At 43.0% G+C, this 72,089-nt stretch overlaps 1 protein-coding gene across 1 annotated transcript; it reads left to right on the forward strand.

The window, feature by feature from the left end:
- The first annotated feature begins 16,726 nt into the window (after positions 1-16,726).
- On the forward strand, positions 16,727-56,150 carry LOC147425780 (PCNA domain-containing protein). Its single transcript, XM_086499669.1, has 7 exons — positions 16,727-16,925; positions 17,121-17,210; positions 17,274-17,428; positions 54,328-54,451; positions 54,541-54,660; positions 55,258-55,328; positions 55,436-56,150. The coding sequence occupies exons 1-7, from the start codon at positions 16,824-16,826 to the stop codon at positions 55,680-55,682; spliced, it is 909 nt and encodes a 302-aa protein (XP_086355795.1). The 5' UTR covers positions 16,727-16,823; the 3' UTR covers positions 55,683-56,150.
- Positions 56,151-72,089: the final 15,939 nt, after the last annotated feature.

Genomic DNA, 72,089 nt, shown 5'->3' on the forward strand with positions numbered 1-72,089 from the left:
TTCCTTCGTGTCTTCCTTTTCTTTGCTTGGATAATTGACGCGGTATCTCTCTCTTCGAGGATATGTCCTGGCCCTTGAAGCATGGACCGTGTAATCGCATAAGCGGGTGCGACGGGTGGTATTGACGACGTCACACTAGCAATTTCGACCAAATTCAGGGGTGTGATTTTAGGCGCATTTGGGTTATAGGGGCATTGGGCAATCAAGTGATCTATGCCACAACGATTACATGTGAGTATTGGCATTGCAGACGTGCTCCCTTGATTCATTTGCATCTGTGCAGCATTCTTTTGCAGCCTAATAGGGCACTCCGCTGCTCGATGTGGTCCACCACACTCGTAGCATTGAAGAGGTGGCCTCCTAGCCTGGGTGTTGATATTTTGACCTCTGGATGCGAGAGCAGCAGCTTGATAAACCGGCTTGACTTGTCCCCCACAATCTTCCATGTAGTATATAGGACACTCTTTCCAATGTATCAAGTCCGTAGGCAATACTAGTGTCTATTTCCTCCTCACAGCCATCTGGCATTTGATGGCTCGCAACCCACTTGGTTCATAGGGGCGACTCTTGGATGCGGGGGCTGCGGTCCTAGAACAGGAGGTGGTAACGGTGTAGCTTGTACAACATTTTGAGATCTAGGGACCATGTGTTGCGGTAGTTGCTCAACAGGTGGAGTAGGCATCAATACAGGAGCTCGAGGCGCATCCGTCCAGGCTACAGGTGGTCTATTTGCCATCATACGTTTGATCATTAAACAATCCTTAGCTTGGTGACCATACCTGCCACATGCGTTGCAAGTTCCATTAAATTTTACTCTAAACGTAGGGCACTCACTAGTGCTATGTGGACCTAAGCAAATGGAACACCATTGTTGCTCCCTTCTTGGATACATGTGACTATTTTGAGGGGGTCGATTATCCTTAAGAGACTCTTGGATTGCCTTGGTGAGGTCTGTCAAGAATGTCTCAAATACCTTTGGTTCATTGGCAATGGGCTTTGCAGTCATGGGTTCATACTCAATGGCTTGTGAGCTAGTGGATCTCGTGTCAGTAGACACCCTCATGCCTGCTATCATCAAGTTGTCCTCTAGTTGGATTGCATTGGCAGTGACATCTTCCCAGGTTGTGATACCTCTAATCACTAGTCCATTATAGATTCCTTCATTCCTCAACCCTCGAATGAATCGATCAAGCAGTTGGTTATTGTTGAAGCGCTCATTTACAGGGCAGCGAGAGTTTAAGTGCTTTAGACGACTAATGAAGTCCCTTACTGACTCTCCTTCCTTACGTTCGGCCTTCTGTAGCTGAGATGCTACACCCCAAAGCACACCTTCTCGTATGTACTCCTTTAGAAACAACCTTCGAAGGGTAGGGTAGATTGTTTTCTCGTCCACCCTTAGGGTCCTATACCAATCTCCAGCCTTCCCACTTAATGTCAAGCTTAAGGCATTGCACTTATGTAGTTCGTTGCGTTCCCCTAAGGAATCACATACTTGTTCAAACACTTCAATGTGTTTCCTAGCATCTTCGTCCCCATTGAATTTTTGCGTGAGTTTGGCAATTTGTACTGCCTTACTTCTAGGCTCTCTATCAGATGCATGACGCATATTTTCCGCGATAGATCGACCTATGGTTTGAGCAAACGCTGCCAAGTCACCTATGTGAGGAGGTAGGGCCGGTGGAGGTACTCTTGGAATCATATGTGGGAGAGGAACGGGTACCGGTCTTGGCATATGTGTGGATGATGCAGGATATGGAACATACCGGGCATAGGTCCACTCGGATAAGAGCTAGGGAGCGGCACTCGAGGAGCATAAGCAAGTGGTACAATTGGAGGTGTGGGGGCCATGTGTGCATAAGGGGATAGAGGCACATATGGTCGAGGCCCCATATTAGGTACTACGACACTAGGTAGTGGCACTGCGCTAACCGTAGATGTCATCGGTACATTCTCTGTCAGGCTTATCCCTGGAGTGAGCACTGTGTTTTCCTTAATAGAGGGTTGAGCCAAGTTAGGGAAGCTAAAGTTGTCGCTCGGAGGCTCAGATTGCATAGAGACCCCAGGTGAAATGACGTAAGATGGGTCCATGTGGCTCGTTAGAGGAGTCTCCATTTGAGATAGAGTAGGCTGTTGAGCCTTGCTCGTATCCAGAAATCTCATGGGGCCAGTTGAGAGTATATTTACCCCTCGGTTTTGCCTTTCTGATTGAATAATGCCATGGATAACATTACAGATCATTTTCTGTTGATCTTCGATGCTCGTGGCACTAGAGGTGGATTGTACAATCTCTATCCATCCTACATGGTAGGCGTGGCCAGAGTGTAGATCCGTCAACACCTTAGTGTGGAGGTCGTATGTCCAATGATCATTAATGAACCATCCTTCTAGAGTCGACGTGTTAACGGTTTCTTGTGAGGTAGAAGCAATGTTGCTCCCCGTGGTTTTACTTGTCACCAACGGTACTCTAGAGGGAACTTCTGAAGGAGGCAGCTCAACAGGGCCTTCTTGGTAAGAAGTTGGCAGGATATCCACATGGACACTCTTTGGGGGTGTGGGGTCCACGTGCGATGTGAAAGGAGAGTCCACTTCCCCACCCCCTTCGTGTGCTTCATTTGCATCAGGTTCCGAGCGAGTAGCTCTACCTAATGTTTTCATGAAACGGCTAAACATACTAGTACTAGGCTGTGGAGCTTCGGGAGGTGCATGGCCTTCTCTCTCAGTGTTTTGGTTAGGGTATGCTTCCATGATTTCTGAGTCGGAGGAGGAATCACTAGCGGCTATTTTAGGGTCTTGGGTGGTGCTACCTTGTGTCCCCGCTGAGGGTCTAGAGCTTATCGTGGATGGGTAATGGGTGTCCGTATGAACAGAGGCACCCTCAATATGCTCGTGTTCTAGCACCCGCCCAGAGCGTAAGTGCATGTGTTTTTGATACCCTAAGGTGTCAAAAAGCTGCTCTAGGAGGCCTTGTGACTAGTTTTTAGCGTGTTTTTTGTTTGTTTTTTTGCTAGATTTTTTAGAGTGTGTCGTGGAATGGGCCGTGTGATAGCTCGAAACGAGCGTATCGGTCAGAGGGTCGTGCCGTGCTTTACAGCCCTCCGTTTGGTCACTCTATGCCCTCGGAATCCCTAAAACTGTCAATTTCCAGTAGGGAACTAGGCCCAAACTAGAAAGTCTAAGGGTGCAAGTGGGAAGAGAAAGGAGGAGAGTGGAGGACTTGTCCCACATGCTCTCATTCTCTCTTGAGGGAGTAGGGTATATATATAAGAGTGAGTCTAGTATATATCATAAGACTGAGGACTGAGGCCTGGGCCTGGGCTTGGGCTTGGGCTTGGGCTTGGGCTTGGGCTTGGGCTTGGGAAAATGATCCCGATCCCAATCTATCTTTTATACAAACCAACCCGTCCGTTTTAAGAGTCATTATTTTCGAAAAATTTCGCCACCCACTCGCTCGCTTTTTTAATTTCCGAATTTTTTTCCTTTTAAAATTTTTTTTTTCAAAATATTTTTATTTTTATTTTTTCTCAAAAAACTTTTTTTTTCATTTTTTTTTTTTGTTGATGCAGAAAAACGCAAAAATTGAAAAAAATGCAAAAAAACGCAGAAATTGCAGAAATTGCAGAAAATGCAGAAAAACCGTAGAAATTGCAGCAAATTGACAGAAATGCAGAAAATTGCAGAAATTGAAAACGCCGAACTTGAAAATGCAGAAATTGCAGAAATTGAAAAAACGCAGACAATAGCAGAAATTGAAACTTGACAACAATTGCAGAAAACGCAAAAAACAGAAATCTTCCACACACTCCTTCCCTGCCTTTCCTATGATAGAAATTGCACCACAAGGAAGCGTAAAGTGCTAACCGAGCTTAGTGTAGGGCATATCCCCGGCAGCGGCGCCAAAAATGTGCGCTCCTTGCCGCACTGTCGAAGCAAGGGACTTGCCAATACACCGTATGCGAGCCACAAACGGCTCCAAGCACACAACAAGCCTAAACTAGCAAGCTCAAGAAAACAAAGGGTGTGTCACTCACCGCTCTACGCTCGCCTTCGTGGTGGATTCCTCGCCGCGATGAAGAAGAAGCTGCAGTCGTGCCGCACTCAACCGCTTCGCCGCCGTCGTGCCTTCGTAATGCTCGATCGCACACACACTCTCCCTCTCTCTCTCTCTCACACACACACACACAAGGAGGTGAAGAAGAAGAAGATGGAGATGGAGCAAGAGCACTCTTCAATTGCACAAATGAGAGAATGAGTAAAAATTAGGTTTAGTTGGCTTTTATAGGAGCTCACCCCATTCACACTTGGGCGCCCATGCTTAACCAACTAATCCCTTGAATGTCCAAGTTAAAGTGCGCCTCTCATCGGCGATCACTCTACCTTTCCCTATTGGACCGACAAGCCCGGTACCTGACTCTATCGAATACATAATACACGTCCATCGTAGGTGATGGGGTGTCCGTGAGCCGTGAGGGTTAACAGGTAGCAATGGAACACTCAGTGCCTTTCCCTTCTCCATATTGAAACGTTGCAAAACCTTGTCAATATACTCTGTTTGAGATAACCAAATCAACTTCTTTGATCTGTCTCTCTCAATGCGTATACCAAGTATATGACTTGCCTCACCCATGTCTTTCATGTCAAACGATTTTGCCATCTTTGACTTCAAAGCTAAAATTTCTTCCAAGTGCTTGCCAGCAATCAACATGTCATCCACATACAAAATAAGGATCAGCCAACTACCATCCTTAGCCTTCTTTGTATATAGACAGTGATCGAACTCACTACGTTTGTAGCCTTGAGAAAGCATAAACTTGTGGAATTTATGGTACCATGCCCTCGGTGATTTTTTAAAGCCATAAAGACTCTTTAACAACTGGCATACCCAATCTTCCTTGCCTTTCTCAACAAACCCTTCTGGCTGCTGCATGTAAATTTCCACATCTAAATCACCATGCAAGAATGCTGTCTTGACATCCATTTGGTGCAACACCAAATCTAATATGGCAACCAATGCAAGAAAGCATCTCAATGTAGTCATCTTGACCACCAGAGAGAAGACTTCATCAAAGTTAATGCCTTGTTCTTGCTTAAAGCCCTTGGCAACAAGCCTTGCTTTGTATTTTGGCTGACTATCATGAGTGGTGATCTTATACCTGTAAACCCATTTACAAGGTAGAGCCTTTTTGCCCTGTGGTAATTTAACAAGCTTCCATGTCTTGTTTTTATGCAGAGCTGTCATCTCTGACTGCATGGCCAATTGCCAATTCCCGGAGTCCTTCATTTGCACTGCTTCCTTGTAACATGAAGGCTCATTGCAATCAGTCAACATGACATCGTTCATAGATGGAACAAACCTATCAGGAGGTCGCGTGACACGTCCAGATCTACGCACAATAGGTGGCTCAGGCTCAGCCACAACCTGTGGTTCCACTCTATCCTGTCCTTGCTCCTCTTGAGCCCTGACATTTTGTCTTGCACGTGCAGGTCCATCTTCTTGGAAGACAACTCTTCTAATCTCCTCAACCCTCTCTGGTTTAGAATGATATTTGGATTCATTAAAGTGAACATCATTGCTGCGGACAACCTTTCTGGATTCGGGATCCCAAAGTCTGTACCCCATCTCACCAGAATTACCATAGCCTAGAAAGATGCACTTTCTACTCTTTGGCTCAAGTTTGTTCCTAAATTCCTTTGGAACGTGAGTATATGCCTCACAGCCAAAGACTCTGAGATGCTTGTATGAGGGCATTTTGCCTGACCATACCATCTCTGGCACTGAATCCTTCTGCAAAACCTTGCTAGGAGATCTATTTACAAGATGAACAGCTGTTGATACAGCTTCAGCCCAAAACCCATTTGGCAGCTGTGCATTAGACAACATACTTCTGACCTTCTCTTGTATGGTCCTATTCATCCTCTCAGCAACACCATTTTGAGGAGGATTGTAAGGAGCAGTAAGTTCACGTTTTATACCTTTTGACTCACAAAAGTCCTGAAAGGCCTTTGAAACATACTCTCCACCATTGTCAGTGCGTAAGCATTTAAGCTTCTTGCCACTCTGATTCTCCACAAGTGTCACAAACGTTTTGAAAACACTAAACGCTTCATCCTTGTGCTTGAGAAAGTAAACCCATACTTTCCTCGAGTAATCATCTATAAATGTCATAAAGTAAGAAGCTCCCCCTAGAGATAGGTTAGGCATAGGTCCACACAAATCACTATGAACAAGTGCCAACTGTGTATCTCTTCTACTGCTTCTATGCTTATGTGGCTGCTGTGTTTGCTTACCATACAGACAATGTTCACAGAATTCAAAATCATTAAATGAAAAGCCAGGCAAATAACCAGAACGAGACAAGATTTCCATTCCCTTCTTGGACATATGTCCTAACCGGCTATGCCACAAAGAAACGTTCGGCTGCTCGGTTACATTGATTACATTTTTAGAGACATTTGATACATAAATCATGTAAAGTCCTCCAGACTTTACTCCATGTGCTACTGTCATAGAACCCTTGGATATCTTCCACATGTTCTGTCCAAAAGTGGTGACGTAGCCAGCATCATCAAGTAAACCTGTGCTGATCAAGCTCTTTGTAATTGCGGGAACATGTCTCACATTCTTCAGCGTGAAAGAAGAGCCATTCTGAAACTTCAATTGAACATCTCCAACACCTAAGATCTCACATGTCTGCCCATTGCCTAGCCGAACATGATCTTTAGTGGTCACATAAGAGGTAAACCACTCCTTGTTTGGAGACACATGAAGTGATGCCCCTGAGTCTATAATCCAGTCACTCAGTGCATTTCCATCAGATGCTGTAAGAAGAGCTGAGTCCATTTTATTCTTCAAGAAGTAGATGTCTCCTGACACTAGACTGTCATCCTCTGCAACAGTGTTTGTCACATTTATTTCTTGAATCTTCACTGAGGACTTGTTCTTCTCACCATGGTCTTCAGCTTTCTCTTTGCCTTTTTCTGCTTTCCATTCTCTGCAGTCTCTTTTCATGTGACCCTTCTTGCCACAATGGTAGCATTCTATGTCACTCTTGCCTTTAGCACTGCGGGACTTGCTACGAGACTGATTCCTCTTTCCACCTTTGTACTTTTCTTTGGTCCTTCCCTTGACAACTAAGGCTGTCCCTTTGCCTTTGTCCATTGTCTTTCTATTGGTTTCTTTAGTAAGCAGACTTCCTTCTACACCTGCTATATTCAAACCATTTGGAGGTGCAGAATTACTCAAAGCTGTGCGAAAAGTGTCCCAACTTTCCGGCAATGTGATCAACAGGAACATAGCTCTAACAGGTTCATCAAACTTGACACCTTGAGCTGACAACTGACTATAGATTGTGTTGAATTCATTCAGATGATTGGACATAGGTGTCCCTTCTTTCATCTTCAAGTCAACAAGCTTCTTAAGCCAGTATACCTGTGAAGCTGCACTCTGCTTCTCATAAAGATCACTCAGCTTTAACCATGCTTGATAAGCCGACATCTCGTCTGCTACATTGAAGTAAACGCTTTCTGCCAAAGTCAACATAATGGTAGAAAGTGACAATTCATCCATTTCGCTCCATTCATCTTCGTCCATATCTTCTGGTTTTATCCCCTTGAGCTTTATAGGTTTTATCTGCTTCTTTTGTACCAACACGTGCCAAATCTGCTTCTTCCACAATGGGAAATTGGTTCCATCCAGCTTCTTGATATTGTAAAGAGCAGTGTCCTGTGATCCAGCCATAGCTACGCTTCACAATGGTTTACTTTCCTGGGAAAAATTCGACAGAGTTTCCCCTGTAAACTGACCTCTGAACCAATATCAACCTGTCAAATGAACCAAGAAATCTTCAGATTCTGCATAAATTTTGGTAGAGTCTCCTTTGTAAAATGGCTCTGGTGTACTAAAAAAAAAGCTCAAAAACACTGTCTCTCTGACACTGTAAGTTGCGGGTAAACCTGTCCTGCACCTGTACTATCTCTCACTGTCTTGTCACTCTCCTGTAAGCATAGACTGTGACAATTCCTCAACGGCAGTAAAGCAAAGATGCAATCCCAATTGTCTAACTCACAGTCAATACATCCTAGCTGCCTATCTAAGGGTGCTCGAGGGATCGCTCCAAGACCTGTATCACCGAAAGGATCTCAACATTCGAGAATCCCCCAGCTCAATAAAACCTCACTCGACCCTCAACAAAGGTTGCAGTAAATTTGACAGTACATAGACTTCCCACAAAGTCATACATCCACAAATTTCCCACTCTATGCTGTAACCGCTACGGCGGTTGTTTGCTGCGTGACTCACAGCCAGCAAACCCTCAACAGACATACATCATCTCTGACAATACATCCCATGTGGAAGTACCTGCAATGTCAGGATGAAATCTGGAATATCAAGCAGCAAACACAAGCTACCTGATGAACTAGTGGATGTCGCCTACAGTCTGTGTGTAGATGCACCCGTGTCGTATGTGACACGCCTCCAAGAACTGTGAGCCGTCCTTCGATGTGTAGACAACCACAAATCAACACTCTGGGAGTGTCGATATCCTCAGCACCTGCAGTCGTAGGCCGAAAACCCCAAATTTGCAGAGTCGAATCTGCACCCGCCGAGACCACGTAGTCGAAAAGATTTGGGGCCATGTCTTCGCCTGTCGAATTTCACTCCAATCTGAGCTGGTGACTCTAGCCTCCTGCAGTGCTGCCCCGAGCCTCGATCTGAGCTCTGATACCAGTTGAAGGAGTACGAGCGGAAGTGCGACGCAAGAGAGAGTGCGAGAAGAAGAGCACGACGATATGGTGAACTCGCTCTACTGTAATGTGTAGAGCATAGTGAGTTCTTATTAGGTTTTTACAAAAGAATATGTGTACATACCTGGCGGCCCGCCCACTTACCTGGGCGACCACATTGGGCTTTATACCCCAACAACCCCTACCATGCACGCCGAAACACCCTCCCAATGGCCTCTGAGTCTGCAGCGCACCAAAGGCAGAGTTCGATCCCACCGGATAGACCATCGAAAGGCCCCCCCCAACCCGGCATGGACTTGCCGAGGCCGTCGAGACGAGCAGAATGAGCAATGGAACATGGCTCCATCACGGCGGCACAAACACGATGGCTAGGGTTTTTTACACTTAAATTTAATCCTATTACTCCCCCCGGATATTCCTCCCCCTCCCCTCTTCCACGTCAGCTACCCCCCCCCCCCCCCCCCCCCCCCCCCGGCCACGACCCTATACATGCCTGGCCACCACCCTGCCTCGCTTCCTTCCACCGCCAACCCCTACCACTGCTCTGATAGACACAAAAACTACAGGCACATACTCCAGTACACACACACACAGAGAGAGATAAATCTCTTGCAACATGACACCTCCTACCCTGCATGTGCGTCCATGCTAGGATCTTCCTGTCTACGTGAACGAGACAACACGCGTACCTTGATCTCGGCACAGGCACACAAGAGAGAGAGAGAGAGAGAGAGAGAGAGAGAGAGAGAGAGAGAGAGAGAGAGAGAGAGAGAGAGAGAGAGAGAGAGAGAGATTGACGCGTGGACACAAAGGAAGAGGACAGAGAGAGAGAGAGAGAGAGAGAGAGAGAGAGAGAGAGAGAGAGAGAGAAAACCTTTGACGGTATCTTCCCAACATTCTACTCAATTCTTGTTTTTTCATAATTGTACAGACATACTTCCCTCCCTCCTAATGTATTCCTCATGGCTTCAAAAAAAAGTTAAAAGATCAAAAACTCAAAGATCTCAAAAAAACCTATCTTTAGTGTAATCCTACCTACAAATGTTGGGATTACACTAAGCCTACATAGCGGAGTCCTATCGATATGATTTCACCGACCTTACATACAACAAGGAAACTCTACCTACATAGTGCAAGGAAATTCTAAAGAGAAGGAAATGCTAAAAGAAAGGTAATGGAGAAGAAATGCACTCGAGCACTTCTTGAAATGCACTTTTATATGGAGATGAAATGTCTTTTTGGCCTGTGGAAGGCCATAGGGTTCGTTGTGCAAGGTTATTGCAACACCGATGCCGTTGGATTCTTTGGCCGGATGAGTGCCACATGGCAAGGGTCTTTGTAAAATAACTTTGTTGTCCCTTCAATTGTTTCTTTATATCACCTTTTCATGGACATTATGCAAGTTTATTGTTTTTTAATAGTGATTGGATCTACCTTTTCGTACAAACAACTATAAATTTCTCTTGTTTTTTACCAAGAAGGCCATAGAGGAGTGGTGGAGAAAATGTGAAAACCTCTCACTATAAAAAATTTCACCAATTTCACCATCACATTAAATGTGATATAACTTTTGTTTGCACTTTAGTGTTTTTTATCACCATCCGATTAGATACAATATGACATTTTCTTCATTCTAGTGTTTTTAAAAGGTCTCTCCATATTGGTGCTAATGTGAGGCATTACAATCATACGATGCACTAAAAGATGAACCTTTCGGGTAACAATCACATTGTTTTCTATTTTTGTATGATGCTCTTTCTCTCTCTCTCTCTCTCTCAAGAATGTCTTATAAATTAAGTGCACTCTTAGGTACAATTAATAATTTCTTATAAATGAAGTGCACTCTTAAGCACAAGTTATTATAAACAAGTTATTTCAAAATCTTAATTGAACTCTCTCTCTCTCTCTCTCTCTCTCTCTCTCATTCATACACACTGCACACACACACACACAAAATTTATTACATCTAAACATATCACATTTATAAATCTTTCCTCCCCCTTACCTTCAACAACAGGTCATCGTGAGTCCTCACCTTGTTACTTTTCATTTTCATGGGGCTTTTCGTTTCCTATGCTTACTCTTCACTTATGCATTTGAAATGTTTTAAAATAATTTTTATTTTTTTAAGATTAGGGGCTCCTACTCGGAGCTTCCTTGTTTTATTCAATTAGTTCGATGATTCCTTTCGCTTCATTGGAATTTCAAAGGACCGAGGATTTCTTTTGCACCCTCATAAAAGTGGAAGGACGGATTCGAATGCGCATAGATCACAAATCCACCAATGTGCGTTGTTGTATACCACGAGAACAACCATGTTTCTGTGTTGAGGGGACCGCATATTGGTTTAAGAAAATTATGTTTTCGATGGTCCCCCTACGCCTCCCACTCTGCACCCCCTCCCCACCCACACCAAAATACACGTCTGTCCTGTCTCTTTCGCCTCCTCTTTGCGCGAACTGTGCCTGCCCCGCTGTGTGTCTTCTCGCACGTCTTCTCAGCACCGTCATCATTGTCTTGCTCTTCGTTGCGGCAGGGATAAACTCAGATTCGCTTTTGTTTTTACATTTTTCATCATTGGATAACCCCTACTTCCTAATTAAATTAAATTAAAAGGTATTCTTAATGGATTCAAAAAATTAAAAGGTTCTCCCAATTCAAAGATTCCACTCAAAAACAAGAAAAAAGATGCATTAATCTATAGCACGTAACGACAGACAATGACAAAACACATAGATTTGCAACAATATTACCTAAGAAAGATGAATACAACAGAGAGAGAGAGAGAGAGAGAGAGAGAGAGAGAGAGAGAGAGAGAGATAGATTTTATTATCGTCCTCGGAGGTCAAATATGACCTATGGGACCAAAGTTACATGTGATGCAGTATGTGTATGGCTGATGAGTGACTCTCGATGCTCCAAAATTGTAGTGATGAGAGTCGCAATGGAGAGCCCACACTTTGGCTGGGAGAGGAAAGTGTGTAGGTCTAAGTTATGGCTAAAAATGTGAGAGAAGCAAGTTCGGATGTGATCAAAAGCTGAGCACTCTAGTAGTGTGTGGTACTCAGACTCTCGAACTTGCAGTGAGCATAATGTGCACAATCGATTTGACTCTTCTCCATTGCCCCAACGCCCTATCTCGCATCGAAGGAAATGGGAGCTAAGACGAATTGCTGCGATAGTGCGTATCGCGGACAAGGGAATAGGCTCAAGCATGTAAGTGTGAGTACGGTTTCCTCTCTCAGCGAAGAACATGGTTTTGTAGTTGGGGGCAATATAGGTGGTGTCATGTATGAAGCGTGACCCACCGGATTTCTCCCAAGCCGTAATACATTGGCGTTGTAGAAAAGCTTCATTCACTTGAGAGTCAATTGAAGCATCATGTAGCAAGTGTAATGCATCCCATCTCCCAAACCCCTTATTTATGTCTTGCATCCATCCCGTGCTCAAGATCTTGCTTTTATGCGTCTTTTGAACTTTTTTGCGTGCTTCCCATGCAATTGTAGGAAGTCGATGTGAGGGGTACGCATCTTTATCATGTACTCCACAACCCTTTCCATGCCCATAACCTCAATTGGAAGAGATCCCGACTCAAGAAGTAGGAGCATATATGGTGTTTGTGTCTTAACTTGGAGAAAGTTTGTAAGAAAACGCTTTTGGACATTCTCAAACTCTTTCCAAGTAGACTTTGAGATGCTCCCGCCCCACACTTCAACTCCATAAAGAAGAACCGGTGTCACCAATGCATCAAAAAGATACTTCTTGAGAACCCAACACTTGATGTTTCCCGCATTACACATGTTTTCAAATGCATAATATGCTCTCTTTCCCGCTTCCAAACGACGCATAGCACATTCATGCCACTTGTGATTGGATGGAACCTCAAGGCCAAGGTACTTAAAGCTCTCAACAACTTCAAGTGTCTCGTTGTTGTACACAATGCATGGCTTCTCCTTATGGTTGGTTTTCACAAGCATAACCTTTGTTTTGGATTCATTTACAATCAGCCCACTATGCAAGCAAAAGTTCTCAAGGACAACCATAAGCTTTTGTGCATCTTCTAAAGTGTGTGCTAGAAGCACTACATCATCCGCATACAACAAAAGCATGATTACCGCATTGCAAATAGTGACCTCTTCAATACCTTCTTCTTGCATAAAGTCAAGTACCATTTGTTCCAATTGATCGATGCATAGACCAAAGAGAGTTGGTGACAATGGACATCCTTGTTTAACCCCAATAGTGCTTACAAATTTTTTTGAAATTTCTCTTCCCATGCGCAATTGACAAATCACCTTCTCATAGATTCGAGAAACCGCAAGCATAAACTCACTTGGCACTTGGAGTTCTTCCATCCTTCTCCACAAATTGTTACGTGGAATCATATCAAAGGCTTTCTTAAAGTCCACAAAACAACAATACAATCGCTTGCCTTTCAACCGACTTTCCTCCATGAGAACACGAAGAGTGACAAGATGATCAATGGTGCTATGGCATCGACGAAAACCCGCTTGTCCCTTTGCACGCTTGTCATTCTCTTCAGCCCAATCACTCAATTTCATCTCCATTATGCACCCAAACAACTTTGCCATAAGAGACCCAATCATTATAGTCCGGTAGTTGCTTACATTCTTTACATCCCCTCCTTTATGCAAAGGCTTAACCCAATTAGTACTCCAATCATAAGGCATACCATGTTGAAGTGCAAGGTTGAACATATCACACATCCACTCATGGATAAAATCTCCCGTCCATTTGATCATCTCCGGCTTGATACCTTGAAGATCTCCCGCTTTGCGAGTGGCCAACTTTTCAAGCCCACCGCATACATCCTCAATAGTAAAAAAAGACGGCATACATGGGAGTGAACCATAAAATGGCATTTTTTTAGTATTTTCTTGCTCATATAATTGCCTACAATGTGTGTACATATCCACTAGACTCAAGTTACCAAAATTCTCAACCCGCTTGCCTCTCAAGTTTCTTCAAAATCTTCCACATGCATGTGCCTTTTCTTGGACTTGAAATTCTTGTTGCTTTACTTCCCATCTTCTTCTCTTCTTTTGAATCAATGCCTTGTATGTATGCAAATGACTTTGATAGTTGTCTTTGTCCATAGTTGCATGAAACTTTATCAAGGACTTTCGAGCATCTTGACATTCTTTATCAAACCACCTTTTGCGTGATCTATCTTTGTTGATACCATGGAGGTGCTTTATGGCAAAGCATTCTTCCGCACAAGAACAAATAGCTTTCTTCAAAGCTTCCCATTTAGTTTCCAATGGTGCATCACATTGAAGCTTTGTCATCCATAATTTTTTCTCAACCATTTCAATGTACATTGGTGCCCATTTGAAATCCATACATAGTGATAACTTCTCTTTCTTTTGGCTGAAATTATCGTGCTTAGTTGCTTCTCCACATGAAAGGTCAATACATAAGATGCGATGGTCGGATTCCGGGGTCCATTGACCAAACATAAAACTCTTTATGCGATACATGATGGCTTCAGAGAGTAGCATATAGTCAATCACACTATCCCCATTATGTCTTCTACATGTAAATCCATTGGTTCCACTCCACAAAGATACACCATTGGCAATGAGCATACCTGTGCTATTACACATGTGTAAAAGTAACTTTCCATAGTGATCCGGCTCTTTCTCATCCATTGAAGTACGATCATACAAGTGAACTTCCTCCAACTCCCTTGAAATGTATGGCATATCAAATTGTTGAGTATCATGTTGCAATGTTTTTGTGCGAGCATTCATATCCCCAAATACAATAATATCACCTTCACCTTTGAAATAAGCAATGTCCTCTTCCAAATCAAAAAATGGTTGATCTCTATCCATGCAAGCATAAAAGGGAGAATCATGATGAGGAATGTAGCAACCAGCTACAAAAATGGGTGCTCTTTTTGGTGTCATAATTTTCAGCCATACATAACGTTTGTACTTGTCATCTTTCACAATTGATACAAAATCTTCCAATCCTTTCTTAACCATACATGCTAACCCTCCTTGTCCTCTTCGTTGCTTGAGATTCTTTGACTACATCAATGAATGTACATTGTAATCCTCCAAGCCGTTAATCCTTTGTGTATCATGCTCCCAAGTTTCAACAAGAAGTACAACATCGGCTTTGCTTGTTAGTTCATCAATGCCAACCCCCGCATTCCATGGGTATCCATTACAATTCCAAAAGCATATTTTCAATTGTAACTCGGTCTCATAGGTCACGCATCCCTATTTGCTTGAGAGACTTTTTTCCTCCTTGGGCACATTTTCTTCATGAGAGATCTCCTTGTTTTTATTATTCTTTTCCTCATATGCCTTGCGACGCATATTTTGTTGCTTAATAGTGCGATCTTCACATACAAAACATTTTGTATCCCTCAAATAGATCCAACTATTATCAAGGATAATCTTTCGCTTGGTCTCATCCGGCATGGTGCATACAATTGGCCGTTCTCCCGAGCGAGGAGCTCCTTGCTTCCCCACTCTATGTGCTCCATAGACCATAACTCCGGACATGCCAAAGTGGGTTTTGAAGAAATCTTCAATAACAATGGCAAGAGAAGGAGGTGTCTCTAACTTCTCTTCGGGAATTCCACGAATAACAATGTTTTTGGAACGTTACTCCCGTTCCTTCAACTCCTCCACATCCACATTCTTCTTTGTTTGAACCATAGCTTGCATGAGTGAGGAATTAGAAACCACATTGCTACCACATACATCAGCCCAAGACTTGTTTGTGTATACATTTTTCATGTCGCATACATCCCGGCTCATAGTGTCAAATTTCTCCTCTTTCAATACATGGTCATGCTCTACTTTGCTCATCCGCTCCTTCAAAGCATTCAAGTCCACAAGAGAGCGTTTACATTCCTTCACTTCCTCTTCAAGTTGCATCAAACGTGTTGTTTGCATCTCAAGTGTCCTCTTGAGATTCTCATTCTCAACCACAAGTACCCTTAGTGTGCCATTCTCCATTGCAAGTGCTCGTAAGTCTTCGCCTTGTCTGTTTACGGTCTCTTGCAATGATACCAAGTACGCCATGAGAGAGAGAGAGAGAGAACACTAAAGAGAACTTAAAAGAAAACGTTTTAAAAAAAAATGAAAGAGCATAGAAACACCTATTTATACGGACACAAAAGGTCTTTTGACTTTCCATCCTCATTTGTCTTTTCATTCCTAAACTCACCTTGCACTTATGCACTTAATATGTTTTGAAAGCATTTTTATTTTTCTGGATTGGGGAGACATACTCGTCAGAGCATACTCGCTCCTCTTTAAATAAAATCCCCCATTTGATTGGAATATTCCCCTATCCCCTCGCCCTCCTTTTCACCTGCGTCGTCCTCCCTCCTTCCAGCCACGGCTCTCCCCTTCAATCTCCTCGCAGCCATGCTCTTCCCCTCTCTTGCTTGCCCTCCTTGCTCCATTTCCTCCTCCTAGCCCCTCCCCACATCATGGTACTCCTCCCTCATGAGTCCTCTCCCCATCTGCCCTGTTTGCTTAATTATCGACCAAGCCACCGTCCAGCAAGACACGGTTCTCTAGCAGCCCATGACCAGCAATCTCATCGTGAATGCTTTCACCCTCATCAGTGTCATTACATCGAAAGCTTAGGGGATTGCATTTGGAGAGAGGCAACAAGTAGGAGAGCAATACTATCCGCTGTAACGGAACTAGTGCATGTGTTTAGAGAGAGAGAGAGAGAGAGAGAGAGAGAGAGAGAGAGAGCGAGAGAGCGGACACATGCAGAGCTGTCTGTAAAATGTGTGTGTGTGTGTGAGAGAGAGAGAGAGAGAGAGAGAGAGAGAGAGAGAAAGAGAGAGAGGGGGGGGGGGGGGGGGGGGGAGGGCGAGTAGGTGTAGTAGGGCAACAAGAAGGGTGGGGCTTCACAAACTCATAGACGATTGTAAGAATCTGCACAAATTCTACCTATTGTTTCTTTTCCAAAATAGGTAGAACCTACTTCCGTCCCTCCTTTTCTGTCTAGTTTGAAGAAAAGGCAAAATCGATTGATGATCCGCCGAAGAGTCAGGCCTTTGCATTTGCTGTTAGAAAAGTATGAGCAACGATGGCGACGAAAGCCTGGAGCTTATTTGCTTGCTTGACAACGTGCAGGGACTTGTAGATGCCCTTGCTTGCGTTCGCTGGAAGAGGCAGCAGGTACTTCGTCACCCCTCTCTCTCTCTCTCTCTCACACACACACACACACACACACACACACACACACACACACACACGTACGCACGCACGCACGCATCTGCCATGTGACACTGGCGCTTTGCGCATTATCTCCGAATTACATATTTGTAGCATACGGTAGACCTTATGTTTTAGTATTCGAATGGATGGTTCTAGGACGCAATTTGTGAGCTGTCAGAGCATGGAGTGGTCATAATGGTGGAAGAGTGGTCATGCCTTCAAGCGCGTGTCTACTTTAGAAAAGAGGTACTTAGTACTGCTCCAGCTAAATGGCTTTGATGGAAAATTTCACTCCTGTTTTGTGTGTAGCTTTTCCGCACTTATGTATATCAAGCTGATGTGCGCCCACGGTTTGGAGTCAGCTTGGGCTTGCTTGTTGATAGTTTAAGTACCTTCACTTCGTCAACTGGCACTACAGCACTGGAGTTCCGGTACCCTGGACCTGACATGCAGCTTCTTCTCAAGTAACTTTCTTTGCTGCTTCGCAAGTAACATGGTTTTTGAGTGTAGCTCTCATTAGAGCAATTGGTATTTCTGTAGTAGTGCACGCAGATTGGCATTATGACAAAGTTGTAAAGGATAGTCTCACATTCTGTGCCCTCGCTGTTGCCATAATTGTTAGTGCTCCCCTATGGTTCCTCCTGCACATATTACATGACACAAACTAAAAATGCACTTTTGTTTTTTGATAGACAAGATACCAAGGAGGACTATTTCACATTATGTGCACTCTGCCGGAGATCCACCCTATCTTGTGTGCTCTCTTTCCCCTCCATCCGCTCTCCCTATGTGTTCATTGGTATTGCCACACCTACAGTGAGGGGCTGCTCCCAAAGCGCAGGCGTATAGGCCTGATTGGGTGGCTGTTTTTATGATAAGAAATGCTAGAGAAGATCATTTTGGAAGGTTGACTGTTCGGCTGTCCTTGGCTGCCAAGATGCAAGATCTCAAGAGGGTTTTGGACGACCTGTTGGCTGCTAGGTGCTGCTGATGAACGCACCTCTAAATCTGATAGTTGGCTTCAGCCTTCCTCCTTTCTGCCTCTTTCTTCCCTCTGCATCCCTTGTGTGAGTGTTTGTGTTTGCTGCCTGGGTTGCTGCGTTTTAGCTCTCCTAGGAAGGCAGAGAGACATGCCAAGTGGGGGACAGAAGCCTACATAGCTATGGAATTGAACCAAAACCGGAGCTAAACATGGCTAGACACGACCCGACATGAGAGACCTACCTCACACTGGCCGGGCACAGCCACAAAATAGCCCTCACTCCCTAATCTGCTCCTGGGAGATACCGGAGCTACCACCGGACAGGAAAATGAACTCTAACACCCCCTCAGGAAATCAGACTAGAAAGCTGGAGTGAGAAATTTGCAACTGGAAAGTGTCACAAACGGGAGCACATAACAATATAAAATATACTCGGATAAATAGAATTTATCACTTAATATGGAAGCCAAAAGATATAGAGAGAAATAGATAGAGAGTGAGAAGATCGACACAGTACTGGGGACCAGAAGATGGGCTGGTCCCTCCCCGTAATAGTATCTTTATTATTGAGGAGAAGTCTATACAAGCACTTGAACCGAACGTATTACCACGTTCGTTCTAGAATAAGACTTGATGGTTCCTGGAAGCCTCGGCTTCCTATTCCTAGGGCAAAACCCTATTCCAAGGAACTTCCGTTCCTTATTCCAAATCCTCGAGAATCAAGGTTCTCGCCTTTGGATCTCACCTTCCAGACTTAGGGCATTACATCCCTGCAACTCTTTTCTAACTTTGTTTTCAGAGTCCTCTTCCTGCAGATTAACTCCGCTTTCTTGGACACGAAGTCCTTCCCTTGGGAATTTCAACTTCCGGATCACATCTCGAGAGTCTACCTCTCTTCGATCCGTGGCTCTGCTTCCCAAACTCGGGTACGAAACCCTTGGGGCTGATCTGGCTCTAGTTCCTCATAGCGCTTTTCTCCTTCAGAGGCTCGTGCCTTCCTCTGCTCCTACTCCCTCACGAAGAGGAAGTACACCTGCAATCAAATACTTAGAGATCATAACATGAAAATCGTACCTTCAAAGTCTCGACGTTGGTCGTAACGCAAGTTGGTTCTCGAAAAAGCAATTCCCGGAAGAGATCTCCGCATAGAAAACCCTCTCTTCCAATCCTACACACAAAAGAGGTGTGTTCTGGGGTTCCTTCCTGTAAATCAGCCCCGTCTACGACTTTTATGGGCTGAAAACAGCAGCTTGTCACGATGGAAACAGGCTCCGTAGGCACTTCTTCGCGAGGGAACTCGCGCACTGGGTCTTGGTGACATCTGATACACTTGGGGCAGCCATGGGCATCACTGGCAACGTCTTCTTTACGGCTGAAATCTGCAGCAGCATCTCCTTCTTGCAAAGATTGGTCTTCCCTTTGGGAGAGGGTGTGATGCTTTTATAGCTCCTCGGCCATGGCAAAGATAGCTGCTCGCGTAGAGATCGCGGCCGTTTTTTTTTTTTTTTTTTTTTTTTTGTGCTGTTTTGCCAAAAAAAGAGAAAGAGAAAACGTTGGTCTATCTATTGCCTTATTTATCAGATGGCTGCCCACTTATTAAGAGGGCCGTCGGCGTATTTTAAAAATAGTATGAACCTGCCGAAAAACTCAATAAAATTTTATAAGTTAAAAACAATGCTTTCACAGCACTTCCTAGGCGTCCCTGGATGCAATCACATGCACAGTTGCAATGCAGACATAGACTTCCTCCCGCGAAAGCATCCGCTTTCCCAAAAAGCAATCCCGCTTTCTCAGAAAGCATCTGTTTTTCCTCAAAGTTTCCTCTGAACCCATCTTCATCAAGTGCTTGCTTTTCCTTGTGCACAATTCTAACACAGTTCGGAATTTCCTTTTGACTATGGATATCCCCTTTCCGATGCACCCGTCACCCACCTTGTGACGCATCAGGAATACCCATCACCTAGTCCTTTCCTACCGAACTTACGGTACAATCTCCTTCGTGATGCTCTGTCACCCATCCTATGACGTATCAGAGATGTCCGTTCCCGGATGGTCGGATACTTCTTTCCGATGCTCCTTGTCACCTATCCGATGTGACGCACCAGAAGTACCCGTTCTTGGTGGCCTTACGGATATTCCCGTTCTCAGTGCTCCCGTCATTGCTTTGAATGACGCACTAGGAATACTCTGTACTCGGATGTCTCCAGTGAGAAAAACCCTCTCACTTAAAATTCCAATAATTCATTTAGAATTATTTTTTCCTTGGTGTTCCAAGCGAGAAAACCCTCTCACTTATAAATCCAATAATTCATTTAGAATTATTTTTCTGTCAGATAAAGCCAATTTAGCAACAGAAAGAGAGGGTTTTGTGGACGAGGATATCTGCTACAAATTTCGTAGTGGGAAAGTAGATAAAGCCAATTTAGCAACAGAAAGAGAGGGTTTTGTGGACGAGGATATCTGCTACAAATTTCGTAGTGGGAAAGTAGCCTGTAGTACAATCCAACTGCTACGCCCGAGAGACGTCTGGGAAGTACTATGCTGTTCGTTGAAAGTAAATCCAGCTCTATTAAGAATCTTCTCAAGCTAACCGACTCACAAGTCGCACAACCAACATCTGTAGAAGGCATTGTTGCTGTCCGCTTCAAGAGTATGCATCAAAACTGAGGGTAAAAGGCATTAAAGACTGGCATCCGGATCGTTTCACAACTCTAAAGTATCCACCCTTGAGGAAAGAGTCGGAAATCTGTACCTCCGGTCATATACCACATGCCAGAAACTCCAAGCTGCCACGGAAGTCTGAGGAAAGGGACAACCGAGGCTACTAAGGAACTATATGTCCAATGATAAAGAACCAAAGATTTGCACCAACCATCGTATAGAATGATGAACTGCACACTGCATCTGAAGGAACTTCATTGGAACTGAGAGTGAAATTGTAACTGATCTGTCTGGAACACCACTCGAGCGAATATCACCCCACTCAAACATCCAGCAGAAAGAAAACACAACTTCTGAGACTGCAGCTAACACGACAAGATCAAGAGAAGATCCTGCTTCCAAGCTCTGCAAGAGATGAGCAAGGTGCTGTAGAAAGCCACCAAATAGACTGTCAACCCTGTCCGCTGCACATGGAACCACAAGAACGATATGGAAGTAGTCTACGCAAATTGACTCCCAAGCTTGCTCCACATCCCTCTCCGAAGGGAGAACACCCTGTGAGGATTCTAGGTACTAATCCTTTAGTAAGTACTTAAACTCATGATTAAGACTTAAGAAACTGAACTGAACTCAAAGAAAGACTCAGAAGACTCTGTGTTTTATTCATTGAAAGTGTGATACAAGGGCTCCTTATATAGGAGACGAAGAGACACAAATGAAAAGACACATCTCTTGGTGAAGAGACATGACTTTAGATGTAAAGACACATCCTTTCGGCGAAGAGCTGCAACCATTGGGCGAAGAATCGCACCCGTAGAGCGAAGGGGTGTGACCAGTCGTCGAAGGAGTGTGGCTTTTGGCGAAGAGGCCTGTCACTTGGGCGAAAGGGTGTGACCATCCAAGTGCAGGGGTCCTCCTTGGCATGGCACTTCGCGTATCTGCATTAATGAGTAAGTATTGTAATGTAGTTAAGTCACAAATGTGACATTCCCTCCCTCTTAAAATAAAACCCATGTGTCAAATGAAAGTCTACCATTTGTCGAAGAATTCTTGGAGGAGGTGAGGGTATTGTTGCATTTCTTCATCAGTTTGCCAAGTAGAATCTGACTCATCTAAGTCCATCCACTTAACAAGAAATTCAGTTATGATCTTTTGTCTAGTTTCTTTTTGACGAACGTTGAGAATCTTTTATGGGACAAGAATAATGTGTTAATCTTCAATTTCTGGCACATAGGAAGATAACTCTGCAACAGGCGAATCTCCTTGAATATACTTTTTAAGCCAGGAAATGTGAAAAGTTGGATGAATTTTTTCCCATGAAGGCGGAAGTTCCAACTTGTAGCTGAGAACTGAATTCTTCTTGATGATCTTGAAAGGTCCATAGAAGCGAGGTCGCAATTTTGGAAAGACTGACTTCACTGTTTTGTAGCGATGGGGTGCCACATACAATAAACCAAGTCACCTTCTTTAAATTCTGCATAACGACGATGCTTATTGGCCTGCTTCTGATAACTTTGTTGAACATGAAGCAATTTATCTCGAATCTGTAGAAGGACATCTTGCATTTCTTGAACCAATTGATCTGCTAACGCTACTTTGTGTTGAAGAACAAAGTTTGTAGGCACAAGAGGAGTATGTCCATATGTTGCTTAAAATGGTGTCATTCTCTCACGTGACACATCCAACCCTATGTGTCCGTGGACAAGCTACAACATGATTAGGGTTAAGTCAGTCCAGTCAGTCTAGATTAGAAGTGATCTGACATTTTTTAAGTGACTTTTGTTGGAAAGTAGGTAGGGCAAATTGAGTAAGTTTGTATATAAGCAAACTAGAGTTAGCACTATTTGGCAGAAGAGGCAACAGGAGCCAAGCTCAGCAGACAACTTCTCCAACAAGACTCTTGGTGGGTTTCCTCCAAGCAAGAAGCAAGAACTATCGCCATAGACCTTCCCTCACCTAGCATTTTTGGGAAGCATCATCATTTAGCGTTTTGCATCAGCATCAGCATCATCGCCACCAAAACCCAGCATCTAGCATTTTGACAAGACATCAGCTAGCGTTTTTGGATTTCCCTAGCGCTTACAGATTCCAGCCTTTACAGCCGTCAACTCGGCGATTTTCAGCATTAGAAGACCAACAAGTTCTAGCCCTAGAAGACCAACAGATCCAGCCATAAAGAAGTAGCAGATTCAACTCGGTAAGAACCTCAGTTTTCAGCCTTGAAGAATCTCTGTTTTCAGCCCTAAACCTGCAGATTTTCAGAGAAAAAGACCCACAGAAAACAGCCCCAAAATCAGGGTTTTTGGCTTAGTCGCAGATTTCAGCCCATAGAGTTTTTGGACAGCAGTAGAAAGATTGCAGATTTCAGCCCTTAGGTCGACTTCGTCATCACCGTCGTCATCGTCGACATAACCTAGACTTGCATCAGTCACATGCATTCCCATTGTACCAGTTTGTGCAATCATAAGTAGACCACTCTCGCTGACGAGAGTGGGGCCTTCGGAGGAGGGTTTTACGTCGTCTCTGGTGTCGTATCTCTCTTCTCTCTCTATCTCTCAGTCTCATTCACTTGCACGAACAGTGTCCATTCACTTTGTTGTGATCATAGTACTCTCTCATTAAGAACGGAAGGCTCTACCTTCCATAAGAACAAAAGGAACCTTGAGCACAATTCGGAGCACTCATCTTGAGCAAAAGCGCAAACATTCATTCCGCTGCACCTTACATTGGTATCAGAACTTTGGCAGTGTTTTGTATCACTCAAGGAAAGAACCACAAGAATCACAAGAATTTTTTTTGCTTGTTGCGGTCGTACGAACCCAAGTTCGCTTGGGCGTGTCGATTCCTGTTCGTGTTTTTGAAGTGACAAGGAAAGAAGGGCTTGTCTAGCCTCCCCTTGTGTCTCTTTTCACTCATTGAGAGCAGACCGTGCACTTAGCGGCCGGCCAATTGACGTGAGGTGGGAAAAGCAACCTTGGTGTGAGCGCAAGGCCGCCAAGGGGTGCGCCCACGGAAAGGAGTAGAACTCGGGTGAAGAGAAGATCCTTCTCAAACGCGGTTTGCAAGCGAAAGAAAACCTCAAGAACCTCAAGACCCTCAAGCACCCAAGAACCCAAGACCCTCAAGAACCCAAGTTCCTCGTGAACTTAAGAACCAAAGATCATAGTTCATGGTCGTCACCCGAAGCGGAATGAATACTTCGCATACAGGTGATGAGCATGAGAGAGGTGACGAAGAATTTTCCCCACCAAGAGATTTTTCTGACCCTTCCCCATCTACGTCAAGGATTGCCCTAACTCCTATGGAGGCTTTAGACCTGATGTTTCTGGAACAAAATTTAGAACGCGAAGCAAGAAATGCAGAAATGAATCGCAGGCACGCAAGAGACAAAGCAGAAAGAAAGGCAAGACAAGAATAGAGAGACCGACACATGCAGGAGTTCTTGCGACTCTTTTCTCACGTGCCTGCACAGATGCAAGAGATTCAGGAGACGGAGACTCTCTCAGTCTCTTCTTCTCCCAAGCATGACACACAGGATTTGCATGATTATGAGAAGCATGTTGATTTGATTGACAATGATAAGCATGATGATTTGATTGACAATGATTTGCATGGTGATTTGGATGATAATGATGAGCATGATGATTTGCATGATCAAGATGTGATTTCTCACAAGCATGATGATTTGCATGATCAAGATGTGATTTCTCACAAGCATGATGAGTTGCATGAAGATGATGCGATTGTTCACAAGGATGATGTGTTAGTGGATGCTTTTCCTAGCGAAGCTAACCTCGTTGTAGATTCGATCAATCACGAAGAACCGATCTTGGCTTTCGAGTCGAGGTCCAAAGAACCCCTACTGGACGATTTGATCATTCAGGAAGAACCGATCTTGGCTCTCGAGCGTAGGTCTAAAGAACCCTCACAGGAAGTATTATGTGTTCGCATGATTGATACGCACGCATTGTTCGAGTGTTTCATTCGTGATCGTTTCCTGTATTTTAGTCAGCGTCTTTATGTGATCCCTTTTTCTAGGCATGACATATTGTACGTTGAGCACGTTTCATTCATGAATGAGCACGAATGTATGCGGATTGTTCATGAAAAGCTGAAAAGTATACATTGAAGGAAGTCACAGTCCTTGTCTCTTCCTTGGCATGACACATTTGTAGAAAGAGCACATGAAAGAATGAGCACCAAGCATGGGCATTTCCATTGTGATTTGCCACAGTTGATTGATTTCGATCAAACAAAAAAGATTCGATCTCATTGTTTGCATGTGTTTGATGAACGGTTTGTCACTCCGTCTCTATGTTCATCTATATTGCATACACAGTCTTTAGAGAAGACAAGATTTTTTCCACTCACTTTACATGGAATATGTATGTTCACGGTTTTGTGTTGGAAATGGTTTCAGGAATTTTTAGCCATGGAGATTCTTGAAGAAGAAAGAAGCATGACTCTCGACGAAGTTGAAGCATTGAAGGAGCCATAGAAGACTTTGCGTCGCTTTCGGCGCGGCCCAAAGAAGCAAGCGTTGTAGACCTTTATGAAGTTCAAGTACCGCACGACCCACACATCAGAATGGGCCGGCGAAGAGTCCCTTCCAGGATTCCGGATACTATTGGCGATCTCTCTCGACGCCATACAGTTCGGTACCAGTACCTCACTTTGAAAAGGAGGGGATGTCACGTGACACATCCAACCCTATATGTCCGTGGACAAGCTACAACATGATCAGGGTTCAGTCAGTCCAGTCAGTCTAGATTAGAAGTGATCTGGCACTTTTGTGAGTCTATTCGTAGACCGTGCATGCCCAGTCATTTAGTGTAGATGCATATCCTCTGGTTGCACACAGCATGATCATAAGAATTCCCATCAGAATCCATCAGAATCCTTCAGGGAATTTTCCAGTGCGTTTAGCCTATTTTACCTATTTTTAACATTTTCACTTATTATTTTCAAGTGACTTTTGTTGGAAAGTAGGTAGGGCAAATTGAGTAAGTTTGTATATAAGCAAAGTAGAGCTAGCCCTATTTGGCAGAAGAGGCAACAGGAGCTAAGCTCAGCAGGCAACTTCTTCAACAAGACTCTTGGTAGGTTTCCTCCAAGCAAGAAGCAAGAACCATCACCATAGACCTTCCCTCACCTAGCGTCTTTGGGAAGCATCATCAGTTAGCGTTTTGCATCAGCATCATCGCCACCAAAACCCAGCATCTAGCGTTTTGACAAGACATCAGCTAGCGTTTTTGGATTTCCCCAGCGTTTGCAGATTCCAGCCTTTGCGGCCTTTAGCCTGGCGATTTTCAGCATTAGAAGACCAACAAGTTCCAGCTCTAGAAGACCAACAGATCCAACCATAAAGAAGTAGCAGATTCAGCCCAGTAAGAACCTCAGTTTTCAGCCTTGAAGAATCTCTGTTTTCAGCCCTAAACCTGCAGATTTTCAGTGACAAAGACCCACAGAAAACAGCCCCAAAATCAGCGTTTTTGGCTTAATCGCAGATTTCAGCCCATAGAGTTTTTGGACAGCAGTAGAAAGATTGCAGATTTCAGCCCTTACGTCGACTTCGTCATCACCGTCATGATCGTTGACATAACCTAGACTTGCATCAGTCACATGCATTCCCATTGTACCAGTTTGTGCAATCATAAGTAGACCACTCTCGCTGACGAGAGTGGGGCCTTCGGAGGAGGGTTTTACGTCTTTGGTGTCGTATCTCTCTCTTCTCTCTATCTCTCAGTCTCATTCACTTGCATGCACAGTGTCCATTCACTTTGTTGTGATCATAGCACTCTCTCATTAAGAACGGAAGGCTCTACCTTCCATAAGAACAAAAGGAACCTTGACCACAGTTCGGAGCACTCATCTTGAGCAAAGCGCAAACATTCATTCCGTTGCACGTAACACATTCGAGTTACCGAAGAGGAGAGTTATTATAAGCAAACTCCACAAGTGGCAAATAATCCTCCCAAGATGCTAATCGAGTTTGAATGTAATGTCGAAGCATCTCTCCTAAAATTTGGTTCACTCTTTTTGTTTGACCATCAGGCTGAACTGAACAATAGATTGGTGCCAAGAGACTTGAATAGTGATGTCCAGAAATGTCCTGTAAACTTTGGATCTCTATCGGATATGATGGATTTTGGTAACCTATGCAATTTGAAAAGATGTTGTACGAACAAGATTGCAACATCCGGGGCAGAAACTGTTTTCTTGCAAGGTCTAAAATGTGTCATTTTGGAAAATCGATCAACTACCACAAGAATTTGAGCATTGCCTTCAGGTGAGCGATGCAAAGTGGTAATAAAATCTATGTTGATACTTTCCCATCTTTCGTTAGGCACAGGTAAAGGTTGGAGTAAACCTTGAGGTAACTGTCGAGAAGCTTTCATGATCGGACATGAATGACAAGCTTTTACTAACTTAATAACATCTACTTGCATCTGCGGCCAAAAAAATGTTGCTGACAAAAGACGATATGTTTTGTTAACTCAAGGATGTGCAGAAAAAGGTACTTCAAGTGTTCATGATGTTCTTGTATCAAAATCTTCCTCAAAGATCCTTTGTGTGGAACACAAATATGATCCATGTAGTAGAGTAACTCATCCATTATTGTATATGCTTCAAACATATTCATCTCTGAAGGAGTGGGACTTAGAGATTTGAGGGCTCGAAAAACATCTCCAAAGTCTTTATCTGTCAAATATTCATTCTTGAAACACGCAGGAATTTCCATTTGCAGATTTGTTATAGCAAAATTGGTTGCTTGAGGCATGTGGCTCAAAGCATTTGCTACCACATTTTGTAGACAAGGCATATAGTGAATCACCATGTAAAAATTTGCCAAAAATTCAACCCATCTTTCTTGACGAGGATTCATCATTGGTTGAGTAAAAATATACGTCAAAGACTGATGATCTGTTTTAACCACTGAATCTGCGCCAAGAAGGTAATGTTTCCAAGTGCGGTAAGCATGTACAATAGCCAAAAATTCCTTATCATATAGTGGGTATCGCATTTGTATTGCTGAAAATTTTCGACTGTCAAAATGTCACGTGACACATCCTACCCTATATGTCCGTGGACAAGCTATAGCACGACAAGGGTTCAATCAGTCTTAATTTAGAAGTGATCTGGCACTTTTGTGAGTGTGTTCGCAGACCGTGCATGTCTAGACACTTAGTGTAGATGCATATCCTCTGGTTGCACACAGCATGATCATAAGCATTCCCATCAGAATCCATCAGAATCCTTCAGGGGAATTTTCCAGTGCATTTAGCCTATTTTTCCTATTTTTGACATTTTTCACTTATTATTTTTAAGTAATTTTTGTTGGAAAGTAGGTAGGGCAAATTGAGTAAGTTTGTATATAAGCAAACCTAGACTAGCACTAATTAACAGAAGAGGCAGCAGGAGCCAAAGCTCAACAGGGAACTTCTCAGCAAGAACCCCCTTGGTGGTTTTCCTCCAAGCAAGACTTCCACTCCCTAGCGTTTTTGATCACCATTGCCTGCAGTCCCATTGCTTGGCGTTTTTAGCAGATCATCACCGCCGGGCAATCACAAGACCTGGCGTTTTCAGCAGAACATCCATCGCCAAGCTTCATCAAGCCTAGCGTTTTTTATCCAAGCATTGTCTGCTACAGATTTCAGCCTTTGGCGATTTGCAGTAGTCCATTTTCAGCCTCTTTTTCTTCACCATTTCAGCCCCAACATAGTAGCAGATTTTCAGCCATTAAGACCAGCAAAGGTAGTGTTTTCTCTTGCGTTTTTAGCCGCAGCAGAATTCAGCCTATCAGCGTTTTTGGACAACAGATAAAGAGTAGCAGATTTCAGCCATAGCGTCGGTCTCGTCATCCCCGTCGTTGACATCGACCTAGCCTAGATTGCGTCAGTCACATGCATTGAATTTGAACCGGTTTGTGCAATCAATAGTAGACCACTCTCACCGACGAGAGTGGGGCCTTCGGAGGAGGGTTTTACAACACGTCTGGTGTCGTATTCTCTTCTCTTTCTATCTCTCAATCTCATACATTTTCACGCACAGTGTCCATTCTCTGCACTCTCTCATTAAGAACGGAAGGCTCTCCCTTCCATAAGAACAAAAGGAACCTTGAGCACAGTTCGGAGCACTCATCTTGAGCAAAGTTCAAACATTCATTCCGTTGCACCTAACATTGGTATCAGAGCTTTGGCAGTGCTTTGTATCACTCAAGGAAAGAACCACAAGAATCACAAGAATTTTTTTTTGCTTGTTGCGGTCGCACGAACCCAAGTTCGCTTGGGCGTGTTGATTCCTAATCGTGTTTTTGAAGAGTGACAGGAATCCCAAGAAAGAAGGGCTTGTCCAGTCCCCCTTGTGCCTCTTTTCACTCATTGAGAGCGGACCGTGCACTTAGCGGCTGGCCAATCGACGTGAGGTGGGAAAAAGCAACCTTGGTGTGAGCGCAAGGCTGCCAAGGGGTGCGTCCGCGGAAAAGAGCAGAACTCGGGTGAAGAGAAGATTCTTCTCGAACAGAGATTGCAAGCAAAAGAAGACCCTCAAGAACCCAAGAACCCAAGACCCACAAGAACCCAAGTTCCTCGTGAACTTAAGAACTAGAGATCATAGTGCATGGTCATCACCCGAAGCGGAATGGATACTTCGTATACAGGTGATGAGCATGAGAGAGGCGATGAAGAGTTTTCCCCACCAAGAGATTTTTCCTACCCTCCCCCTTCTCCATCTACGCTACGAGTTGTACCAACTTCCATGGAGGCAATGGTCAAGTCGATGTTGGACATGATGGCCCAACAACAAGAAGCAAATCGTGTGCACGAAGAAAGAAACGAAAGAATTGCCATACAACAAGAAGCGACTCGCATTGCCTTGGAACGCGAGCGCGATGAACGAGAGGAAAGAAAAGCACAAAGACAAGAGGAAGCTGAAGCAAGATGAGCGGCCTTGGAGGCCGATCGGGAGGCTCAAAGAGACCTTCGCACTCAAGAATTGGTTCGACAAGTTCTTGCCTCGAAATTGGAACCAGCCAAAGATGTTGATAGTTCCTCAAGTGGCGCAAGCCGGGATGCGGACTCCAACAACCCAGTTACAGAGAAGTTGACTTTCAGTAAGTATGATGGTAAGATGGATGCTATGGTTATTCGTTCTTGGTTGCATCAATTTAATGCTTATTTTGCGACAACTAAGAAGACAGGAAATAGCAAAGTTTTGACGGCAGCCATGTATCTTGCCGGTGATGCCATCAATTGGTACCACGCATGGCAAGAGGCACAGTTAGCCGCGCACCTAGAGGAACCCGACGAATTCACGTCCCTTTCCTTCAATTGGGCTGATTTCCAAGACAAGCTCAAGGCGCGGTTTATGCCACCTCAGTACCTCGCACGATTGAAGGACGATTGGCGCGCTCTCAAGCAAAATGGTATGCCGGTTATGTCTTTTTCTAATCGTGTTTTGCAGCTAGGTACCCAATTACGCAAGTCGGATGATGAGCGCAAGGAGGCATTCCTTTATGGATTGGACGAGTATATCAAGTACGATGTCGAGGTGCTCGATTCAATTGATCTCAACAAGGCGGTAGCGATTGCTCTCGCACAGGAGATGAAGCACAACAAGGGAAAGCCTAAGGAGAACAAGACTTCCACAAGTACCTCGTAGACTTCTCAGAACCGTAAGAACGGTAAGAATGGTAAGAACGGTAACTCTTCTAACCAATCTTCCAATAGTCTCTCAGAAAAGAATTCTTCCTATGAACCTAAGGGTAAAGCTAACACAATTACTAAACCTAAGCTCACTCTATATGAAAAGGTAGCACAAGGAATTTTAGGAGGATACAGCACGTCGGAAGAGCAAAGCACTTATTCTAAGGAAGGTCGTTGTTTTCATTGTCAAATTAAGGGTCACATAAAAAGAACATGTCCTAAGCTTGAATCGAATGAATCTAACACAAGTGTGCCCCGAGTTTCTCCTGACCCTCCCATTGATGATTCTCTCATTAAATGTTATGGTCATATGACGGGGCAGCGTTTTGTCATATTGTTTGACCCAGGTAGTATGCATGATGTGATCAATCCCTCTCTTGTTGAGAGAGCCCGCCTAGAGGTTAGTCAGAAATCTCCTCTCGAGGTCTTTGGCTTTGCTCTCGGTATGGACTCTCTCATCACGAAAGAGTAACTTGGTGTGTTGTTTACAGTTCAACAAGCTGCTTTCCGTAGAAATTTTTTTCTCTCTTCTCTCTCAGGATGTGATATGATTTTGGGCATTCGATGGTTTTGTGAGTATAACCCTCTCATTGATTGGGCGGAAAATACGTTCACTCTCAATGCCAAAAGTGACTCTCCCATTTGTCATTCGTGGAGAGGAAGTTGTTCATTCTCCCTCTCTCATTGCTAATGTGCAGGCGAAGATTGAACGGATTCAGGAGAAGGAGACTCTCTCAGTCTTTTCTTCTCCAAAGCATGACACACAGGATTTGCATGATTATGAGAAGCATGATGAATTGAATGATAATGATGCGCATGATGATTTGAATGCCAATGATTTGCATGAGGATTTGGTTGACAATGACAAGCATGATGATTTCCATGATGATCAAGATGTGATTTCTCACAAGCATGAGGATTTTCATGAAGATGATGTGATTGTTCACAAGGATGATGTGTTAGTGGATGCTTTTTCTAGCGAAGCTAACCTCGTTGCAGATTCGATCAATCACGAAGGATCGATCTTGGCTCTCGAGTCGAGGTCCAAAGAACCCCCTCACGAAGAAGCGATCTTGGCTCTCGAGCCTAGGTCCAAAGAACCCCTTCAGGAAGAACCGATCTTGGCTCTCGAGCCTCAAGAACCCTCCAGGAAGTATTATGTATTCGCATGATTAGTAGACACGCATTATACGAGTGTTTCATTCGTGATCGTTTCCTGTATTTTAGTCAGCGTCTTTATGTGATCCCTTTTCCTAGGCATGACATATTGTACGTTGAGCACGTTTACTCATGAATGAGCACAGTTGTATGCATATTGTTCATGAAAAGCTGAAAAGTATGTATGTAAGGAAGTCACATTCCATGTTCTTCCTTGGCATGACACATTCGTAGAACGAGCACATGAAAGTATGAGCACCTGATGAGCGCGCGGCGGTGTGTGCAAGTGATAGAGCACGCGAAAATGTGCAGGCCTTGAGGCTTGAAGCGGAGGCACTGTGCTGCAGAAGGGAAGCGCTAGCAGAACGAAGAGGGAGAGAGAGAGAGCTCACGTTTTTGGGGAAAACTCAATAAGTGAGTTTTGGGTTTTCCCACTTTTATTATAAGTGACCTTTAAAAAATATGTCCAGTATTGAACCTGGACAAAGTATAAAAATATACAAAAAGGGGTTATTTAGGCCTTTAACCCAACAACCTCCCACTTAAAGGCATAAATGACGCCTTTAAGTTAACCAACTCCCACCAGCTATATGCAATGCTCATGTTGAGCCTTAGCAAGACTCTTGGTGAGAACATCGGCAGGGTTATCCTGTGTATGGATCTTAGTCAAGCTGACTAGACCATCCTCCAATACCTGTCGTATGAAGTGGTACCGCACATCTATGTGTTTGGTACGCGCATGAAACATGGCATTTTTGGCTAAATAGAAAGCACTCTGGCTATCACAACCCAACATGGGTGTATGAGCAGGCATTCCAAGTTCTTTTGCAAGTCTGCCCAACCAAATGGCCTCTTTTGAAGCCTCTGTGGCTGAAATATATTCAGCCTCAATAGTACTCAATGCCACAATTTTCTGTAACCTAGAACACCAAGAGACTGCACCACCAGCAATGGCAAATACATATCCATTGGTAGATTTCCTGGTATCCATGTCACCTGCCATGTCTGCATCACAATATCCCTGCAACTTTAAGTCACTTTTGCCATAACAGATACACTTTGATTGTCAAGTGACACATCCAACCCTATGTGTCCGTGGACAAGCTACAACATGATTAGGGTTCAGTCAATCCAGTCATTCTAGATTAGAAATGATCTGGCACTTTTGTGAGTCTATTCGTAGACCGTGCATGCCCAGTCACTTAGTGTAGATGCATATCCTCTGGTTGCACACAGCATGATCATCAATATTCCCTTTAGAATCCATCAGATTCAGTCAAGGGAATTTTCCAGTGCATTTAGCCTATTTTCCCTATTTTTGGTATTTTCACTTATTATTTTTAAGTGACTTCCCAACAAAAGTAGGTAGGGCAATTTTGCTAAGAAAATATATAAGCAAACCCAAGTTAGCACTCAATGGCAGAAGAGGCAGCAAGAGCACATGCTCAACAGGCTTTCTTCTCAGCAAGAACCCTCAAGCGCCAAGCTCCCCCATAGCCTAGCGTTTTTGGATTGGACAACCTCAACAGTACCCCCAATTCTGGCGTTTTCAGCATTGCCTTGATCTCCATCATCACCAGCATTACCTAGCGTTTGCAGATTCCTCTCATCGCTAGCACCTCAAATTGCTAGCGTTTCCAATTTCAGCCCATCAGCGTTTTTGGATCCCATCAAGCCCAGCGTTTTGGCTAAGGATACAAGGCAGCCCAGCGTTAGTCATTTTCAGTCATTGCCGCATCAGAAAAGCAGCGTTTTCAGCAGTGAAGGATAGCAGACAATCCAGCCCTAGAAGCATTGCAGATACCCCCATTTTCAGCCCTCAAAAACGCAGCCAAAACAGTCATTTTCAGCCACCAAAACAGTCCTGAAATTCAGCAGTTAGAAAAACACAGATTTCAGCCCTAAAGTCGTCGTCGTCATCACCGTTGTCGTCATCGGCATAGTCCCTGACTGCATCAGTCCATTGCATCGTCATTGTACCACTTTGTGCAATCAAAAGTAGACCACTCTCGCCGACGAGAGTGGGGCCTTCGGAGGAGGGTTTTACAACGTCTCTGGTGTCGTATCTCTCTTCTCTCTCTATCTCTCAGTCTCATACACTTGCACGCACAGTGTCCATTCACTTTGTTTGTGATCATAGCACTTTCCATTAAGAACGGAAGGCTCTCCCTTCCATAAGAACTAAAAGGAACCTTGAGCACAGTTCGGAGCACTCATCTTGAGCAAAGCGCAAACATTCATTCCGTTGCACCTAACATTGGTATCAGAGCTTTGGCAGTGTTTAGGGTTGATGCTTTTCCTAGCGAAGCTAACCTTGTTGTAAATTCGATCAATCACGAAGAACCGATCTTGGCTTTTGAGTCGAGGTCCAAAGAACCCCCACAAGACGATTCGATCATTCAAGAAGGATCGATCTTGGCTCTCGAGCCTAGGTCCAAAGAACCCTCACAGGAAGTATTATGTTTCGCATGATTGATACGCACGCATTGTTCGAGTGTTTCATTCGTGATCGTTTCCTGTATTTTAGTCAGCGTCTTTATGTGATCCCTTTTCCTATGCATGACATATTGTATGTTGAGCACGTTTCACTCATGAATGAGCACGAATGTATGCGGATTTTTCTTGAAAAGCTGAAAAGTATGCATTCACGGAAGTCACATTGCATGTCTCTTCCTTGGCATGACACATTTGTAGAACGAGTACATGAAAGTATGAGCACCAAGCATGGGCATTTCCGTTGTGAATTGCCACAGTTGATTGCTCTAGATCATAAGAGAAAGATTCGATCTCATTGTTTGCGTGTGTGTGGTGAACGGTTTGGCACTCCGTCTATTGGTTCATCTACATTGCATGGAGAGCCTTTTAGGAAGACAAGATTTTTTTCACTCACTTTACATGAAATAGGTATGTTCATAGTTTTGTGTTGGAAATGGTTTCAAGAATTTTCAGCCATGGAGATTCAGAAGCATGACTCTCGACGAAGTTGAAGCATCGAAGGAGCCACAAAAGACTGTGTGTCGCTTTCGGCGCGGCCCAAAGAAGCAAGCGTTGCAGACCTTTATGAAGTTCAAGTACCGCACGACCCACACATTCGAGTGGGCCGGCGAAGAATCCCTTCCAAGATTCTGGATGCTATTGGCGATCTCCCTCGACGCCATACAGTTGGGTACCAGTACCTCACTTTGAAAAGGAGGGGATGTCACGTGACACATCCAACCCTATGTGTCCGTAGACAAGCTACAACATGATCAGGGTTGAGTCAGTCCAGTCAGTCTAGATTAAAAGTGATCTGGCACTTTTGTGAGTCTATTCGTAGACCGTGCATGCCCAGTCACTTAGTGTAGATGCATATCCTCTTGTTGCACACAACATGATCATCAGTATTCCCTTCAGAATCCATCAGATTCAATCAAGGGAATTTTCCAGTGCATTTAGCCTATTTTTCCTATTTTTGGTATTTTCACTTATTATTTTTAAGTGACTTCCCAACAAAAATAGGTAGGGCAATTTTGCTAAGAAAATATATAAGCAAACCCAAGTTAGCACTCAATGGCAGAAGAGGCAGCAGGAGCACATGCTCAACAGGCTTTCTTCTCAGCAAGAACCCTCAAGCGCCAAGCTCCCCCATAGCCTAGCGTTTTTGGATTGGACAACCTCAGCAGTACCCCCCAATTCTGGCGTTTTCAGCATTGCCTTTATCTCCATCATCACCAGCATTACCTAGCGTTTGCAGATTCCTCTCATCGCCAACACCTCAAATTGCTAGCGTTTCCAATTTCAGCCCATCAGTGTTTTTGGATTCCATCAAGCCCAGCGTTTTGGCTAAGGATACAAGGCAGCCCAACGTTAGTCATTTTCAGCCATTGCCGCATCAGAACAGCAGTTTTTTCAGCAGTGAAGGACAGCAGACAATCCAGCCCTAGAAGCATTGCAGATACCCCCATTTTCAGCCCTCGAAAACGCAGCCAAAACAGTCATTTTCAGCCACCGAAACAGTCCCGAAATTCAGTAGTTAGAAAAACACAGATTTCAGCCCTAAAGTTGTCGTCGTCATCACCGTCGTCGTTATCGGCATAGTCCCAGATTGCATCAGTCCATTGCATCGTCATTGTACCACTTTGTGCAATCAAAAGTAGACCACTCATGCCGACGAGAGTGGGGCCTTCGGAGGAGGGTTTTACAACGTCTCTGGTGTCGTATCTCTCTTTTCTCTCTATCTCTCAGTCTCATACACTTGCATGCACAGTGTCCATTCACTTTGTTTGTGATCATAGCACTTTCCATTAAGAACGGAAGGCTCTCCCTTCCATAAGAACTAAAAGGAACCTTAAGCACAGTTCGGAGCACTCATCTTGAGCAAAGCTTAAACATTCATTCCGCTGCACCTAACATTGATTGTGTACCTTTCAAATATCTCAGAATGCATTTGACAGCTTCCCAATGCGCTTTGCCAAGATTCGACATTTATCGACTAACAACTCCCACTGCATAAGCAATGTCGGGACGAGTGGCAACCATAGCATACATAAGAGAACCACAAGCTGATGCATAAGGGATTCCCTTCATTGCTTTCAATGCCACCTCATCCTTTGGGCAATTTGCTTTGCTAAGCTTAGTGTATGGAGGTAAAGGTACTCCAAGAGGCTTAGCATCAGCCATATTAAACCTGTCAAGTATTTTGCAATGCACGTTTCTTGAGATAAAAACAACAACTTCAGCTTTCTATCTCTTTTAATACGCATGCCCAAAATATGCTCTGCATCACCCAAATCCTTGATAGCAAATGTTGAATTTAGCTTACGTTTCAGAGCATAAAGACTAGTCTTATGTTTCCCGGCAAGCAGCATGTCATCAACATAGAGAACAAGTATGATGGGACTACCATCTTCATCCCTTTTCGTATACAAACAATGATCTGCATGGCTGCGTTTAAAGCCTTGAGACAGCATAAAAGTGTCAAACTTCTTATACCACTGCCGTGATGATTATCTCAAACCATACAGAGCCCTTTTCAGTTTGTATACAAGTTCCTCACGTGTAGGAACTACAAAACCTTCAGGTTGTTTCATGTATATGTCCTCTTCAATGTCACCGTGCAAAAACGCTGTCTTTACCATGCAAAAACCGTGCATCGCAATGAGAGCAAAAAGGACACGTAAAGTTGTAAGCTTTACAACGGGAGAAAAGATTTCTTGAAAATCAATTCCTTCTTTTTGTGCATATCCTTTTGCAACCAATCTTGCCTTGTACTTTGGTTTTTCATCCACAATCTTAATCTTGTATACCCATTTGTTAGGAAGAGCCTTTCTCCCTTTAGGCAATGACACAAGATCCCAAGTATCATTTGCATACAAGGATTTCATTTCCTCTTGCATTGCAAGCTCCCACTTACTTCTTGACTCACATGTCTTTGCCTCTTTATACGTAAGAGGCTCTCCCTCATCTGTCAACATAATGTAATGCAAAGAGGGATCATATCTACTCATAGTCCGTCTTGAACGAGTAGACCGTCTCACCCAATGATCCACATTATCCGGTAATGGGTCTACATCAGGTGGCATAATAAAATCATCAACAATGGGCTGCTTGTACATAATTTTCAGCACCATTTTCAGCATTGTTTCGTGGCTGCAAATGCCCTTCAGGAGCCTCAATTTGCTGTCCAACATCATCTGGCTAAAACACCACTGGATCATCTACATTTTCAGCCATATGTGGTGCATCTTGAGGGTCAAAAATATCCCTAACAGGTGGTTGGTCATGTTGAAATTTGACCCTTTTATGGTCATGCTTTGAGGCACAATTGTTTTGAAGCATCCTTGCCTTATTAAAAACAACATCCCGATTGTGTACAACCCTTTTGAGCTGAGGTAACCAAATCCTGTAACCCATTTCGCCTTCTCACCATATCCCATGAAAAGGCCTTTAATGGATTTGGCATCTAGTTTACTCCTCAACTCGGGTTTGACATGCACAAAAGCCTCGCAACCAAAAATGCGTAAGTGATCATATGAAGTAGGTTTGCCAGACCAAACCTCTTCAGGGATGTCACCTTTCAAAGACATGTGAGGGGATCGATTGCATATATGCACTGCAGTTTTCAAAGCTTCTTCCCAAAATTCATGAGAGAGATTAGCTGTGGACAACATGCATCTCACCCTCTCACAAAGTGTCCTATTGAATCTTTCAGCCACACCATTAGAAGAGGGGCTGTATGGCACAATAAGCTCTCTCTTAATGCCTAAATTTTCACAAAATTTGTTAAATTCAGCACTTGTGAACTTCCCCCCATTGTCCGTACGTAAGCATTTTAGCTTTCTACATGTTTGGGTGGTCACAAATGCATGAAATCTCTTAAACGCAGCAAAGGCTTCATCCTTAGATTTAAGCAAATAAACCCAAATTTTTCTAGAATGATCATCAACAAAGGAGACAAAATAGCATGCACCTCCCATAGACTTAGTAGGCATTCTACATACATCAGAATGTACAAGATCAAGCACACAAGATTTACGAGAGATACCAAAGTAATAAGAACGTTTTACTTGCTTGCCATATTGACATTCATTACAAAAGTCAAGCTTTGTGCCTTTAGCATCAAGCTTGTTCAAAAAACAAAGTTTAGAAAGGCCCTTTTAGCTCATATGGCCAAGCCTCTTGTGCCACAACTCCATGTGAGAGTTAATTTCAGCCAATGCAATAAACTTGCCCAACACGGCCTTTCCATGCATGCAGTAAAGTGTCCCTTTCTTTGTGCCCTTTACAATCAGCCTTGAGCATTTATTCATTTTCCATGATCCTCTCTCAAACAAGATGCTGTAACCATGCATATCCATCTGACCAACAAAAAGCAGACTCTTCTTGATTCCCGGCACATATCTAACATCATGCAAGACAAGCTCATTTGTGCCATCTATGGAGAGATGCACAGTGCCAATACCCTCAATGGAACATGCATGATTGTTTCCAAGGTATACATTGCCACGCTTGCCTGCATCAAAAGTAGAGAAACACTCCTTGATAGGAGTCACATGAAATGAAGCACAAGAATCAACAATCCAAGTCTGGGATAATGCATCATTGACAGTCAACAAAGCATCAATAAGATCACTCTTGGTGATTGCATGTCCTGTGAATGAACATTAAGAGAGGCATCAATGTCATAAGCATCATCATCTGACAAAGTGGCACACAAGATGTCCTCTACATCTGACAGCTCCTCAATCACAACACTAGAAGCCACATTGGCCTTCTCTTTGTCCTTTGAGCTATCCTGTGCATCTGTCTTGACTTCCTTCTCCTCTTTCTTTTTGTCTCCGCCATTCTTTTTCTGTTCTAACTCGGCTTTGTAGTACTTGCAATCGGGTTTCTTGTGACCTTTCCTGCCACACTGATAGCAAGTCACATCACCCTTGCCTTTGCTGCCATTTCCCCTTTCCTTACTCTTACTCTTACTCTTACTCCTTTGTACATAGGCATTCTTCTTTTTTGTCCTGCCTCTAACCATGTTGGCAGAGCTGCCTCCCTCTCCACTTGCTTTCCTCCTGATTTCCTCATTTAAGATAGAACCCCTAACACCATCAAATGTCAAATTGGGGTTATTGGACAATGAAACCACCAATGTTTCCCATGACTCATAAGCAAGAAGATAGCTTTCAGCTTATCATCAAAAGGGGGCAAGCCTGAATCCTGTAACTGCGACAAAGTACCTGCAAATAACGACAAGTGCTCTGCAGCGCTCTTGGACTCATCTAGTTGCATGCCAACAAGTTTTCGCATCAAATGCACTTGGTTGACAGGCGTTGTATTCTCATACATTCCCTTTAACTTCTCCCACACATCAAAAGTACTTGTGAGACCTTTCACATCAATGACTGTCTCATCGGTCATGGCCATTTTAATATATGTAACAGCCTTCCTGTTCAGGCTAACCCATGCTTCATCCGTCATATTCTGTGGCTTTATCTGTTCAAGTGCCCCTTCACAATCCTTAAGAAATAGGATTCCCTGGATCCTGTCTTTCCAAAGATCGAAACCTGTTCCATCGAACCTCCTAATCTCGAAGAGATTCTTCACATCCGAAGAAGATGAAGTTGCACGAATAAGAGGGCTAATACGCTGAATTTTTGGGCAAAATGCACAAAAACCGGAGTATAGCCTCACTGAGGTGTGCACTACAGCTCCAAATGGTCACATGAGCAATTTGGGGCAAAATAAGTCGATTTAGGCACAAAAAACAATTTCGGAAATTTATGCGCAGGAAATTTCAGCGAGCGAATTTGTGCTCAAAAACAACAATTTTAGTTGTTTTTAACCTCACAGAACATACATAAGGCTATTGCACAGCCTTTAGAAGCATGCAAGAGCAAAAGCCCCAATTTGTAGCATTAAATTGTATGAAATTGAGCCACAAATGGTCATACATAGCCAAACTTTGTCAAACGTGCGTAGATTGCTTCAATTCGCACTTCCCCCCAATGTAGTCGCATCATAAAAACACTTGCAAAATCCTGCGTAAATCTGAAATTTGCTGAAAACACCTGTTTTAGGACCTGTTTTTCGGCAATTTCAGTGTTTTCGGGTAGCGTGAACTTAGCAAAAGTGTTCCCACATCTTAATACATCATTTGCAAAACCTGTATTTTGCTGTCATAACCTGTAATTTGCTAGTTTTGACCTAATTTCAGCCTGTTTTATGTCAATTTGACTTGCCGGGAGCTTTCTAGTTCAGGGGACGAGTCCTTTGGTGATGAATTTACAAAATCTCGCGTGAAAGTTGAACTCCTTGGCTGAAAATCAGCGTTTGCAGGTTTGGGAGCAAACCCTAATTGGGCTCTGATACCAGTTGATGAGCGCGCGGTGGTGTGTGCAAGTGATAGAGCACGCGAATATGTGCAGGCCTTGAGGCTTGAAGCGGAGGCACTCTGGTACAGAAGGGAAGCGCTAGCAGAACGAAGAGGGAGAGAGAGAGAGCTCACGTTTTTGGGGAAACTCAATAAGTGAGTTTTGGGTTTTTCCACTTTTATTATAAGTGACCTTCTAGACAAAGTATAAAAATGTACAAAAAGAGGTTATTTAGGCCTTTAACCCAACAACACCAAGCATGGGCATTTCCGTTGTGAATTGCCACAATTGATTGCTTTAGATCAGAAGAGAAAGATTCGATCTCATTGTTTGCGTGTGTGTGGTGAACGGTTTGGCACTCTGTCTCTTTGTTCATCTACATTGCATGCACAGTCTTTGAGGAAGACAATATTTTTTCCAGTCACTTTACATGGAATAGGTATCTTCATGGTTTTGTGTTGGAAATGGGTTCAGGAATTTTCAGCCATGGAGATTCTTGAAGAAGAAAGAAGCATGACACTCGACGAAGTTGAAACATTGAAGGAGCCACAAAAGACTTTGTGTCGCTTTCGGCGTGGCCCAGAGAAGCAAGCGTTGCAGACCTTTATGAAGTTCAAGTAGTGTACGACCCACACATCTGAGTGGGCCGGCGAAGAGTCTCTTCCAAGATTCCGGATGCTATTGGCGATCTCCCTCGACGCCATACAGTTCGGTACCAGTACCTCACTTTGAAAAGGAGGGGATGTCACGAGGCACATCCTACCCTATGTGTCCGTGGACAAGCTACAACACGACAAGGGTTCAGTCAGTTTAGATTTAGAAGTGATCTGACACACGTGACACATCCTACCCTATGTGTCCGTGGACAAGCTACAGTACGACAAGGGTTCAACCAGTCTAGATTTGGAAGTGATCTGACACTTTTGTGAGTTTGTTCGCAGACCGTGCATGTCCAGACACTTAGTGTCGATGCATATCCTCTGGTTGCACACAGCATGATCATAAGCATTCTCATCAGAATCCATCAGAATCCTTCAGGGGAATTTTCCAGTGCATTTAGCCTATTTTCCCTATTTTTGACATTTTTCACTTATTATTTTTAAGTGACTTTTGTTGGAAAGTAGGTAGGGCAAATTGAGTAAGTTTGTATATAAGCAAACCTAAACTAGCACTAATTAGCAGAAGAGGCAGCAGGAGCCAAAGCTCAACAGGCAACTTCTCACAAGAACCCCCTTGATGGTTTCTAGCGTTTTTGATCACCATCGCCTGCAATCCCATTGCTTGGCGTTTTTAGCAGATCTTCACCGCCGGGCAATCACAAGACCTAGCTTTTTCAGTAGAACATCCATCGCTAAGCTTCATCAAGCCTAACGTTTTTTATCCAAGCATTGTCCGCTACAGATTTCAGCCTTTGGCGATTTGCAGCAGTCCATTTTCAGCCTCTTTTCTTTAGCCATTTCAGCCCCAACACAGTAGCAGATTTTCAGCCATAAAGTCCAGCAAAGGCACCGTTTTCTCTTGCGTTTTCAGCCGCAGGAGAATTCGGCCTATCAGCGTTTTTGGACAACAGATAAAGAGTAGCAGATTTCAGCCATAGCGTCGGTCTCGTCATCCCCGTCGTCGACATCGACCTAGCCTAGATTGCATCAGTCACATGCATTCAGTTTGTACCGGTTTGTGCAATCAGTAGTAGACCACTCTCGCCGAAACAAGAGTGGGGCCTTCGGAGGAGGGTTTTACAACATCTCTGGTGTCGTATTCTCTTCTCTCTCTATCTCTCAGTCTCATACAGTTTCACGCACAATGTCCATTCATTTTGTTTGTGTTCATTGCACTCTCTCATTAAGAACGGAAGGCTCTCCCTTCCATAAGAACAAAAGGAACCTTGAGCACAGTTGAGAGCACTCATCTTGAGCAAAGTTCAAGCATTCATTCCGCTGCACCTAACACAAAAGCAATGACACGATCATTTTGCATGAAAACACCACCTGATGCTTGATCAGAAGCATCAGTTATCACATCAAATGGTCGAATAGGATCTGCAATTGCTAAGACAGGTGTTGTTGTCAAAGCATGCTTGAGTTTATTGAAAGACTTTTCTGCTTCAGGAGTCCAATGTAGTTTATCCGTTTTTGTCAATTTCGTTAGAGGAGAAGCAATATCTGAGAACTTATGGACTTTGGTGTGATAAAAATTAGCAAGACCCAAGAAAGATCGCACATTTGTAATAGTGAGAGGTAAAGGCCAGTCAACAATGACCTTAATCTTCTTTGGATCTACAACAATCCCTGTAGCAGAAATCACATGTCCAAGGTATTCCACGTGATCCTTGAAAAACTCCCTTTTTTTCTTGTTTATGTACAATACATTTGTACGTAATGTCTCAAAGACAATCTGCAAGTGTTCTTTGTGATCTGCCATGGTTTTACTCAAGACAAGGATGTCGTCGAGGTACACGATCACAAATTTATCCAAATAAGGGCCAAAAATTTCATTCATCAAGGTCATGAAGGTTGCCGGGGCATTGGTTAACCCAAAAGGAATGACCAGAAATTCATAATGACCATACTTTGTCTGAAAAGCTATTTTGTATTCATCGCCAATTCTAATGCGAATCTGGTGATAACCTGACTTCAGATAGATCTTGGAATAGACCCTTGAACCCAATAGTTGATCAAAGAGTTCATCGATGAGAGGTAAAGGAAATTTGTTTTTTATCGTCAGCTTATTGAGAGCACGATAATCAATGCAAAGACGCATGGAGCCATCCTTCTTTTTTACCAATAAGACTGGAGCGCCAAAAGGACTTTTGCTGGGATAGATATGACCTTTATCCAATAAATTGTCGTTGAATTTCTTGAGATTCTGAATATGAAACGCGATAAGGAGCTCGAACTGGAGGAGGTTGTTCGGGAATCAAATCGATTGTATGATCCACAGGACGACGAGGAGGTAATGTAGTTGGGAGCTCATCTGGAAATAAGTCCATGAATGGTTGAAAGAAGGACTGTTGCAAGTAAGCAGTGGGTGATGTTGAGGATTTTGGTGTTTCTTCCGTTTCTGCTTCTTTTTCTCACAACATAACCAAGGCTGTTGCACAATCACGCTTGCGAACCAAACGCTTAACTTGTTGTCACAAGACGGGCACCACGTGCCAATAGAAAAGAATAGACTGAACTGTTAGGTGCAACGGAATGAATGTTTGAACTTTGCTCAAGATGAGTGCTTTGAACTGTGCTCAAGGTTCCTTTTACTTACGGAAGGGAGAGCCTTCTGTTCCTTTAGTGAGAGAGTGCAATGGACACAAACAAAGTGAATGGACACTGTGAATGGAAGTATATGAGACTGAGAGATAGAGAGAGAAGAGAATACGACACCAGAGACGTAAAACCCTCCTTCGAAGGCCCCACTCTCGTCGGCGAGAGTGGTCTACTATTGATTGCACAAATCTCTACAATGCTTGGACTTGCCGACGATGTCGACGACGATGAGGATGACGACGAGACGGACTGAAATTTGGAAACTCTAAGGGCTGAAATCTGCAAATCTTCTATCTGCTGAATTCTGACTCTATGTCGATGACGACGGCGATGACGACGATGCAACGACGACGCGCTGAAAACGCAGATGCTGAAATCTGCGTTTTCCGGGCTGAAACTGTAAACCTTGCGGAAACTGACCGTGCGGCGAGAAACTGCTGCAAGAAGGTGAGATCTGTGAGGTTCGGGACTTGATCTGCGGTGTCTAAGGGTGAGCATGAGAAGAGGCAGCAGGAGCCCAAGCTCAACAGGCAACTTCTCAGCAAGAACCTTGGTGGCATTGTCTCCTCCAAGCAAAGACCCCTAGCGTTTCCATCATCAAGCATCCTCGCAAGGCATACTCAGCCCTAGCGTTTCTCCTCCTAGCCTCATCGCCATACAGTCCCAGTCTCTAGCGTTTTTCCTCCAAGAATGCTCTGCAGCCTTGGCGTTTTTCACAAGACCTAGCGTTTCCAGATTTGCAGCCTCAGCCATGGCGATTTTCAGCAGATGATGACCTGCAGTTTTCAGCCCTAAAGATCAACAGTTTTCAGCCATGAAGACCAGCAAGGGCAGCGTTTTTTCTTGCGTTTTCAGCCGCAGCAGAATTCAGCCTATCAGCATTTTTGGACAGCAGATAAAGAGTAGCAGATTTCAGCCATAGCGTCGGTCTCGTCATCCCGGTCGTCGACATCGACCTAGCCTAGACTTGCATCAGTCATATGCATCCTCATTGTACCAGTTTGTGCAATCAATAGTAGACCACTCTCGCCGACGAGAGTGGGGCCTTCAGAGGAGGGTTTTACGTCTTTGGTGTCGTATTCTCTTCTCTCTCTATCTCTCAGTCTCATACACTTCCATTCACAGTGTCCATTCACTTTGTTTGTGTCCATTGCACTCTCTCACTAAAGGAACGGAAGGCTCTCCCTTCCGTAAGTAAAAGGAACCTTGAGCATAGTTCGGAGCACTCATCTTGAGCTTTTACTTACGGAAGCAAGAGCCTTCCGTTCCTTTAGTGAGAGAGTGCAATGGACACAAACAAAGTGAATGGACACTGTGAATGGAAGTGTATGAGACTGAGAGATAGAGAGAGACGAGAATTCGACACCAGAGACGTAAAACCCTCCTCCGAATGCCCCACTCTCGTCGGCGAGAGTGGTCTCCTATTGATTGCACAAATCTCTACAATGCTTGGACTTGACGACGATGAGGACGACGACGAGACGGGCTGAAATCTGGAAACTCTAAGGGCTGAAATCTGCAAGTCTTCTATCTGCTGAATTCTGACTCTATGTCCATGACGACGGCGATGAGGACGATGCAATGACGACACGCTGAAAACGCAGATGCTGAAATCTGCGTTTTCCGGGCTGAAACTGTAAACCTTGCGGAAACTGACGGTGCGGCGAGGAACTGCTGCGGGAAGGTGAGATCTGCGAGGTTCATGACTTGATCTGCGGTGTCCAAGGGCTGAAAACTGAAAACACTGGTTCTAGGGATGATTCCGTCGCGAAGATCTGCAAAAACGCTGAGGAGTCAGGCTGATGCAAAAATGCTAGGGCTGATTTGTCTTGATCTGCAAAAACGCTGTTGATTTTCTGGTGCAAACTTCTAATGCTAGGGCTGATCTGTCTTCTGCTGTCTCGTCGGGAATCTGTAAGTGCAAAAACGCTGGCTGATCTGGGCCAAAAACGCTAGGCTTATGATGTGGAGCAAAAACGCTAGGCCTCTTGGGGGTTTTGCTGAGAAGTTGCCCGTTGAGCGTGTGCTCCTGTTGCCTCTTCTGCCAATTAGTGCTAGTCTAGGTTTGCTTATATACAAACTTACTCAATTTGCCCTACCTACTTTCCAACAAAAGTCACTTAAAAATAATAAGTGAAAAATGTCAAAAATAGGTAAAATAGGCTAAATGCACTGGAAAATTCCCCTGAAGGATTTTGATGGGAATGCTTATGATCATGCTGTGTGCAACCAGAGGATATGCATCTACACTAAGTGACTGGTCATGCACGGTCTGCGAACAGACTCACAAAAGTGCCAGATTACTTCTAAATGTAGACTGACTGGACTGACTGAACCCTTGTCGTGCTGTAGCTTGTCCACGGACACATAGGGTTGGACGTGTCACGTGATATCCCCTCCTTTTCAAAGTGAGGTACTGGTACCGAATTGTATGGCGTCGAGGGAGATCGCCAATAATATCCGGAATCCTGGAAAGGACTCTTCGCCGGCCCACTCTGATGTGGGGGTCGTGCGGTACTTGAACTTCATAAAGGTATGCAACGCTTGCTTTTTTTGGGCCGGGCCGAAAGCGACACAAAGTCTTTTGTGGCTCCTTCAATGCTTCAACTTCATCGAGAGTCATGCTTCTTTCTTCGTCAAGAATCTCCATGGCTGAAAATTCCCGAAACCACTCCCAACACAAAAACATGAACATACCCATTCAATGTAAAGTGAGTGGAAAAAATCTTGTCTTCTTAAAGACTGTGCATGCAATGTAGATGAACAAAGAGACAGAGTGCCAAACCGTTCACCACACACACGCATACAATGAGATCGAATCTTTCTCTTAGGATCTAGAGCAATCAACTGTGGCAATTCACAACGGAAATGCCCATGCTTGGTGCTCATACTTCCTTGTGCTCTTTCTACAAATGTATCATGCCAAGGAAGAGACACGGAATGTGACTTTCTTCAATGCATACTTTTCAGCTTTTCATGAACAATCCGCATACATTGTGCTCATTCATGAGTGAAACGTGCTCAACATACAATATGTCATGCCTAGGAAAAGGGATCACATAAAGACGATGACTAAAATACAAGAAACGATCACGAATGAAACACTCGTACAATGCGTGCATATGAATCATGCGAACATACAATACTTCCTATGAGGGTTCTTTGGACCTAGGCTCGAGAGCCAAGATCGATTCTTCCTGAGGGGGTTCTTTGGACCTAGGCTCGAGAGCCAAGATCGATCCTTCGTGATTGATCGAATCTGCAACGAGGTCAGATTCGCTAGAAAAAGAATCAACTAACACATCATCCTTGTGAACAATCACGTCATCTTCATGCAACTCATCATGCTTCTGAGAAATCACATCTTGATCATGCAAATCATCATGCTTGTCATTGTCATCCAAATCATCATGCTCATCATTATCCTTCAAATCATCATGCTTATCATCATGCAAATCTTGTGTATCATGCTCTAAAGAAGATGAGACCGAGAGAGTCTCCTTCTCCTGAATCTGTGCGAAGTGCGCCTGCACAATAGAAAAGAGTCGCAAGAACTCTTTCATGTGTTGGTCGCTCTGTTCTTGTCTTGCTTTGGCTGCCTTTATTTCTGCTTCTCTTTCTGCTTTTCTTTCTGTGTGTGTGCGATCCATTTCTGCTTTTCTTTCTTTGCATTCACGATCAAATTCTACCATTCTTTCTGCTTGTCTTGCTTCGCGTTCTAACTTCCTTTCCATAAACATCTGTCCAAAGCCACCATAGGAGTTAGTGCAATCCTTGACGTAGATGGGGAAGGGGGAGGGTTGGAAAAGCCTCCTGGTGGGGAAAATTCTTCTTCGCCTCTCTCATGCTCATCACCTCCAAGCGAAGTATCCATTCCGCTTCGAGTGATGACCATCCATTGAAGTCTTGGGTTCTTGTGGTCTTTGGTTCTTAAGTTCACGAGGAACTTGGGTTCTTGAGTTCTTGAGGTTCTCTTTCGCTTGCAATCTGTGTTCGAGAAGGATCTTCTCGTCACCCGAGTTCTACTCTTTTCCGCGGGCGACCCCTTGGCGGCCTTGCGCTCACACCAAGGTTGCTTTTTCCCACCTCACGTCGATTGGCCGGCCGCTAAGTGCATTGGTATGAGAGCTCAGTTCTTTGGAAGTGTTCGGTATCATCACTCAAGGAAAGAAGCACAAAGAACCACAATAATTTTTTTTGCTGCTTGTGATCGCACGTAACCCAAGACCACTTGGGCGTGTCGATCCCTAATCTGTGTTTTTAAGAGTGACAGGTAACCCAAGAAAGAAGGGCTTGTCTAGTCTCCCCTGAGTACATGGTTGAAGCATGAAAACTGCCAGATGACACATTGACCGGGACGACCAAACTCGTACGGAACTAGCCCTCGGGGAAACTTAAACTGCTAATATCTTAGCAACCAGAACTCCTATTGCCGATCTGAAAAGACCGACACGCTCCATAAAATGATTACTTCAGCCCCGTGCATTCATATCAACTTTGACCCTTCATCAGCAACTGCCCAATCTGGCCTAGATTTGCACACTGTCACATCTTCAAATTGACATAACTTCTTCACTGTAGCTCCAATTCACGAGCCGTAAAGACAGGCATGGAGAGCACGTCAAACACTTCAAATTTGGCTTATAAAATCACATTTTGGCAACATCACTACAACTCGGCTTGCAGGCAATAGCTCCATTTCTAGGCACCAGAACCCACATTTAGCATACATCTTAGTCCTCTTGCTGACATAACAGCTCCTAACATTGTTCATAAGTTTGGCAAAAACATCGAAAATGTATGCAGATTTGCATCTTTCACTGCGTGCCCGCAAAGTAGCACGACATCCACCCCCTCTAAACTTGCACATCCTCCGGTATGTGCTCATCTTTAGAAGTCCTCCAAGGTAGCATCTTCATTAGAAGACACATCTTTATCATCAAAATCCCCATCTTCATGCACATTGAAGTCTCCATCTCCAATCTGAAGCTCTGCATCCCTTTTTCTATACATTTATACATGTTTACCTGCAATTGGAACCGTTAACTCTGTACCGTCCATTTCACGTAACTTGTAGGTAGCATTAAGAAAAGCATGTTTGACCACATAGGGGCCAAACCACCGCTTAACCATTTTGCGCATAGCTGTGTACTGATTATCTAAACTGCTATCATAAACAAGAACCCAATCTCCTTCTTGAATAGCGTTTGGTCTCAGCCTATGTCGTTTGTCAAAAGCATCGCTGTTCTTTAAGCGAGCATTCCTTAGTTTTTCCCTTGTAGTTTCCACTTCCTCATCTCTCCTTTCTAATTGCTAAATTCTCAAAGCAAGTAAATCTTCTCTGCTCATCTCTATATCCCAAGGCTACTCCATGTAGTTATTGCCTCCTCAAGAGGCATTACAGGTTTTTGACCATACATCAACTCTGATGGCATGAACCCTGTAAGAGTACTATGTGTGGTACGGTCTGCCCATAAAGCATATGGTAGCAATCGAGGCCAATCACCAATATGTCCTTTGCATGCTTTAGCCAACGCCTTGATAATGGGGGGATGTCCCCTCTCACTTTTGCCATTTCCTTCCGGGTTATATGCGGTAGTGAGAGAGAACTCAATACCCAGACGAGCAAAAAATTATCTGGCCTCATTAGCATCCAGTTCCCCTCTATCCGCAATAATTTTACCGACACATCCATATCTACATATTACATCTTCAAGTAAAAACTTGCATACTGCACTTGTAGCTTTGGTTCGCAAAGCCCTCCCTTCAACGGGGGTTTCTAATCACCGAGCAAAAAAAACCGAGCAAAGATAAATTTGAGCAAATTGATACAAGAGCAACAATGGTGAAAGAAAAAAATTATGCCATGCACATTACTTTCACTACCACAAATTTGACACTTAATCAACAAAAAATGAGATTTTAGAACCATTATGAAAATTGAATACTGAAAATTAAATACTCAAGACACAAGCAATCTCTTCATATTCGAAACATATATAATTCAATTCCATGTGGCATACCTCCACTCAAAAATAGCCCACCAAAACTTTGACACCTAGATTTTGCAAAAAGTCAACACACAACCTCATAAGCCTACAATGCTATCCAAGAATGTCCTAAAGCCTGTAACAACTCCACTTTGTTAAGCAAACAAAAACAATTTCCTAAAGCAAGCTGAAACAAGTTCTCTCTCTCTCTCTCTCTCTCTCTCTCTCTCTCTCTCTCTCAGCTTCATAGTGCCCTCGAGCTGCCTTCCCTTTTCCCTTGCCAGCAAGCTATGGATGCACCCACTGCAACTACATCGATGATGGATGTAGTGGCAATGATGAAGTGATGTGCCCAATGCATGATGAGCTCAAGCAGACCCAACTACCTTATGACCATCTCATTGAGATTCTGAGGTATGATTTGTCTATTTCTTTTTACCAGACTTGACTAACAGTAACTCCATTTTAAGATCTGCTAAGAACACAAGAGACGGTCCCATTCTATGAGGCTCATGTGAAACAGGTAGATGCTTAGCTATTTCTTTGCTCAGTTGTGGCAAAAGTTGATTCCTATAGACTGCTTTACTCAAACAGTTTTATAAAAAGCAACATTCTTTAATAGAATCTTGCAAGTGCAAATTTGGACTTGCTTGGATGGACAAGACCATGAAAGGGATTGAATGGATAGCTCTAGCCTGAAGAATGAGAAAAGCCAACAAAGGAAGCATAGAAGGTTGTCAGCTCCTTTCAAAATGGTTGCATCAAATTGAGAGTGGTCCTTTGGAAGTTAATACTTCTGAAGAGAACTCGATATTTGTGCTTGAGAGAGAAATTGACAGAGTCAAAATAATAAAGAGCGAGAAGATACTCGTTCTGGAACAGATACTAGCTTTCCAAGACAAGAAAGAGAAAGGTAAAGTGAACGGTGGTTCTTAGTTAAGAACCATCCGGCATCGAATGCGAAATGGATGGAGGAGGAGGACCTAACAGATACTCCTCAGATTTGGAACTTTACCTCGATGCTTTTGGTCTAGCTGTGCCTATTCCAGAGTTCCCACAGATCAACGGGTGGAATCTGGTGCAGGCGGTACTGCACAAGAGAGGAGTTACTCCGCTCCTTTGTCACAGATTATGTGGATGGAATAATGTCACTGATTTCCTTTTGGACTTAAGGGATACTGATGTGCTGACAGTATTCCGCTGGATGACTTTATGAGAGAAGTACTTCAAAATGGGACTCCCGGAAATAATTACTCGCACAGGACAGTGCTTGAGTCGAAAATCTCTATTGACATGATCGCAATATGGGATCAGTTAATCCGACATCAGTGAGGTCCGGTGTCACGAGGATGTGGCAGTTATTAACCATGTCACAGAGATGTGGCAACTGCTAACCTTGGTTGTTGGTTTCTTTCCAATGGGGTTTATTTTATTTGTTTTGAGACCCTCTTTTTGAAGTAGCAAACGGTCGGACATTGTATGGCCAATGTGAACGGTAGATTCACCCGCAGACGGGAAGTGGTCGGCACTGGAATTCGTATGGTAAGAGGATGTCTAGGCTCAGAGCAAGATCATATAGGTCCCCCCGTCGCACTTAGCAAGTTGGTGGATACGAGGAAGTGAACTCAATTAAGGCGTAAAGTCAAGGTGGGACTACCAACAAAAAGTATCCGACAGTTGGGCCACATTGCACTTTTGGATGCGGCTCCAATGAGGATAGATGGTCAGAAGACCAGTGGGAACCCAACGGAAGCATCTCCTAAAATTTAGGGAATTGCTATTTTGGGCCGCGAAATGTGTTCGCGTCATTACCTCCGGTATGACTAGGGGAACACTTTATAACTCTGCCGCGAAGTCAACTGACGCGTCGGTTGGGATATTTTTAAGCGGCGAACCCGAAACGGGAAAATGCTTGAAAATGCGCCAAGTGTCACATTTTCGTGAACTTTCCTCTTGCAGAAAAATGGGCGCTGATTTTTATGCTGGGAGAGGCCTCATTTCAGCTTTTGGTCACAGGTTAAGAGCTATGGAGTGCTTCCTTTCCCTCTCATGTACAATGTGGTGCTAGGAGTGATGCCCTGCACACTACACATTGCTCTCTCTCTCTCCCCTACGTGCAGTTATGTGATGCCCCACAAGAGGGCTACTCATTTGACTGATGTACAGTTGTGTGGGTTCATGCTTTTGTGCTGAGGCAAGAGCCTCCTTGAGCAGGAACAGGGGTAGCTAACTGCTGCTCCAAAGCAGGCACTGGTGAGGGTCATAACCTCACCGTACAGGTGCAAAATCAGCGCTGTGTATGCGCTGTAAATTCACTGTTTTTCAGCCATACGGACGCCAGGACCATTGGGAATTGTGCCCCACTGGCAGAGGACAGTTAGGACACTGTTTGGGGCTGAAAACAGGGCAAAAACCAGTAAATACAGCGTGCTGAATTTACTGTTTTTGGGCAGGAATCAGAGGGTATACGCCAGTGCAAGTGAGTTCTAGCAGGGGAATTGGTTTCGCGCAAGTTTTGGGGCTGTTATGTTGCCGAAATTTGGCCAAATCAAATGGTATCTAGGTGGATACACGTGAAGGATTCCCAAGACCTTACCTTGTAATTTACCCTCCTAAAGAATAAAGAAATACTGAAAGGGGCGCCAATTTTGGGGCCTATAGGTTGTCGGCGTCTGCTCGGAGCATTCTAGCTTCCGAGCCGTGTGTGTATTCAAGTGTTAACTCCCGTCGCAGGTTCTCTTTGCAAAGTGCTCTGTGTGTGTGTATAAAGTAAAGAATTTCGGGTGAAAGCCAACGCCTACCACCCTACGGGCCGGTTTCATCCGGGATGGATCTAGATGCGATTACTAAATACGTTGTTGGTAGTCATGGTCGAAGATTTGGAATGAATTCTTATGTGATGTGATCTGAATGTGATGTTATGTGATGTGACTGTCGTCTTTGTACAAGTTCTGGATTCGTGTTGTCTATTGCGTCGGTACTTAAGAGTCAGTGTCTATTGAACTAGTTTATGGTTTGTGTGATTGTGCAGGTGTAATTGAGGGCAATTACGATTCTTTCAAGAGGGGGGTAGATCACAAATTAATGACGTGGCATGACCAACTGTGGACAGATGCTGGCATGGACAGACAGTACGGCAATTGATGTTGCAGACAATACGGACGTCCGAAAATTGCACTGACAGGCTGTTGACGTGGCAGTACAGACCCCCATAAAACGCGCTACTGATGTGGCAGAAATGTACAGAGTTCCGCAAAAAGCGTTGATGCTTTTGAGCGAGTTTTTGGGGATTATTGCTTTTGGAACCCTCTGCTTTTGAGTTTACTGCTTTTGGGGCTCTGCTTTTGGCATTCCTTGTGAGGATTAAAAGAGTCCCAAGGGCCTCACTCTACAGAGCATCTGGATGCAGAGTCTGAGAGCCGAAGACCCGCAGGAGTTGTAACTTCAATCAAGCATTAATATAAAAATATATACCGAAAGGGGCGCCAGTCTTTGGGGCCAATACCTCTGAGCACGCTCATGTGCCGTGTCGGATTCTTTGCTTGGGGTGCCCAAGCCTGTGACAAAGTCCATGGAGCTTGCCAGATAGGGCGGTGTTTATGTTGCTAGTGGCAAAAGATAGAGGGATTGCACTCAAAATCGTGCTAAAAGCAAGGATCGTAGGAACTCTTGTCGTAAATCTAAAGGTTCTTTGCGCAATGTTGAATGCTATCATTCCCATAATAAGAAAGGGCATTGAAAGAAAGATTGTTGTGCATGGCGAAGAGACAAAATAAATTCTGAAGACATTAAGAAATCTGACAATGACGGAAAGGGCAAAGCTAGAATTGAAGTGCTCAATATGGTAGAGTCTTGTAAGGCTCCACATGTGCTTGAGGTCCTACATCCCTTAGATGTTCTAGTCTTTACAGGAGATCTTAGCCCATACGCTCTTGTTGCAAAAGATGAGCCATGTTCTTTGTAAGTCCAGCCTTGTAATCCAAGTTTTGTAATCGAGTTTATTAATCAAGCATAAAGTTTTTCAATCAAGATCAAGTTTATAATCAAGTCTCAAGCTCTTGTTAATTGTGAGTGCCTCCTCTCACTCTCTTCTAGCTCAAGACACGCTCATAACACTAACATTTACATTCTCCTGTCATCCAAAATTCTCCTCATAATGTGTCATTCTTATAGCAAGAAGAACATCGTCACTGTCAAAACTACCTGAAGGCATAGTAGAATCCTGAGGGACCCTAGTGGGTTTAGGAGATGGAAGTGGTACCTCTGCCGAAGATAATGGCACACGCGCGTGCACAATTTTTCCAGCTTCACCATCTCCACTTAAAAGATAGCCCTCAGTTGCACATGCCAAAATTTCCCTCCTTTCCTCGTGCTATCCGTGCCTATAGGACTGGCATCCTCATTTCATCCAATCCGTGATGGAATGACCCAAGTGCTATCAGCCTATCAATGCTGACTGTTTGCCATTTAAGAGGTGTGTAAAGGTCCTTGGTGATTACGAGTTTGACTTTGAATATAGCTTAAATATTGTGTGAGTTGACAAATTGTTTTATCTCTTGCTTTTTATTTCAAGCCTTCATATACTGTCTTTCTGTTACCTTTGGCCATTGTTCTTGATCTTTTTAACTTTGATTGTTAAGAAATTAACTCTTTTTGGAAAAAAACATGTGACACTGATCTTGTCTCGAACACGGCCTGCCGCCCAGTGCTGAAACCTAACAATCATGCCTGAAGTATGACCTAGCTATTTGTCTTTGACTGGCAGGTTGATTGATGCAAATGAGACCTGTATGTATGCTGAGATCCGCACAAGAATTCCAGACACCATACCAAGAGATTTCAGTGTGGAAGATGATAGTGCTGTTACTCCTCAAAGTTTTGCAGTTAAGGTATCCATACTGCTATTTGGTTGTCAGAATCTGGAAGACATCATCAGGTGTGACAAGCATAAATAATTTTGTCACATTTTTTTGAGCAGTCAGCTGCATTGAAAGAAGCTATTGATGACTTGGAATGGCCTGGTTCAAGCATACAATTAAGTTTATGTCCAGATCCGCCAAGTGTTATTTTTCGGGGTGAAGGACATGGGGACTTGCAGGTATGTGTTTTACTGTTTAGTTCAATTATCTACAGCTTTGATTTGCTACTCCCTTCCATGATAAAATCGGGTTCCTTTTCTTTTACTCTCAAAGGGTTCTGCAGTGTTTTGGGCTTGCTACTTCATGTGGGTGAATACTACGCATGGTATCTATACCTTCCTAGGGTTTGTGTCCTTAAGTGGTGATTAGTTCCAGAAGTAGCTTTATTGGGATTTTGAGAAGAGAATAATATCTCTTGTCAAGTATCTCTATGTTCTTTCTTGGGCAAGTATTGTGAGATTATTGTTTGTGACTGATCCTGGCCCTATTGCTTGAAGGACAGTGTCCTTGTTATAAACTGAGGTAATGTGAATATGTTCCTCAGAAACATATATTTGTTCATTTTTATGAGTTGAATGGAAATCAGTGGTTGCGTGAACCTGCTAGTATGAGTCGCTATCAGCTCTAATGACAAAATCAACTAGCTTTGGAAGAGTCTTTCCAAATAGGAATCGTTAGAGTAGGCATGGCAGGGAGTTTATTGTACATCCTTTTGTTGAGTTCAGTATAAATTGGTATGCAACAAAAGATAATTTTGAGGCATTGTTTTCCCACAGATAGATTTTCTGTATAATGCGCAAGGGGACTTGTTTATTGCTTTTCAGTGCAGCCATCCCACTTCATATAAGTAAGTTCTATTTGAGTAGTTGGTTGTCTTGTACTCGAGCCTTCCCTCAAAGTCATCGCCGAACGTGAATAGTATTTAATCAGTTCTATTATTCCATTGTACCACAGATACAAGTATAAATTTCTCAAGGCAACAACAGCAAACATTCCTGCTCACATTTTGAAGGATAATAGGGGAAGCAAATTAACGATAAGCAGCTCGGGATTGCTCAAAGTGCAACATCTGATTCCAGTCCGACTTACAGCTGCACAGCAGCAACAGATGGATACTGGTACTAATCAGCAGCAGAGCCGAGTATCTTACATTGAGTTTTATGTGATGCCGGAGGAAGAGAATGATCAAGATATGCATTAGCGGCATTGGGTCATCAGCTTGCGTAGTGTGATACCATTGCTAACAACGACACATGAACCGGCTCATCATTAGCCCACGGTCCCACTGTCAGCTGTATGTTGTGCTACATAGGACTGAAATTTCATGAAGAGAGCCGGCAATGGGTCTAGGAGCGGTTGATCTAAGAGCCTCCTTTGCAACACATGGATTGTTGCGCTCCGAATCAAAGGTGCAGCATGAAAGTTTTGCTTTCTTTGTACATGTCTGATCTTGTTAACAACTTCAAGGGCCATCTAAAACTTTCATAAGGAGTTTGCGCACGTTTTTGAAGTGTATCTTCCTCGCAAATTTGAGTCCCCTTTATCGCCAACATCTGCCACCTTACTGAAAAAGAGGTTGAATGAAGAACTTGAACCTGATTAATGCATATTATGATTCAGAGAAATTCCTTGAGGATGTCTAAAAATGCACAAAACAGTCCTTTCATTATGTATTGATGCTGCTCCATTGCTAAATCTCTTTTTGTTTGTTTTTTTTATTTTTCCGCATGAAAAGATCCCTCTGTTAGTTTTTGAAAGTGCCCAATGGGCTACATCTCCCCAAGACAGAGGAAGAGGGTACAATGCACAAGGGAAAAGGGAGACACTACCATGCTGAAAATTAAATATACAGTGTTTAAAACACAAAATGAAAAGGGGGGGGGGGGGAGAGAGATTTTCAGAGCCTGTGTGAGAAGCATCGACTAAAGCCTCCTTTTGCTTCTTTCCTACAAAGAACTTGAGCAAGCAAGGGCACAGACAGTGATAGACGACTTCCCTTGGATACGGCCTTACCCACCTTCTCTCTAATAAGTTTCTCAATAGCAAGCTGATTTTCGTGTCTCATATTGGTGATCCAATATGCTTCAAGTTTTATGTGCTTTAGTGGTATGTTGAATTAAAGTGAGAATAGAATCACTTACACTCATGATAATGCACATAATGCATCAACATTTCTTCTCTTCCAAGAATGTAGAAGAGTAGCATCATCTAAAGGAAAACTTGGATTTTTTGGAGCAGACTTTGGGTCAACACCATTTTTCCGCAACATTGTATCTAGTAATTACAAATCTAGAGCTGCAAAAAAAATTTAATATTTACAAAATGTATTTGGTGCCATCAAGCTTGACTTCCATGAAGGTTGGAGATAAATGCGTAGCGGAGCAGTACCAACAACAACAATTGAAGATATTGACATAGTAAGGGTTTTATTTTGTAAGGTAATATACGATGCAAAGTAGATTAGTGGAGAATCAAAATTTTACATTAGCACTATTTCAAAGCGATGGCATCATCCACCCATGGACTCTCAAGGTAGAGCTTAAATAGCGATAGAGACAACTAGAGCTAGTAGGCAGGAATATAAGGAACTGGTTATCTTTTAATATAGGATGCTATGGTTCATTGAGATGCCCTCCTTATATAGTGCTATAGATGGATGGTAGATAAGTGTGTGTGTCATGTGTAGTATTGACTATGCCAACATACCATCTACGGTCATCGACCATTGATCACCGACTATCGGCCATGGTACTAATGACATATACAGATTGCCTAGTATCGTAGAGAGTATTCTAGGGATATTATTTTAAAAATTTTTCCACCGGGGCTTGGGCTCTCAAGGTAGCTCCATACTATCTACAATCACAAATAAAGACCTCATCAACATGTAAGCTAGAATCCACCAAATGTATACGCACTATTGGTGGCTTCTCATATGGAGGACCTTACAAATTGTGTAGCATACATTATTGTTGGCAAAACTGATAGGTGGGCATTGCAAGTAGAGGGTACCTTGCATGGTGGCGTAGGTGAGCATGGTAGCCTGTATAGCACAACATGGTTCAATGGGTGAGGGAGGACTTGCATCTAGTGATTTTGGATGTGTGTCTCAAGATAAAAGTGTCCATGCAAGGTTTCCCTTGGTGAGTATGGTGTGCCATAGAATAAGGTGGCGAAGTGTAATGGTTGTGAGGCTTGTATTTGAAAAATGGGCCATTTACAGCTAGTATTCACACAATATTTGGCTTGCAACCAGTGCATATGGGTAAAAGTTAGGAGTTTGGACGTGGGATGATTGTCGTGTCAATGGATGGTCGAGGTCATAGTTACTGGTGGTTAGTACACCGTGAGCAATGGTTGCTACTGGCAGTGGAGCTGCCATGCATATCCCACTAGTAATAGAAACCACTATAATTTTGCAGGGTTTTGGGAGAGAGAGAGAGAGAGAGAGAGAGAGAGAGAGAGAGAGAGAGCGACCGAGCATGGGAGAGTTATTGTCTCCTTTCTGCATGGCCGTCCAAAGAAAGTGGGAAGCTGCAGCTTTCATAGTCATACACCAAGCAAATTTTTCCAAGCAAATGCAATGTTGAGTGAAACCCATGAAAATATCTTCGAGTATGGGTGTACGAGTTTAGAAAATAACCCGAAATTATTATAATAAGACAATTGTGTATCTTGGACTAAACAATAATTCACCACAAAAGGCTATGATTAAAAAAAGAACTATCCCCTTTTTATGGAAACAAGATTGGCTAAAATAATGTGGCATTTGGCATGCCAAAGCAAAGTAGACACTTACCGAAAAGACAAATATGGTGAGTGTATCACTGAATACATTCTTGCTTCCAAATTGAAAGGCATTTTGGGGCCCAAAAAAGGATCAGAGTATATGTGGAGTAGGAGTATAGCTAGAAAGTTTCCTTCAACCCATTCTCTTACACTAGCCCACTTCTCTCTCTCTCTCTCTCTCTCTCTCTCTCTCTCGTAATGAGTTCTAAGTTCAAGACCCTTCAAGTAATTCTTTGCTCTGTATCTTAGGATAATCTCGCATAGATACGATGAGCATCCGGCCTCCATGCACTTTGCAACTAGGTGTTGGCCTCAATGTCTGAGACTCTCACTCCCTCATGGTAGGGATGCCCATTGTTTGGGATCTGATCACAACTAATTAGCCAATGCTCAAAAATTTCCTTTTTCCAAAAACTAGGAAAACCTGCAGATGAGGAATAGTAGAGGTAAATTGACTAAATTTTTATCCTAATTTACACCAAATTTTTTCAAAATTTTGTAGATTTTCTCACCTTCAAATTTATAATTTAGAAGTAAATCTCAAAATTTGTAGGAGGCTTTTTAGCACTATGATCGACACACTGTTCTTAAGTGACTTTTTGTTTTTTGTAGTGTTAAGTGCCCCCCCCCCCCCCCCCCCCCCCCCCCCCCCTCTCTCTCTCTCTCTCTCTCTCTCTCTCTCTCTCTCTCTCTCTCTCTCTCGTGTGTGTGTGGCTGCTCATCGATTGTTTGCACTGCAAGAAGATAGCTCCCATGAGTGCAACAACTAAGGTGTTATCTCTAGCTCTTACCTTCGGAGGGTCATGCTCTGAAATCGTGTGATGTGCTTGCCCAAGTGTGACTATAGGTAGCTGAAGGTTGCCCATATCAAATTTTTATCATTCAAGAGGAGCAGGGGCAGACTCCTAAACAAGGTGATGCAAGCTCACAAAAGGAGCTTCTCACATGCCCTTTTGTTGCCTCTCTAGCTCTCTGATAAGGCCCCGCCTCAAACATGATGAAGATGTGTTGCAGTGAGGCTGGTTGTGTTACACACGGACCTACCATGATGATTATCACCGTTAGACCTCTAGTGCCCCAGCATTGCCCAAAGACAAAAATTATTTAGACCCAACAATCCAAACATTGAGGCAATGTTCAAGCCTCTGGCCAAAAATGCCATGGGTTATGAATGTGATCCACAAAGAACGGTGCTAATAATTGATGACTCTCCTTATAAGGATGTGTTTCACCTGCAAACAGTTGCATTTTCCCATTCGAGTTTGATGGTGATAAAATGGTTGACAATGTGCTCTTGGGGGAGATGCTTCCCTACTTGTACCATCTTGATGAGAGAAGGGATGTGCACAATTTTATTGCTTCTAATTGTTATGGACAGCCCGCATTGACAAATGATAGTGAATATAAAGAAATCAAAGATTACTGGAAGCAACAAAATGATGCTTGGTCAGCCAAGGTGTTCTTTACAAGAAGATTACCTCCTAAAAAATATGAGAAAGGACAAACTATCCTTCAAGACAAATTGGACCGAACAAGTGATAAAAGCCACCACAATGAAGTTTTGTCTTGTATAACTCTACATGTAGTTTAAAGTTTTTTAATGTTAGATTGGCTTTATTATTCTAAAGGAAACCATTTTGCATGGTCCATTGATTTTCCAGTAATCCACTTTATCTTGTATCATGAAAAGTTCGTTTTTAAAGTTTAGTAGCACTGGTCAAGCTAGTATCTTATGGAGAGAGTGATGAGAAGTAAGAGACACCATGTTTATGGTTAGACTCTATTAAAGCATAGGGAGAAGCAAGGTCCACCAATTGTCCAAGCTAAGCATGGAAACTTGAGAAAAGGTCCACCACTTGTTCAAGCTATAAGGTTAGCCACTTGCATTAAATTCCAACACCTATGCTATTGATAAAATAGAGAGTGTTTTACCCTACTTATGATCTCTTGTAGCATGGTGGGTTCAATGATTTAAAGCACATTGATTCTAGTAGCTATCATCCATAATGTAACATTGAACCTCTTCAATATAGTCTTCAAGTTCTAGATGCAACCTTGCCTGAGTATAATATATCTTTTTGAATCTATCTACACGGACTCAATATGTGAGGATGGTTGAGGGAAATGTCTCATTAATAGATCACTTAAATTCAATAAATTGTAAGTACAAATTTATCAAATTTGCACTAAGTGAAGTACGAGAAATTGGACTTGTGAGCAGACTTTGGAACATAGCAAGGTCCACCACTTGTCCAAGCAAGGATTCATTGGAACATAGCAAGATTCACCAACTATTGTAACTAGTTAAAAAAAACCATTCTTTAGGGTCCAGTGGTTTTTCAGTAATTCTTTCTGTCTTGTACCACGAAGAGTTTGTTTTCAATGTCTAGTACTTGTTAAGTTAGGATCTTTTGGGGAGAGTGATGAGAAGTAAGAGCCACCACTTGTGTAGGGTAGGCTCCATTAAAGCATAGGGAGAAGCAAGGTCCACCACTTGTCCAAGCTAAGCATGAAAAACTGAGAAAAGACCCACCACTTTGTGCAAGCTAAGCATGGAATTTTGAGAAAGGTCCACCACTTGTCCAAGCTATAAGGGTAGCAAAATGTTTTATAGTTTAGCACGTATGCTATGTGATAGAATAAAGTGTGTTTTGTACTCTCACTTGTCCAGCTTATGCTCTATTGTACCATGGGGGCTTAATTTCAAGGTTTATCACTTATCTAAGTTGGGCTCCACTGAAAAATGAAGAGAAGGAAAGTCCACCATTTACCTAATCTATCCATGGAGATTGAGAGAATGTACTCATTTTTTAGTAGAATATCGATTTATCATTTACACACTTTGAGTATCCTTTTGACAAGTAGTACTTATTAGTTGACTTAAATCATGATATTGAGACAAAGAGAGAGTGTAGCATAAAGAAGGTAAGTTTTTCTATTTATATTTCTTTATAGTGCTGAGTATGTTGTAGATAGGTTTTGGAATCTAATACTACCATAGGGTAGACAATAGAAACTCACTTTAATTGTTTCATGTACAATACACTTTCTTGTTTTCAATTTCATAGTCAATCTTATTATTACAGGAAACTGGATTGCCATTCTGTAGGCATGATTTGAAGAAAATGTTTGAATTACCCAACCATCATCATCCAAGGCCTTGTCCAATGTATCAGCCACCTCCTTTTCACCTACCACTTACTGTTAACAAGGACATCAAAAGAGTACTTATCTTGGATCTTGATGGATTTCTTCTCAAGACAGTTGAAACAAAACATGGAGATTCTATACCAACTTGGGCTCAACACATGCAACTTGTGGAGGATAAAGATGAAGTTCTTCATGCAGTTCGAACAAACGTAGAGATTTTTTTGGATTTTTGTGCTGAATACTTTGAGCTATAGATATGGAGTTATTATAAACCTAACAAAAGTGCAACACATTACACAAAGTTGTTTCCCAGAGCATTATACAAAGTTCAAGTGTTTATAAGCAATAAGCATTGCCAAAACCCAAACATCATGTTAGTATTTAAAAGGGTTTATCACAAAAATTCAAAGTGTTTATAAGCAATAAGCATTGCTAAAACCCAAACATCATGTTAGTATTTGAAAGAGTTTATCACAAAAATTTGAGTGATATTTGGAATATGTTTGAGGATTTGGATGCAAAGAACACCTTAATTTTTGATGACACTCCATACAAGGTGATGTGTAATATTCCAGGGATATATCTTATATTTCCAAAGATGTGGAGGCAAACATATGAGCAACTTCAAAGATTCTTACAAGAAAAAATGATTCGTTGATTTCTAGGATGGTTGTATGCAAGAGACAAGAGAGACTATACCTTAAAGACAATTATAAATCAGTATAGTGATCTTGAGACAAGTTATGTCCTCAGTGTGTACTTGGCAAGGCGACAACATTGAAAAATGTTTAGCGATGATCTCCTTTGTGGTCATAAGATGATCTTCTCTATGTCCTCCTTAGTGTAATGGTTATCTTCAAATACTTGTATGATTATATATTCTAAAACATTATTTTAGAGAAAGTTGCTTCAATTTGATGAGCATTTCAATTGCCTACTCTAAGGGGACTTCAATGTATTACTAGAGTGCATCCTATTCTAAGAAGAATCTAATGTATTGTCAAAGTGATTTTTTTTAAAAGATTAAAGTTATGTGAATGGAGTGCACTCTACTTTAAGGGGACTTCAATGTATTAAAGTGTATCCAAGTGTAAGGAGACTCCAATGTATTGTTAGAGTGCACCTTGTTTTTTGGGTTATTAATTTTATTAATTTGGAGTCTATGTAGTCTCATCATGTAGTAACAAAGATAATTCTTTTTTTTGAAGTAGTTCTATGTCAGTCCATCTCAAGGTTGAAGCTATTTGTAACTAGGAGAAAGTTATGCTTGGCATCAAAATAAAACTTGCAAGTGTGGAATGGAGAGCTCATGGACTTTGCATACGTGAGAGAGATCTTCTTCTTGGGCACAAATGTTTACCTCAAGTATTTTATTATTGCATCCTTCATGTAAAAGAAGGCAAGGGAGTGTAGCTTTGACAAGTGGTGATCTTTGTATTCCTCCAAAAGACAAGGAAGCCTATACTGGACAGATGCACCATAAAACCAACCCTCCTATGATACAAGAGAGAATATGTTACATTCTATATGTATAGCTCATGCCTCACATGAAGAAGTCTTAGATTAGAGGGGGATGTACCTCAGTGTCATACACAAGTGGATTATACTGCTCAATGGGTCCTAGCTTGGACAAGTGGTGGACCTTGAACAAAAATTTTAGGTACTCACTTTGACATCAAATTGGCAAATTTGTGGGTTTTCAAACCAAGATCTCCATGCTAAGATAAGCTATAAGTAAAACAGTAGAGAATAGACAAAGATAAGGGATCCAATGTTCTAGTCTTCTAATGATGTAATTGACTACAAAAATGGGGTTGGCTAAAAAATATACCCTCTATGAAATGTAGCTTGGAAAAGTGGTGGACCTTGAAGCAAGAAACCCAATGTGCAACAAAGGCATAACCAAAAATTCAAAATGCCCGAACCATGTTCTAAAGGCCGTTTTGGAGATATCTTGCAAAAGGATACGCACTTGGTGGTATCCTAAATGAAGATATATCTTTGTGTAGTATCTTGCCCATGGAGTTGATCAAACAACTCATCCACTCGAGATAGAGGATACTTGTTCTTGATGGTTATTGCCTTTAATCCGCAATAATCTATGCCATATGCATAGTATCATCTTTCTTTTTTACCAATAGAATTGGTGATGCCGAAGGTGAGGTGCTAGGTCTAATGAAACCATGAGCGAGGTAGTCAGTCAACTGACTCTCAACCTCCTTGGCTTCTTTAGCATTCATACGATAAGGTGGTTTACTCACCGGTTTAGTGCATGGTAAGACATCTATGCCATGCTGCACATCACGTGTAGGGGGTAAACCCGGTGGTCAATCACTTGAGAACACATCACTATAATCCGTGAGTAAGTGAGTCAGCTTTTGCCGTGCAAAAGGAGAAAGTAAACTAGAGTTATGCTGGGATGGGGAATCTTGTAATTCCTATAATGTTTGTTTTACAACAGTTGCACGTTGCTATATAGAATTAAAATTGAGAGTACTTTGCTCGTTAGATTTGTTAACACTTTGCTTATCATTAGAATTCTTTGCACTTTGCAAACCATTACTAGAATTCACTACAATTTGCTCTTGAGAATTCACAAGACTTGGAGACAAGCAATAACGCAAAAAAACTTCATCTATTAAATCTTCTTTCTGCAAAATAAAAATCTCAGCTGTACATATAAGAGGTGCAGATGGTATATTTTTCTCACCAAGCAAAAGCACATGTTTACCATTGGCCATGAAGGATAAGGAGTTGTGTTCGTAACTAGTGTGCAATGTGTTTCCTAAACCATGCAGCCACTCCTGTCCTAAAACTACATCAGCACGGTCCATGCTCATAACTTGGAAGTCAAGGGTCATCGTATGATCTTGAACAATAAGTTCAATCCCTTGAACTACCGTGTCCCATACTTCTTTATCATTCCCAGAAATCTACTCCACCACATACTTATGAGAGCAAGGAGTCTGTGTAAGCTTCAATTTATTGACTAGCTTATAGTTCAAGAAGTTATGAGTTGCACCATCATCCACTAAAATACGAACACGTTGACCGTTAATAGTGCCATGCATGCGAATCAAATCATGGGGGCCAAAGGTGGGCTGCCACATTGAAGCAGGTACACAACACTTGTGCTTTTCTTCCATATGAAGAACCTCTATAGCACAATATTTAGGAGATGAATCTAATGTGAGGTGTTGCACCATGTGCATACCTTTTTTTTGCCTTGCAAAAGAGGACAATCTTTCTTGTTATGTTGGTCCGAAAGACATCTAAAATACAAATTGTGTTTCTTTGCACGCTCAAAATCAGTAGTGCTAAGAGACCATGTGAAGTATCTCGTGAGTACTTAGGCTTCTTAGCCTCTTGTGGGTGTGGAGAGGTAGATTGTCTATTATTCCTCTTGGAACGTGTGGGAGATCTACCTCGCAATTGGCTCTTAGCCAGATTGCTCTTAGCAAAAGTATTCTTAGAGTAGGGAAATATTTCCTTTCCTCTCTTGGTCATCATCATATCTTTGGGTATGACTGATGGCTTCTTTCAAAGTTTTTGGATGTTGGGTCTTGACATGATGACGATAGTTTTTGTCAAGACCCCTATTAAAACCCCGTATCTTTTGGAATTCATCTAGACCTTCTAGTTTTAATATGATTTCTCGATACTTCGAAAGGTAATGTGTGAGAGAGAGGCCACACATGTGGCATGCATCCCATGCTAACCAATTCTTATCTTCTCCATTGGAGTCCAAGAACTCTTTGGAGAAAGAAGCTTGAAATGCAGCCCCCAAGACGGAGGACAAGCATCTAATGGAAATGTCATCCACCACTTATAGGCTTTGCCTTTAAGAGATAGTTTTGTTTCCACAACCGTCTTTATATCCGGGGTGTGTCTCAACCTATGAATATCACTCCATTTGTGTAAGAATGTATTTTGTGATCGCGCTCTTCCCCGTGAAACTCAAGAATGGTAATATTCTTAAGTAATGCATTGCTACCTTCTGTATCTTCTACAACACTTATCTTTTGGACTCCTTGAGTTGTGCGAGCTTTGGTTTCCTTGAACCGTGCCACTTGTGGCTCCTTGAGCCGTTTGTGAATTCATAAATTTCATAAGTAACTCCGTAAGATTGGTAACATTTTCATTGAGTGCAGAGAGGTTTCTTTTAAGTACGCTTTGGTGATGTTCCAAAGTCTTAAAAGCAGCCATATCTACAAGCCCATGATCTCTTAGATCATCATTATCCTGCATATTAGTGTCAGTAGCACCTGCGGTGCCCTGATTTTGATCTACGTGCTCAAAATCAAAAGTGTGTGTAGGTGGGATATCCTCAATGTCCATGGTAAACACACAGTAACGTAAAGAGAGAAAAATGTCAACTTGTACCTTGTGAAATTGAAGTCTTTGTGTGCTCCACGATTTGTGTTGCATACAAACCTTGCCTTGCGGGAATTATAGCGCTTCACGTGTCGTTCGTTGTAAGAACACCTTTGTTGACTCTTCACAAAAACTCGTCATTTTTGTAAAGGCTTTTGCTCACTTTGAAGCTACCTCCTTGAGGAAAGAACAATTTTTTGAGGAAAACTTCCCTTCCTCCAAGAAGTGAAAAGGAAGGGTGAAACTACTTCCTTGAAGTTTGAAGCTTTCCCTTTCCTTCTAGCTTTCCTTTCAACACAAGTATGCTATCTTTCCTTGTTATACACAACAAGGGTCAATAGCTTGATGGTAAAGTGTTGGCCTCTTACCCTCATTGGGTGGGTTCAATCCTCCTTCATGCAAGGGTTAAATAGGCCTTCCTACGCGCATAGCCAATGGCACTAACGGAAGCCTTCGAAGCCTTGGTGCCAACCAATGGCACTAACGGAAGCCTTCGAAGCCTCGGTGCCATCGGGTTAGCCTTGGTCGCCCATTGTGGAGGGAGTAGATGGGCCGCCACGGTCGGCTGTCGCTGTCTATCGATGCACGCTACACACAGGAAATTGTGCTTGCCTTCTTTTTGCTACACAACGGAGACGTCCCTGTCTGTGGAACGTGGGAGAGAAGCAGCGCGCCACATGCACATGCAACCTGCCTTTTTCCTTCTCCCAAAAATAGCTCCGATACTAGTGAAAGGACGGTGGTAATGCGTGTGCTGGTCTCCACCCAACCGTGCTATCTTATAGCCTCCCCCTAGCATACACACTGTCCGGCCGTGCCGGTGATCCATGTCCTTATATGTGAAGGTCATTATGGGCCCGGTGGTAGCCAATACAAAGCGGTATTTGCACACCCGAGGGCACTCACCAATGTTGCACATCCTCTTGCTTGATGAAGACACGATACATCTACCAGAGGGCCTTACCATAGCTTGGCTACTACCATCTTGTTGAAGGTGACTTCCAATGTTAATGTCTTGAAGTGTTCTAATGATGACAGAGAGCTTCAATAAGGAGGAAATCCATATGCCGAGCAAAAAAAAAAAGAGCGTGGCATTTTTTCGAGCAAAAGTTGTGAAAATGTAGCACAAATTTCTTACTTTAATAAGTTACACAAGCTAACAAAATGAAGGAAGCATAAAAGAAAACCCTAGTGTATTAGCAATTGCAAGTAAACTGTTAATCCATAGAGGACTAAAAAGTTTAGCTTATGAAGCCAATGCTACGCTAAAAATTCTTACTTAATTACGTTATGTAAGCTAGCAAAATGAATCTAGTACAAAGGTAGCCCTAGTGTAATGGCAATTGCAGGCAATTCTATCAATCCAAAAAGGATTAAAGATCTCACCTCATGATGCCGATGCTCTTGTAGCGCCACCTAGTCCTTGGAACAACTCTATTTTTGCTAGTGCAACCTGATTCATAGACGATGAGCTATAGAGTCCAACTCAAGAACACGAAAGAGGACAAGGGTAGGAGCCTTGAGCTAGTTACACACTACGAGGTTCATTGTCTTGGCTCTCCATGCTCGTGAGCATGACTGAGCTCGCATGACACTTCCTCTGTCATGTTGGACACAAAAGTTAATAGACATGCCCTTCACGTCCTTGGCCCTTTCTTGAAACCATCCTACGTCAACGCGGGACTGTTTCAACCAAGTATTGAAGCCTTTGGAAGTGCAAGAGAGATGAAAGGAGTTTTATTTTTAATGAGGTAAACTACGTAGTGCTAGGTTTTGATGGCATTATAGATTGACTGTCTGTCACTTTTACTTTTCCCATGTCTCTCTCCTTTCATCCTCCTTTGTATATCTCTTATTTCACGAGATCCCTATGGAGCTAGTGGTTGTTGCTACGCATGCCTACTGAAGGCCCTTGGTGCCATCTCTACCCTTTTGCCTATTGAGCCCCATTGGTTACCCCTCTGCATGCCTACACAAGGCTCTCAATGTCATCTATGTTGTTCTTGTCATGGTAGAAATTGTGAGAGAGCAATACCAATGAGAGAATCTTTGAATTCTTTTAAAGGTGAGCCATAGGTGTTCTAGAATTAATATTGGTGGGACACTCCATGAAATGGTCTCGCACTGGAGCGGGACCATTCCATGGAGTGCCCCATGCTTGTAGAGCACAAACAGCATCACCCATATTGCACTTACGTTCTTTTGATTTTGAGGCATGCGCCAAGAGAAATGGCAAAGATGGTTTGAATGAAGGAGTCTTTGGAGGAGTGCAACGTTAAGGTGATAATAGAACCTCGTGGCAACAACGATATGAGAAGTTTGTTGTCATGTATGAAAGCTTTGCCCTCCTCTCACATGTCCCTTTCTTTGCAATGCGCTTGAGGTATCCATGGCAACACTCCAACTGTAAGGATGATTACATCACTTGCTTGAAGATCTTGATAAACCCATGAATTCATGTCGTCAAGTCGGTTTTTGCCGCATCCAAAATCATGTGATGTGAAGACCACCCTATTCAAGGAGTGTGTGGAGTTGTGCATGGATTATGTGGTAGCATCCCCATGGTCCAAGGAGGAGGAGAAGATCATACAAGTCACGGTTTCTAGCATGGGCTTTCCACTCTATAGTGAATCACGTCGCGGGGCTTCGACAACGATCAAGTAGAGGCTCTCATGAAAGAAGGAGAGAGAGAGAGAGAGAGAGAGAGAGAGAGAGAGAGAGAGAGAGAGAGAGAGAGAGAGAGAGAGAGAGAGAGAGAGAGAGAGAAATGAAATGAATGAAATGCTATATTAAATGCCTTCAAAAGGCAAAATGACCTATGAGACCAAACTGATACATCTTCGTGGATCTAATCCAATGTTTGGATACAAAAATAAAAATTAAAATGAAGTAAAGTGAAAGACTAAAATCATTATCATCATCAATGCCCAAGGATGTCCGACATTGGTCGTTGTCCATGAAAGTATTGCATCAATCATTGAAGAATTTTGTTATTGTCCACCTCTGTAAATAGTTGTGCTAGGAATCTCCCATCTTGTGCTAGAATAGTTCTAATCCTTTGATGGAGCCTCTGCCAATGTCTTGGTTGGCTCATAGATGTGGGCTCGCCCGAGCTCAATGGATTTGTCAACTAATATACCTTTGGTGGGCTATGAAGTCTGCTGTGAAGCATGCTCATCTGACTGGCAAGTCTCTACTCTAAAGAAGTCAATGATCTCACTCTATAAATGTCTCCCACTGCCTATCACGTAGCCTCATGAGGATTGAACGACTTCTATTACATTATGTTGTTCTTAAAGTTAGATGTGCATGTCGCTTGTTATTCTTTTGTAATCGACTACACCATGAACTTAAGCACTACCCAACTTTACTGGACGACGACGTTAACGAGCTTCTTGTTTGGAACACTGTCTCTTGGAACACACTAATTGTAGGATATGCACAACAAGGGTAGTGCCTAGAAGCTCTCTGAAGGAGTACGAGCGGAAGTGCGACGCGAGAGAGAGTGCGAGAAGAAGAGCACGAAGATATGGTGAACTTGCTCTACTGTAATGTGTAGAGCATAGTGAGTTCTTGTTAGGTTTTAACAAAAGAATATGTGTACATACCTGGCAGCCCGCCCACTTACCTGGGCGACCACATTGGGCTTTATACCCCAACAACCTCCCACTTAAAGTCCAATGTGGTACTTTAAGTGTGAGAGAAGCTACTATACAAGCTAATATACAAGAGATGTAGAGAAGTGATGTACTACCCTACACCTAACTGCTTGTGAAAATGCGCAAAGCTCTCTGAGGGAAGTCCTTTTGTAAGTAGATCAGCAGGATTTTCTGTGGTGTGAACTTTGACAAGCTGAAGTTTCTTATCCTCGAGCATTTGCCTGATGAAATGATACTTCACATCCACATGCTTTGTCTTTGAGTGATAAACTGGATTGCGAGCCAATTGTATAGCACTTTGACTATCACAATATAACACAGGCATCTCTTCTTTGATTCCCAAATCTGTTACTAGTCGATTAATCCAAATTGATTCTTTGCATGCCTCTGATGCTGCAACATATTCAGCCTCTGTAGTAGACTGAGTAACAAAATCTTGTAATCTAGAACGCCATGATACTGCTCCACCAGCCAATGTAAAGACATACCCTGACGTAGACCTTCGGTTGTATAAGTCACCTGCATAATCTGAGTCTGTAAAACCCTTTACACTTAGCTCCTGACTCCCATAGCATATACGCATACGCTTTGTAGCTTTCAGGTATCTCAATATTCCTTTCACCGCCTCCCAATGTTTCTTGCCTGGGTTTGACATGTATCGACTTACTACTCCCACTGCAAATGCAATGTCTGAGCGAGTAGCAATCATTGCATACATCAAACTACCCACTGCAGACGCATATGGAATCTTATCCATTTCAGCCTGTTCTTCCTCAGACACAGGACAATCTTGTTTGCTAAGTTTCACATATGGTGGCAATGGAACACTTAGTGCCTTTCCCTTTTCCATATTGAAACGTTGCAAAACCTTGTCAATATACTCTGTTTGAGATAACCAAATCAACTTCTTTGATCTGTCTCTCTCAATGCGCATACCAAGTATATGACTTGCCTCACCCATGTCTTTCATGTCAAACGATTTTGCCATCTTTGACTTCAAAGCTGAAATTTCTTCCAAGTGCTTGCCAGCAATCAACATGTCATCCACATACAAAATAAGGATCAGCCAACTACCATCCTTAGCCTTCTTTGTATATAGACAGTGATCGAACTCACTACGTTTGTAGCCTTGAGAAAGCATAAACTTGTGGAATTTATGGTACCATGCCCTCGGTGATTGTTTTAAGCCATAAAGACTCTTTAACAACTGGCATACCCAATCTTCCTTGCCTTTCTCAACAAACCCTTCTGGCTGCTGCATGTAAATTTCCACATCTAAATCACCATGCAAGAATGCTGTCTTGACATCCATTTGGTGCAACACCAAATCTAATATGGCAACCAATGCAAGAAAGCATCTCAATGTAGTCATCTTGACCACCGGAGAGAAGACTTCATCAAAGTCAATGCCTTGTTCTTGCTTAAAGCCCTTGGCAACAAGCCTTGCTTTGTACTTTGGCTGACTATCATGAGCGGTGATCTTATACCTGTAAACCCATTTACAAGGTAGAGCCTTTTTCCCCCGTGGTAATTTAACTAGCTTCCATGTCTGGTTTTTATGCAGAGCTGTGATCTCTGACTGCATGGCCAATTGCCAATTCCCGGAGTCCTTCATTTGCACTGCTTCCTTGTAACATGAAGGCTCATTGCAATCAGTCAACATGACATAGTTCATAGATGGAACAAACCTATCAGGAGGTTGTGACTTGAGGAGGTTGGTCTGATTGTAGCTCCTTTTCGTAGCCTTCCAACCATTCCCTAGCATCTCCCTTCAAACAGAAGTAGAAGATTCGTAGCACCAACGCTGGGTCTTGCTTGTCAGCAAGAAGGCAAGCAAACTCCATTCTCTCAATGAAACCTTTAGAAATTTCATTTTCTTTCCCACTAAACTCCGGAAAATTAAACGCCATGTCTTCAAAACCTGTAAACTGAAGGTAACTTGAAGAGATTCCTCGGTGGCGGGCACCAAAACACTGCTGGGAAACAAGCAAACTGGAACACCTCTATAGCGATGTCACCCAAGAGCGTTGAAAGAGAACTACAAGACACCAAAAGCTTCACAAAATCCTTTTGAAACACCACAAGTCTAATAAAGGTAGACCCTTGGGAATTTAGTAGCCGTCGCCCACCCAAGAGACTATGTCACATAGGAACAAAACCATGTCAAAGCACGGATTTACAGCACACGCCGACCAATCAATGCATATGAATACAAGAGCCTCTCCTTTCACAATCAAACATCACAAACCCACAACTTCAACATCAATTCCACAATTCATAGATACATGCCCTCCGAATCTGTCTACACACAATTTGCCACTAGGCTGCCATAGCCATAACCCTGCAGAGAACTAGTCGTAACCTGATGAGCACAACTCCAATTGGGTCACTTTAAAGCTTGAGAGAAAGCTTGAAAAATGACTGGCGAGAAATATGAAGATGACTAAAATTGATTCCATACGCCCCCATGAGCAAAATTGACGCGAACAGAGAGTTGTCCTAGCACGACTACATGTAGAGAAGGCTAGTCGGGGCAAAAAACTGCATCCAAGAGCACCAAGGAGACAGAACGAGCTAAAACCTGAAAATTTATGATCTTTGGCTGAACTTTTTTTATTTTGTACATGAGTTTAAGT

This window comes from Adiantum capillus-veneris, chromosome 25, assembly GCF_014529385.1.
Source record: "Adiantum capillus-veneris isolate H3 chromosome 25, ASM1452938v2, whole genome shotgun sequence".
Classification (NCBI taxonomy): Eukaryota; Viridiplantae; Streptophyta; class Polypodiopsida; order Polypodiales; family Pteridaceae; genus Adiantum; species Adiantum capillus-veneris.

What these genes read in the sequence shown, in the direction of transcription:
- LOC147425780 (XM_086499669.1), top strand. Translation starts at nt 16,824, where the DNA reads ATGAGCAACGATGGCGACGAAAGCCTGGAGCTTATTTGCTTGCTTGAC. An exon ending in TTCGCTGGAAGAGGCAGCAG is followed by an intron (nt 16,926 to 17,120) that starts GTACTTCGTCAC and finishes GGATGGTTCTAG; the next exon opens with GACGCAATTTGTGAGCTGTC. An exon ending in GACATGCAGCTTCTTCTCAA is followed by an intron (nt 17,429 to 54,327) that starts GTAACTTTCTTT and finishes TTTGACTGGCAG; the next exon opens with GTTGATTGATGCAAATGAGA.